The sequence below is a fragment of the Peromyscus californicus genome, unplaced genomic scaffold (genome assembly GCF_007827085.1).
Source record: "Peromyscus californicus insignis strain IS unplaced genomic scaffold, ASM782708v3 Scaffold_20__1_contigs__length_68692818, whole genome shotgun sequence".
Lineage (NCBI taxonomy): Eukaryota > Metazoa > Chordata > Mammalia > Rodentia > Cricetidae > Peromyscus > Peromyscus californicus.
Genome location: NW_026294503.1, coordinates 3,945,588 through 4,006,535, shown reverse-complemented (window position 1 = coordinate 4,006,535; position 60,948 = coordinate 3,945,588). Strand labels below are relative to the sequence as shown.

The following is a 60,948-nucleotide window of genomic DNA, read 5'->3' as shown; positions in this document are numbered from 1 at the left end:
CCCAGCACTCGGGAGGCAGAGCCAGGCGGATCTCTGTGAGTTCGAGGCCAGCCTGGGCTACCAAGTGAGTTCCAGGAAAGGCGCAAAGCTACACAGAGAAACCCTGTCTCGAAAAACCAAAAAAAAAAAAAAAAAAAAACCTCTGCGCAGCAGCAGTCTACTTCGTGGAGGCCGAGCCGCCGTGCGAGCCTCCCGCCTGCAGGGGGCGCGCTGCCGAGTGGCGCCAGGCCGCTCTGCCCCGCGCGGGCTCCCGCTCGGTGGCTGTCCGCGCCCCGCCCGCCGCCGCCGGAGAGGAGGAGCTGCTGCTGTCGCCGTGGCCTCGGGCTCAGGTACCAGGGCCGGGGACCGTGGGCAGCCGCTGGGCGGGAGCCGGGGACACCTGCCTTGCGGGCCCTGGCGGCCGGTGGGGCCGGACGCGGGTCCGAGCGGCTCCCCCGCGGGCGATGCTGGCGGGAGGGCCGGGCCTGGGAGGTTGCGCGGAGCACGCTCGCGGTTATTCGGGAGTCCCCGGCGGCCCGTCCGAGCGAGGCTCGGATGCAGAGCCTAGTTAGGAAGAGGTGAAGTCCTTGGCGGGTCACAAAGGAGTGCGTGCGTGGGAGCTGTGCACACTCCCTGCCCAGGGGGCCCACGGGAAGACAGGGTTTGCACCCTTTCTGCTTAGGCCGCAGGTGATCGTGAACTCTCACACTTGACACGCGTCGTTGAAAAGCAGATCGGTTCTCTCCCGGTTTCCCATCAGCTGCGTCGGGGAAAAGACATTTATTCATTCTTTACTGTGTTCCACAGAATTTAGAATTGGCCGCGGACTGTAGTGATAGGCACGTACCACTGAGGAGTGACACTTCTCACTCTTCAGGACGCAGCACTGGTATCTAGGCACTTCCTAAGGTGCGGCCAGTGGCGTGATGGTGTTCGTGTTACAGTAACAGCTGGCTGTCTTCGGTCAGGTATCATACTCAGTGATGCACCTTTTTAACATCTTTGTAACAACCCTAACAAGTACCGTCTCTCATTTGCAGATAAGGAAACTGAGGCACAGACTCTAAATTAACTTGTCTCTGTCCAGACAGTTGACAGAGAGTTAAATGGGGTCCGAGACTTCCAAGATCCCACTCCTGCATCCCATTTCTGTTAACTTCCAAATGTAGTGTTCCTTAAGATTTTTGTTTGTTGATACACTTTGTAGCCTGAAATTATTTCTTTAAGACTTAAAGTGTGTGACAGTATGGAAGAGCCTGTACCATTGTCCTCTTAATTTAAAGGGAATTTAATGAGAAAACAAGTTTGCCTTTTAAACTTGTAGTGATAATAAAGTTAAATGTCCTGGGTCCTCCTGCTTCAGTACAGTTTGATTTGAAGTAGAAGCTCATCTGTGTTCGTTCACACACATTAGTTGTGTGTTCGTTAATTGTATTTTCACAATGAGTTTACCTTGCACGTGCAGCATTATGCCAAACAGAAAGAGGTTTTTTTTTTTTCTCTCCCACGGTAAGATAATTTTTTATAGGACACTGGAAAGACGTGGGAGAGAAGCTGCCACCTGATGAGACACATTCTGTAGAGCAAATTGAGTACTGGCTGCAGGGTAAAGGCTTTTCCATGTGAAACTGGAAATGGTTGTTTCCTAGTCCCAGAGACTGGGACTTGTATTGTCTTCTTAGTTAACTACTGCTGGGATAAAATACCCCGGCAGAGCAACCCAGGGGAGAAGGCTCGTGACTCCGGGTGCAGTCTGTCACAGTGGAGAAGGGAAGGTGGCGGCCGTGAGGCGGCTGGTCTGTTACAGCCATGGTCAAGAGCAGAGGGCAGTGAGTGAATGCGTGCTGGTGCCCAGCTTCCTCTCCTTTCCGTTCTGTCTGAGGCCCAGCTCCGGAAATGGTGCCACCCACATCCCAGTGGACCCAACTGAGGAAACCGCTCATAGGTGTGTCCTGAGGCCTACCTAATCTGGACACTCCCTCACTGAGACCCCCCAGGGCTTCCTTCTTGTGTTCAGTTGAGCACTAAAGCTGACCATCATCGTGTCCTGACCCACTTAGCAGTACCAGGTTTAAGAGTGCGTTGTCAAGGTTCATGTAGCACACATCAGCCTGTCTTTTGTGCTGGGGCAATTCCAAGAACCAGGGACATAATGTAACCTAAGTCCTTGATCTAATGGAGCTAACATCCCCTTGGAGAAAGATTGGGCTAGTAAAATAATTGGTTTAAAAATGGAAATGTATCCAGTTAGATGGTAACAGTTACTAAGAAGAAAAATAAAGGAGTGAGGGGTAGGGAGCATTGGGAAGGGAACTCACAGGGTTTTATAGTACGAAGCAATGTGCGCACAATACACTGGCGTGAGGTTGAAGGCTGCAGGGCAGCCCTCCAGCTGGCGGTGGGGAGAAGTACAGCAAACAGAAATCCAGAGAACATCAACCTGCTAGAAGACTAACAAGGAGTCCACTGGCTTTGAGCAGAGGAGCAGGGAAAGGAATGAACTGGAAGCTGCATGGATGCTAGGAAAGGCCGGCTTTTACTCAGGAGGAAGGAGATGGTCAGAGGGGGTTGAGCAGAAGAATGAGAGGGCCTGACTTATGTGTTCAGGCTTGACTGATAGAGTCAGACTAGTTAGGGGTACCATAGTCATTCATTATTCCTGGGGGAGACAATCCAAGACCCCCTCCCACACGGATGCCTGAAACCGTCAACAATACCAAGTCCTATACACAGTGTGCTATTTTCCTTTATGTACATGCATATGATAAAATTATCAAAGTGGGCACAGTAGCACTAACTAATAAAATAGCACAATTAATAGCATTATGCTGCAATAAAAGTTGCATGCATATGGCCTCTACCTGTTTATTTTTTATTTTATTTATTTATTTATTTATTTATTTATTTATTTATTTATTTATTTTGGTTTTTCGAGACAGGGTTTCTCTGTGTTGCTTTGCGCCTTTCCTGGAACTCACTCTGTAGCCCAGGCTGGCCTCGAACTCACAGAGATCTGCCTGGCTCTGCCTCCTGAGTGCTGGGATTAAAGGCGTGGGCCACCACCGCCCCTGGCGGCCTCTACCTGTTTAAAAGTATACATTGTATTCACCATCTCCTGTGAGGTTTGGAGTGATAAAATGAAGCAAGGTGAGTGATGGAGGCATCGCAACATGGACCACAGGCATTGCATTACCAACACTGTGGTGGTTGGTCTGTACTAGTCCAGTTGGCAGATAAATGACAAGGGTGAGTCATGACTAAGCTGGAGGAGACCTGGATGGTTAAAGATTTCATCACACTATTCAGAATGCTGTGTGGTTTAGAACTTAGGAATTCCTTCTGGAATTTTCCATTTATGTTGTGGGCTACGCTTGACCATGGGTTGTTGAAAGTAAAGAAAGAATGGATAAGAGAGATTTGAATAGTAAGCAGCAGTCAGATTCTAGAAAAGGAGTTGCTGATAGACTGAGCGCGGGTGTGAGAATGGGTGGCACACAAGGCAGAGATCAGGGTTAGTTTAGCCATACCTGAGCTGCTTGTTCAAATAGATTATTAAAAAATGGGGTTCAAGACAAAGGTTTTACTAGAAACAGAAATTTGGTAGTTATCAGAACGTGGTTTGTTGGCCAATTTTTACTCACTATAATAAAATTTCTGATACAATAAGTTGAAAGGAGAAAAGATGTATTTATTTCCAGTTTAGAGACTTTAGTCCATCGTCTCTGCTCTGTTGCTTCTAGAGCTGTTGTGAGACAGAACGTCACCGAGGTGGGAGCAGGTGGCAAGGCTGCTTGTCTCATGGAGAGAGGGAGCCAAAAGAAAGAGTCACATGCCCGCAGTGACTCACCTCCTCCAGCTGGACCCACAGGCTGAAAACCTCACAATCTCCCCAGACATCCCCATAGGCTGGGAAGCAAGCTTCAGTACTTGGGCCTTTGGTGGGAACACTTCATGTCTGAACCGTAACAGGAAAGTCATGAGACTGTGGCATCCAGACTAAGGAAATGAGACTCAAGCGTGGAGCCCTCTGTGTTCAGTGATTAAGAACATTAAAGGGGCTAGGGAGGAGACGCTTGGGGATATTTGAGGGGTGGGTAAGTATAGAGGCCCGGGGAAAGTGATCAGCTGTGTCACCCTGCTGGTTTGACAAGCCGATGGATGGAGTTGAAAGGGGCAGATGATAAAAGGGTCTTGAGAACGCAGTTGGGATGCTTGCCATCTGAGAAATGAAGAACTGTTATAAACAGAGGCAGTTAAAACGCTGTAGCATCCAGATACATGGACCCTGTAGACCTGAGCACAGTGGAGCGGGGACCAGGTGCAAACAGTAATGTGTTAGGTGCTAGAGCATGCTGCCTATACAGTAGCTGTGGCCGCACGTGTCTGTTTAAAGTTTAGACATCATGTACCGGGCTGTGGTAACTGTGCTGTACAGCCCTCAGCCTTCTGATGCTCTGGGATTTACTAAAATTGCTTAAAGTCTTTCATCTAAATAATTGCTTTAGTGAGCTGGAGGAGCAGTGATATCAGAAGGAAGGAGTAGACAGAACTAGAGCCGAGTCTACGGAATTGAAAGTGGGAGATCAGTAGCCAGGGACCCCAAAGCTGGCTCCTTGGAAAAATCAGGAGTCAATAAATCTGTAGGCAGCTGAAGAAAAGATTTCTATATGAATGAGGAGGCCTGGTGGCCCATGCTTGAAATCTCAGCACTTAGAGGACAGAAGCAAGAGGATTGTGAGTTTGAGGTTGGGCTAACCTGGGCAACATAGAGAGACACTGTCTAAATATGTACATGAATGAAAGGTCGGTCATCGTTACAGATCCCATGGCTGTTACATGAAAAAGAATCCTATATGGTGCCCACACCCTTTATAATCTAGATGAATGACAACCAGAGCCAGGCCCAGATGGATGCATGGGTGAATTCTGCCAGACATTTAAGGAAGAAGTTGCCAGTTCTGAGAAGCCTCTCTGAGGTGAATACTTACCTCATTCTATGAGGCCACTATTACTCTACCAAAACCTCACAGCACTTAGGAAGCTACAGGTGTATAACTCAGGAGGGTGGTATAAAAATCCGCCAGAAAGTATTAGCAAATAAAATGATCAGTTTATAAAAAGAATTATACAGCAGCAGGAGGCTAGAGAAGGGAAGAAGCCAGGATCACGTTAGGCACTCAGCAGTGCAGCCTTCGTTAGGGCTGGAAACAGCCTCTGACAAACCGAGCAGAGAGGAACCGTTGGCTTGGTAAAGAGCATCTACAAACCCTTCAGCCGACCTTGGCCTTAGGACAGATGTTGTCTCTGAGCACTGCTTTTCAGTGCAGTGGACGTCCTGCCTAGCTGCAGTAGAGCATAAGGAATATAAAGTTCACGAAGGAAGAAGTGTGGGTTCTATGATTGTCGCTGCAGAAACTCTTACCAACAACTCCAGCAGTGATGAGTAACCACAGCGAGGCTGGGATACGGACGGCCTCAGTACAGAAGCTGGGATACGGACGGCCTCAGTACAGGAAAGCTCTAGGCCACCTTTAGAGGCTACATCAGGGGCACAGTGTGGAAGAAAGGAGTAAGAAGATGGAGTTTATTCAAGTTAGATTTCCTTCTGCCCTGGGAAAGATACCATCAGATGAATGCAAAGGCAAGTGGGAAAAGAAGAGACTGGAAGAACATTTGTAAAAGACATGCACGACAAAGGACTGTTAACCTAAGATGTAAAAATTCTTGACTGAATAATTTAACCCAGTTTAAAGATGGGCTAAAGACCGTTGTGGTTAGTTCTGGTTGTTGCTTTGTTGTGTTTCCCACTTACTTATTCCATGTGTACGTGTATACACATGGCACACATGTGGCGATCAAGACAACTTCGGGCAGTTGTTCCTCTCGTTCTGCCGAGTGTGTTTGGGGCTTGAACTCAGGCTGCCAGATGTGACAGAAGTCCTTTTACCCTCCGACCATCTGCGTGGCCCTGCGATGGGTAGTTCTGTTGTTTCATTTGAGACTGGGTCTCTGTATAGACCTGGCTGTTCTGGAACTGCCCTGTAGACCAGGCTGGCCTCTAATCCCCCTGCCTCTGCCTCCTGAATCCTGGGATTGATTGATTCATTGATTGATTGGTTGATTTTGGGTTTTTGAGACAGGATTTCTCTGTGTAGCTTTGGCACCTTTCCTGGAACTCACTCTGTAGACCAGGCTGGCCTCGAACTCACAGAGATCCACCTGGCTCTGCCTCTCAGTGCTGGGATTAAGGGCGTGCGCTATAACCGCCCGGCTGAATCCTGGGGTTAAAGATGTGATGGTTAGTGGTTTTACTTATTCATTTTATTTGTGAAATTATAATATAATTCCATCTCAAGTTCCTGCTGCCCGGAATGGTGAGGCAGACAGACCCTTCCTCTTGTAAGTTCTTCAGTCAGGGTTCATCACAGCAACAGGGAAGGACACTAAGACAGAGACCTTAACAAACACTGTCCAAGAAGATACAGAAACAACCAATGGGTATGGGAAAACACTCCAGCATGTGTTGTTAAGGAAATGCAACCTAAAGCAATGCTTAAGTAAAATGCTTAAATCGCCGGGCAGTGGTGGCGCACGCCTTTAATCCCAGCACTCGGGAGGCAGAGCCAGGCGGATCTCTGTGAGTTCGAGGCCAGCCTGGTCTCCAAAGCGAGTTCCAGGAAAGGCGCAAAGCTACACAGAGAAACCCTGTCTCGAAAAACCAAAAAAAAAAAAAAAAATGCTTAAATCCAGAACACGAACAGCATGGGATGTTGTTGGTAAGAATGTATATCAGCAGCCTGGGATCATGGCGCTCGTTATAATCCCACCCAGATGGGAGGCATGGCTGAGACAGGAGGAGCTTCAACTGCACAGTGGGGGTGAGGTTGACTTGAGCTACGTAGCAGAACATTGCTCAGAATGTAGCTGGATGTTTGAGTGTTTGAGTGCCCTGCAAGGCTGTGCACCACAAAGTAAAACAAAGTATACATTTCCAGGGTTTTATTCCTTACCGATGGGAAAGTAACAGTACAATCCACACTGGAAGACAGTTTGACAGTTCTTACCGAATTGACTATTTCTGCCACAAAAGCCAGAAGTGATATTCTTTGGTAGGAGTCAAAACATGTCCACACAAAAACCTGTTCATAGGTATTTATAGCCCCTATGTTCAAACTTGAGCAAATGTGGAATCAAGCAAGATGTTCTTCAGTAAAGGAATGGATAGGGTGACTGATACATCTAGACAATGTCCTGTCATCCAGCACTGAAAACAAAGGAACCAGCAACCAGGTGAGACAGTAGAAGATGCTGATGAGCATGCGCTGAGTCAAAGCAGGGTGAGGGCCGTACTGACAGTCAGAGGCCGGCCTTGAAGCTGACAGACAGGACTGTACTGACTGTCAGAGGCCGGCCTTGAAGCTGACAGACAGGACGGTACTGACCGTCAGAGGCCGGCCTTGAAGCTGGCTGAAGAGACTTGGCTCCAGTTGGGCCGGCAGATGTCCCCCTGTTTGGGGGTGGCCAGGGTAGCTAGAGCAGAGACTGAAGGATGTAAAAGAAATACTCATAAACTGAGGGAATGGGTGTTGGACGATGAGAGGTTCTTGTGGGTGGTAGGAGGGCAGCGGAGATGGAGTGAGGCTGGAGGGACTGTGTGTGTGTGTGTGTGGTGATGGCACAAACCTAAAGTCATCTGGTAAACCATAATTAAAAACTAGAATCAGGCCAGTGCGGCTAGAACAGAAGCATAGGGGATCTGTTGAGTCTGCTGCCTTGAACCTGAAAGTGTGGCTCTAATGTGTCTTCATCTCTTGTTATGCTTCTGTAGATGAAGATGCAGAACATTTCTGATTTCAGATCATTTTCCAAAATCCAAAACTTGTGTTCTATGTATTAAAAAATATGAGACGTATTACAATATTTGAAGCCTGTGAAAGCCTTTTAAAGAACAATTTCATGTCACAATGATCTTTCCTGAACAGCGTGGTTCTTTTGAGTGCCGGAACAAAAGGTCAAAGTAGCAGCTGCTCAGACTCTTAAATAAAGAATTGTTAAGTGTTGTAGTTTGTCAGGACCCCGATGACAGGTTATACAGAACATTTTAAAAGTGAGAACATTTACCGTGTAATTGCCAGTCTCCTTAGTATTAGTCATAGTATAAATGACTGATTAGTGGGTTTAAGAGATTGTGAACAAGAACTGGAAGGAAACTGAGGTACGTGTAAAATAGCAGGGAGCTCTAACGGGTGGTGTCTGATTCTTCACTGGACAGGCCATTGAGGCAGGGGACTGGACTGTACTAGAGGACGTTTCCTGGAAGACAGTGGGGCCAAGTGAGACCCGCAGCCAGTGAGTCCTTCTCTACTGTGTTGTGAGCTTTTTGAGCAGTCTGTAAAGATAGTTCCTGGGATGGAGGCTGAGAGAGCAGTCTGCTCTTCAAGAAGACCTAATTCAGCTCTGAGCACCCATGTCAGGCGGCTCATAGCCTCCTGTGACTCTGGTTCCAGGAACCCAGTGCCTTTGACCTCCATGCACACATGCACACCCCTAACCCCACCGTATGTACACACTCAAGGGACTTCCCGGCCTCTGTTCCCCTCTCTGAAAGACTTGCCGCCTTACTAGGAGAGACTGTGGGCCGGCTCTCAGTCAGAAGGAAATTGCTGCGCCTCCTTGCTTGTCAACTTGAGATGGTTATTCTGCCTGAGATACTCTGGAAACTGCTGGTCCTGTTCTGCCTCAGGGTCCTGGCATTTCCCACTTCCCACCCCACCAAGTGGTTCCTAAGTATCTTATTCTTATCCCCGTAATCTGAGCTTGGAAATACAGGAAGAAGAAAAAGCTCTGTTTTCCTTTCTTAAATCAGATTGTCGCACTCAGTCCTGTCTTTACTAGCTGGGTATCAAAGGACGACCCCTCAGCGCCAAGAGAGAAAAGGACCAGCGCTCCCTGTAAAGCCTCGGGTACCCCTCCCATCCCAGAGGCTCCAGCTGTGGAACATCTGCCTCCTGTTTGGAGGTCCTTCTCCCACTGCCGTTTTCAGTGGCTCCTCAGCTTCTGCAGCTGCGATAGGTCTGTGTGACCGCCAGCAGAGGCCTCCGGGTGGTGTGTTGACAGTAGGATCTCTGAGAGTGGCTGGATGTGGGGGGTCTGGGAGGGTCTCCTGATGGAATGGAAAAGTAGACAGTAGTCTCACTGCAGTCAGACAACCTCAGGGATGACTACCGGCCCTCCCCAAGGTTGTGTGAAGGAAGATGTTGTGGTCCACACACACCCACCCCCGTGTTGTTAGGATGGAGGCTTTGCATGAAGGAGGGGAACCACCAGCACCTGTGCATATTCCAACTCTGGATTTTCACATCCCCAAAAGAGTTCTGTGTTACTGAAATGAGACAGACAAACCCGGAGACTCTTCCCTGGCTTTATACTGTGCCACATGTAAAGTTGAACTTGAAGACGAGGTGGGTGGCATACTGCAACCCCAGGACTCAGGAAGCAGAGGCAGGAGGATCCAGAGTCTGAGACAAACCTGTGATGTATGTATATAAGGCAAGGTTGTCTGCAAAACTGAACTAAGCTGAGGACTAGTGGGCCCACAAGGTGGCGCTGTTGGGCCATGTGAGCAATGCTGTTAACTCAGCTGTTGTCCACAGCCTGACTTCCGCGGCCTTCAATGTCCTTTGCCATAGGAGTTTCAAACACCGCATAATTCCATAGTAAAGAGTCTAGAAAACAAAGGTATTAAGCTATCCAAAACAGCAATTACTATTTTTTTGAAAATTTTATTTAGACTTGTTTAAATCTATTATCTTTTCTAAAAGTTGAGTTGTGACTATACTTTAGTCATTAAAGCAATAAATACTATGAATATTGCCAGAACATATCAGACATCCCTGTTTAGTGTTTTTGGTTTTTTGTTGGAGGAGGAAAAATTTGGGTAAAGGTAAGAAATACTTAGGAACAGCAAGTCCAGGAATTTAGTCACTTCCTGTAAAGTAGAGGATATTTCCAAAGATTTTGTAGTCGTTTTTCCACAAACGCTTACTTTGTGTTCAGTGACAACAAGGTTGCTTCCGAACTCTTGTACCCGGCTGCTTCCTGTGGAGCAGGGGACCCTGCAGCCCTCCATTGTCCTGGGGTGAGGAGTCTCTTTGCAATGTGAGCACTAGACTCAGACCCCTTGTACGGGCTCTTTGATCGAAAGGATTGCCAATTCATCGTGTGGAAGGGATCTCATGATCAAACCTGATGTTTTACTCAGACAGTGAAGGTGTGTCCGCCCTCAACACTCAGGGTCTCCCTGAAGAGCAGATGTGCTGTGTCAGGAGAAGCAGTGACTGCTGCATGGTAATTCACATGATAAGACATAGGTGTAAGAATTCAAGTGTTTCTTGTTTTGATTTGTTTTTCCTTTTCAATAAGCTTAGTTCCCTGAGGGCATCTACTAAGTCATTCCTGATTAACCTAGTTTAAATTAGTTTATGAATGCCAACATAGTGCACTGGCCCTTTAAAAAGTATCATTCAGTAATTTATACATTTCTAATTCATCTTTGCCTTTGCTGTGTTACTGAAGTTTTAATTAGGAAATAGTTGATAGGATGGCATTGAGGAAATTACAGACTTTAGAATTTTAGGCCTCCGATGGAGTGCAGTTGGTCGAAGAGTTTTTGCCTCAACTGTGGGAACCGGGCTTTGCTCCTTAGTTCTGCACAAACTGGGTTTGATGGCACAGACCAGCTACACAGCCACATTCGAGGCCAGCCTGGGCTACCTAAGGTCATGTCTCAGAAGTGGAAATAGGGCTAAAATGTTAGAAGTGCCACAGAATGTGGATTCTCCGCAAGTTTGCATGTAGAGGGGAATGTGTCCGGCAGTCGATCCCGCTCGTCTAAACATTGCTTATTCGAATGTCCGTTGTTCCTAGCCTCAGAAGACGTCTCTGATGGCTTCCTCCAGGGACTGGGCCGTGCTCAGAGAGCTGTCCACAGCTCCGTTCTCAGTTCCCTTCTCCAGTCTTGGAGAACATGGCCGACTGCCCTCCTTTTAAGAGCCCCAGCAGTGGCTGGACAGTGGCTGAGAGCACTCGCTGCTCTTGCAGAGGACCTGAGTTCAGGTCCCAGGAAGGGCTCAGGGGAGTCACAGTTTCCTGTAATTCCAAATCTGACCTTCAAGGGCACCGAATACATACATATAAATAAAAATAAATCATTTTTAAAGGAAAAAATGAAAAAGAACCGCAAGTAAATATTTGCATAATTATCTTTATTTAGGAGAGATAGCTCAAAGCTTAGAAGTTTGCATTTTAACCATAGGATTAATCAATAGAAACTTAATTCTCAGGCACTTCTAATACAAGAGTCCTGATAATAAATAAATAAGCTTTCAAATCCAACGTAGTTTAAGGTGAACCACACACCAGACTCCAGAAGCTTTCACAGTGACACTTGCTGTTGTGGTGACAATTGAGCCATAAAGAGAGGAGCCCAGTTCCAGAGCCACAGGCACAGCCAGCCTCTCTGGCCACAACCGTCACCCCCTTGGAACCTGTGGTAAGTCAGCTGTCAATCAAAAATGGTTATTTTTAACTTCTCTTAGGCATGATTTAAAATGCCAATGAACTTGAACCTAGGTAATAGGAGAAATATGAGGCAAATAGCTTGTGTTAAGATTCAATAGGAAAATTGTGATACATGCATGTAATAGAATAATCGTCACCCATTAAAACTGATTATAAGATGCCAGGCACATGGCTGTAATCTCAGCACACAGGAGGTGGAGGCAGGAGGATCAGGAGTTCAAGGTCAACCTTGACTACATAGTTTGAGGCTTTGGGGCTACATGAGCCTCTGTCTTAAAAACTGTTCTAAGAAGCCGGGCAGTGGTGGCGCATGCCTTTAATCCCAGCACTCGGGAGGCAGAGCCAGGCGAATCTCTGTGAGTTCTAGGCCAGCCTGGTCTACAAAGTGAGTTCCAGGAAAGGCTCAAAGCTACACAGAAACCCTGTCTCGAAAACAAACAAACAAACAAACAAATATTCTAAGGCAGTGTTAATAATGATGGATGTTTACAGACTAGTAAATCGATTAACGTTGGTCTGTGTGGTAAGTGTTAATACATATGTGAACAGAAGGAAAGAAGAACTGGAGGCCCACAGCAGCAAACTGTTGGCCTTTTAGTTGGGAGGAGTGTGGGTAACTCTCCTTTGTTCGTATTCATTTTCTGAACACTTGACAGTGAGACAGAACTAGTCTCAGGAAAAGCCGAAACTTTGAAGTCCTGTGACAACGAACCTAAGTCAGGTACACTCAGGAAGGAACCAGCAGGTTCTCCTGAAACATCAGTGAGCTGAGCACTGTGTCTCTGCCAGGACACTCAGACAAATCACACCCATTTCTTCCCTGTAGAGACGCGGTCTGCAGTTGTAGGACCACGGTGAGCAAATAGCGGTTTGTTGTTCTTTCTACAGAACATGCTGGGGTTTGAGTCAGGACCAGTACTCCACCCAGCTGACCCCCATTCCCTAAGCATGAGTTTTGCGTGAACGTTTGCTCTGGATTTCTTGAGTGTGTAGAGTTGCATGGGCAGTTAGAAATATTATAGACTAGATATGAAGCTCCACTCTGTCACAGCGTAGCAGTAACGGGCTCACTAACATCTGGGTCTTCAAAATGATTAAAGTCACTCTATTAGGAAGAAAAGAGGCTGAGGAGATGCGGGATTCCCTTGACGTGTTCCTGGCCTGAGATCTGTGGATCTGTGTAGACAGGTTATGAACAGTCACTGCTCACTGAGAGATCTGTGACTCTGTGTAGACTTGGGTTATGAAAAGTCACTGCTCACTGGGAGATCTATGGATCTGTGTAGACAGGTTATGAACAGTCACTGCTCACTGGGAGATCTGTGGATCTGTGTAGACAGGTTATGAACAGTCGCTGCTCACTGGGAGATCTGTGGATCTGTGTAGACTTGGGTTATGAACAGTCACTGCTCACTGGGAGATCTATGGATCTGTGTAGACAGGTTATGAACGGTCACTGTTCACTGGGAGATCTGTGGATCTGTGTAGACAGGTTATGAACAGTCACTGCTCACTGGGAGATCTATGGATCTGTGTAGACAGGTTATGAACAGTTACTGCTCATTGGGAGAGCTATGGATCTGTGTAGACAGGTTATGAACAGTCACTGCTCACCAGGAGATCTGTGGATCTGTGTAGACAGGTTATGAACAGTCACTGCTCACTGGGAGATCTATGGATCTGTGTAGACAGGTTATGAACAGTCACTGCTCACTGGGAGATCTATGGATCTGTGTGGACTTGGGTTATGAACAGTCACTGCTCACCGGGAGATCTGTGAATCTGTGTAGACAGGTTATGAACAGTCACTGCTCACTGGGAGATCTGTGGATCTGTGTAGACAGGTTATGAACAGTCACTGCTCACTGGGAGATCTATGGATCTGTGTAGACTTGGGTTATGAACAGTTACTGCTCACCGGGAGATCTGTGAATCTGTGTAGACAGGTTATGAACAGTCACTGCTCACTGGGAGATCTATGGATCTGTGTAGACTTGGGTTATGAACAGTCACTGCTCACCGGGAGATCTATGGATCTGTGTAGACAGGTTATGAACAGTCACTGTTCACTGGGAGATCTGTGAATCTGTGTAGACAGGTTATGAACAGTCACTGCTCACCGGGAGATCTATGGATCTGTGTAGACAGGTTATGAACAGTCACTGCTCACTGGGAGATCTGTGGATCTGTGTAGACAGTATATGAACAGTCACTGCTCACTGGGAGATCTATGGATCTGTGTAGACTTGGGTTATGAACAGTCACTGCTCACTGGTAGATCTGTGAATCTGTGTAGACAGGTTATGAACAGTCACTGCTCACTGGGAGATCTGTGGATCTGTGTAGACAGGTTATGAACAGTCACTGCTCACTGGGAGATCTATGGATCTGTGTAGACTTGGGTTATGAACAGTCACTGCTCACCGGGAGATCTGTGAATCTGTGTAGACAGGTTATGAACAGTCACTGCTCACTGGGAGATCTATGGATCTGTGTAGACAGGTTATGAACAGTCACTGCTCACTGGGAGATCTGTGAATCTGTGTAGACAGGTTATGAACAGTCACTGCTCACTGGGAGATCTATGGATCTGTGTAGACTTGGGTTATGAACAGTCACTGCTCACCGGGAGATCTGTGAATCTGTGTAGACAGGTTATGAACAGTCACTGCTCACTGGGAGATCTATGGATCTGTGTAGACAGGTTATGAACAGTCACTGCTCACTGGGAGATCTATGGATCTGTGTAGACTTGGGTTATGAACAGTCACTGCTCACCGGGAGATCTGTGGATCAGTGTAGACAGGTTATGAACAGTCACTGCTCACTGGGAGATCTATGGATCTGTGTAGACTTGGGTTATGAACAGTCACTGCTCACCGGGAGATCTATGGATCAGTGTAGACAGGTTATGAACAGTCACTGATCACTGGGAGATCTATGGATCTGTGTAGACTTGGGTTATGAACAGTCACTGCTCACCGAGAGATCTATGGATCTGTGTAGACAGGTTATGAACAGTCGCTGCTCACTGGGAGATCTGTGGATCTGTGTAGACTTGGGTTATGAACAGTCACTGCTCACCGGGAGATCTATGGATCTGTGTAGACAGGTTATGAACAGTCACTGCTCACTGGGAGATCTATGGATCTGCAGATTCAGGGTTCTGTGTAGTCACTGCACACAGTGGCAGGACCTGATGGCTCCCTCAAGCTCTTGCTGTGTGGCTCGTCAAGATTGTGTTCTAGCTGGAAGCCACTGGATTCCTCTAAAGATACAACAGTAACAACAGGACACAGAAAATCCAGACGGCTCCATCAGCCCTGCTTCCTTAAACAGTAGACACTGTAGACGGTTAGGCTCTGACAGCCCCTCCTGGCCGTGCCACTTTTTGCTGACTTTGGCTCCAGGGTCTTAGCTCTAATACTTCCTTCCAGTTGCTCCCTAGGTGTGACGTCATCAGTGCTTGACCCAGGACCAGGAATGTAACACTTAGTCATGCCTTTCCCAGTGACTTTCCAAATGAGAAACAAATCGATACAGTGTGTACGGTTGTTGTCATTGGATATAGAAACAGATTTAAGGTTATCAGCGAGGCTGGACTGAAACAGAGCATCTTCCATTAGTTCCTGACCGCCAAGAATTTGATCCTAGAACCTCTGTACATTGATCCAAGACTGTGGATCCAGAATTTGGTGTATAAATGGAAAAGCATGGTCAATAGAACTTTCCATCAAGTCAGTGACTTTCAAGTTTCCACCCAGACCTCCTTGCTGGTTTGTTGTTTGGGTTCAGGGTTTAGGTCAAAGCTGGTTGGCATGGGGGAGAGCTAAGTGACTATTTCGTCCCACAGAGTAAGTAGCTGCATCAGCGCTTTACACAGGGCAAGAGTTCTAACTGTACCCCACCCTACCCCAGACTTGACCCATACTCCTGTGACAGTGCCCGCATGTCTGCCTCTGTTCCCATCCATGGACCAGCCTCATGTATCCTGCCCTTCAAACCAGGGCCCTCATGAAGGGCAGGGTGCTTTCTGGGGCTTGGCTGCCGCCCCGACAGGCTATTCATGTTCGAGGTCATTGTGTTTTTACTCTACCAGAAGCCAATTCTTTTTCCTGGAGGTTTTGCCCCCGACTAGATGTCACCCCATTGCTGGAAGCCACTCGGTTACCAAGAGATGGGTGTGCCTTGCAAGCTTGCCTCAGCATGACAGGGTCCTGTGCTCAGCCTGGCACGGTGACAACCTGTGGACTGAGGGCTGGCTAAGCCATGCAGCTGATGAGGAGCCGAGCTGGCTTTACCCCCAGCGCCACACGCCTTCTGTCGTGGCCAAGTTTGACAGCTTCTAGCAACAGGAACACTAGCTCTGCAGTTCTGAGGTTGCTCCTCACACGAGCCAGGCTCGTCTCTCCCTCCTGCTTTCTCCGCCTCAGAATCAGCTCTCATTGTCTGCTTAGCTTTCAGACCCACGTTCAGGGGTCTGACTCAGCCTTTGTGACGTCAGCTGCTGACACTCTTGTTAGTGCCCCTAACTTTGCGTTCGGGATGGTTCTTGGTAAGTACACCCTTTGGTAAGTCCCAGGGCTTCTAGTCGTCCTTCCAAATGCTCAGTTCTACAGAGACGTCTGTAAATAGCTTGTCCCTCAGAAAAATGGCCCAAAGATCACCTTGTTATGTTCTTTTTTGCTTGGGAAAGATGACACCATTGGACCCAGTCTTTCAGTCAAAATTTTTACGTTTTCCTGCAGCCCAGTGGTTACATTCCTAACCACTTATCCTAGAAAAAAGAAGAACCAGCTTCACATAACCTGTACACCAATTCTGACAGCTTCACTGGGCGATGGCTCCGTTGTGAAGGAAGGCTTGCCACCAAGCCTGGCAATCAACTTTGACCCCTGGTAGAAGGAGAATACAGAAGAAATCCTCCGGTTTCCTCAGGCACACCATGGTGCCCCACGGCCAAATAGAAATAAATGTGATACCTTTTTTAACATCTCTGATTGTTAATTCCTGTAACAACCAGTGTCCTGTAACAAGCGTTGGTCTGTCTATAACATGGAATGGTACTCAGAGTAAAAGGGGCAGTCGCATATACAACTGTATAAGAAGAGACTCACGTGTGGTCCTGTGTGGTTTCGCTGACACCGTACTCTCCAGTGGTTACAGAAGTGGAAGGCACACAGTGGCTTGTTAAGGCTGAGAAGACAGAAGGAGGTGGGGGTGGGACTGAGCACAGGGGTTCCGAGCACTTACTGCTCCTGCAGAGAACCAACACCCAGGTGGCAGCCCACTACCATCTCTAACTCAGTTTGGGGGATCCAGTGCCCTCTTCTGTCCTTTGTGGGCACTACACATGTAGGTGATGCTCAAGCATGTATGCGGGCCTACACACACCACACGCACGCGCACACACATGCGTGCACACGCGCACATGCATGTGCACTCACTCAGGCAGAAACAGTTATACACATAATAAAAATAAATAAATCTTATAAACAAAACAAGAGCAACATGCCAGCCCCGAGTGTTGGGAACACCAGTGTTTTGGCCATGTGGGTGCCGGCATCCTAACTGTAATGTCCTCCTGCATCCTGAATGAGATGTCCTTCCTGCTGTGGTTTGTAAGGTGTTGTCATCAGGGACACAGGAAAGGAGACGTGAGGCCTCCTGTGTTATCGTACAGTTGGGTCTGTAGTTGTCTCCAAATGCATTTAACTGTAAAGATCTTTAGTCCGGACCCCTGGGGTGACAGTTAATGTGTGTTCTGGTTTTTATTCACTTTGGGGGAGGTCTGAATAGATTTCTAGTGATCGATGTATAGCTTGAGGTTGTCGGGCGGCTGTTTTCTCGTACTTCAGGCTGATGTGTTCATGTAACATTAAACATGGAATCACATAGCTCCAATCTGTAGTTTGGACAAGTGTACCTAGTGCCTGGGCACTGGCGTGTCAGAAGGACAGCAGCCCGGCTTTTCCTGTAGACCAGAGGGGACAGTAGGGGGTTTGGGATGTGACTATGTGTGGTCTGTCATTGTACCCACAGAAGGAGCACAGCTTGCTCTTTCATAACGTGAATTCACTTAAAAACACCCTCTCACCTTTTCATACTGAAAACTAAAGCCAGGTCTATGCTAGAGAGGCAGTAGGTGACCATTCCACTTTGCCACTCAGGATGAGAGATGGAGGGTACTCAGAATAGTTGTCCAAGAACATCGCATTATGTGGTTCAGTACAGGAAGTTTGTCCAGATTGATATGGAACCCAGAAAACTAGAAGCAACAGAGGGTACTGTGTGCTAGCCTGTCTTCAGGGTGTCTCTTGGTCCTCTGTGGTCCTCATATCAGCTCGTCAGTGTCCTGTCCAGCACTGCCAGCCCCCGTGTTTTAGCCTGAAGTGCACATTGTAAGTGAAACCTTGCCAGATACCATTAGTGGTTTCTCCGTGAATATTTGTTAAAGACAGTGGATAGCAGCCTCGCATGACCAATAAAAGATCAACGCAAGTTTCCGCTAATGGTGACTCTGGGATTTGGACTTTACGTGAAACCAGCTAATAAGACACATTTTAGGCCCACAGTGAATTTTATTGATTGATTGATGATGCTCTTCTGTGATCCAGATTGGCTGCCTAGCACCCTGCTCTCACAGTTCTTCAAAAGAATTGAGCGGTCAGACAGGGTGCACTAGTGTAGAGGCCACCACGTGGGCCCAGGGCAAGCCTGAGGGGGGCAACACGGTTTAAGAGCACGACCTGGCAGCAGGAGGGTCCTGCCGACCAGAAAGGACAAGGATTAGAATGTTGAGTTAAACCCAGTTTGTTTGGTCTAATGACAAGCTGTGGCTGTTTGTTTATCCTTCTCCCTCTTATGAACGGTATTTTCTTTCCAAGAGTGCGTCTGTGGAGCTGGGGATGTAGTTCAGAGGGTGACCCCTTGCCTAGCTTGTGTGAGACTCTGCTTCCAAATTCTGTGGCCCTTAGCCAGAGTTAAAGGTCAGCCTCCATTTACATTGTGGAGAATATGCATTCAGAGTTCCAGAGCCTGAGAGTGACGTCCAGAGCCCCGTTTGTCCCTTGTCGATGACCCCTGGTGACTCTTTCCTGCCTGTGATTTCCTGTCAGTGGTCACAGCTCCACATCACCCCTGAGTGCCGAGCAGTCATGAGGGTGGCCTGGCACGTTCCTCCTCAGGCGTCCTGGGGACTGTGCACGGCCCCTTGACACACTTGTGTGTCACAGAACTAACTGAGTGTCCTTTCTCACACCGCACCTTGGCTGTGAGTGAAGTTCCTGTCATTGCTGATTTCTTTGCTGAACCTCCTTAGGAATTCAGTACAGCTCCGGGTGGCCACCGAAGGAGCTATCTCACCTCGCACCTGAGGTGTGCTCTGCTGCAGACTCCTCACAGCTCACAGCGTGTGATCTGCACTGTGGCCCGCACTGTGGGAGTCTTCACTGGGGCTGCGGTGAAGCAGTTCCTCCAGGACAGAAATGAACGGCTTCCTTTCTCTCCTCAGCAGATAAGAAAGATTCCCAGTCTGCACACCAGAAGACCTGAGTCAAAACACCAGGTAGATAGGTTTTAAGGAGCATTCTTACGGAGTGTAGCCAACATGTCTTGGCTCTTGGAAAACACTTGGTATAGGCATTTTTATTTCCAAGGTAGTTTGTGTTAGGTTTTTGTTTGTTTTGGTGCCCCAATCAGTAAATAGTGCAGGGGGGAAGTTAGAGAATGCTCTCACAGCACTGATAACTGTTAAATGAATTCTTAAGATGGAATTACTTTTTTATACAAGTGAGAAGACAACCACTATGTGGAAACTGCCTTTTTAAGTTTTTAAACTTTTTCTAGATTTATTTTAAGTGTATGACTCTTCTATTTCCATGTTTGTCTGTGTACCAAGTATGTGCCTGATGCCCACAGAGGTCAGAAGAGGGCATTGAATTTCCTGCAGCTGGGTGGATGGCTGTGAACCACCATGCGGGTGCCAGGCACTGAGCCTGGGTCTTCCACAAGAGCAGCAGATGCTCTTTCTTTTTAATGAGTTGTTTATTTTGTTTTAGGTGCTTTGGTGTTTTGCTTGCATATGTGTCTGTGAGGGTGTTGGCTGCCCCACCACTGGAGTTACAGGTTCTTGTGAGCCACCATGTGGTTGCTGGGAATTGAACCCAGGTCCTCTGGAAGAGCAGCCAGTGCTCTTAACAGCTGAGCTAACTCTCCAACCCTGGGGATTAATTTTTAAGAATTTATTATTTCAGCTGGGCAGTGGTGGTGCATACCTTTAATTCAAGCACTCGGGAGGTAGAGGCAGGTAGATCTCTGTGAGTTCAAAGCCAGCCTGGTCTACAGAGGGAGTTTCAGGACAGCCAAGGCTACACAGAAAAACCCGGTCTCAAAAAACCCAAAATTAAAAAAAGAAAAAAAGAAAAAGAATTTGTTATTTCAAGCCATCAGTGGTGGCTCAGGCAGGAAGAGTTTGAGTGTGAGGCCAGCCTGAGCTACACACGTCCTGAGACTCTGTCTCAGACAATCCCCTAATCGTGATGCTGTGTTATGTCAGTGTTTCCATCCTGACCTCTGTCCAGAGGGGTCCTTACCAGTTGCTGAACCTTGGTCATGTTCTCTGTCCCTCTCCAGAAGGTCGCCTCTCCTGTCACTGCTGTGGGTAAAGGTTCTGTCACTTCCTGTCCACTGGCCTACTGATGGCTTGCGTGCCTCTGGTCTTTCCTGGGTGAAGGCCCAGTAAGACCGTGCCGTCTCCTTGGCTGAAGTCTATAGGGGCTCTCATGGAAATTCAGGGATAGTAAAGCTTACATTTTATTACAACAACCTTGATATTGCTATGGCTACAACCCCATGTTGATGCCTGCTCGGAACAAATCGTCGGGATGTATGGGCTGACACCTGCCTCAGATCCAAGGGCAGCAGCAGAGCTCTGGAGTCAGGCAGCGCAGGCTGGGGAGCTGAGAACCCTGCCACACTCAGTGCCCGTGGGTTCTGCACTCGCGGACCTTGGGACGGGAGTTTACAGTGGTTGGCCTAGTACCCAGCGCCATTCATGTCCCAGAAGGACTTCACCTGAGAAACTGTGTGAGCCGAGCCTGCCTGTCTGTAGGGGCTGGCAAGATGCTTCAGAAGATAAAGGTGCTTACAGCCAAGCTTGATGGCCTGAGTTCGATGCCTGGGACTCCCACAAGCTGCTCTCCGACCTTCACACACGCATCATGGCATGCACACATGCAGTGTGCACAGGTCTGCACACATGCAGTGTGCACAGGTCTGCACACATGATAGGTAAATGTTTTCTAAAAGGAGCCTTCTCTGTAAATGCCCTGGTCTTTGCCTTTCTGTTTTCTCTTCAGCAGTTCCTTTAGGGCGACTTGCTTCTTAGATGAAGCAAAGAGTGAGGCAGAGCCTGTGAGGCCGACTGTCATGTGGCTGAGGTCCCTGTGGTTGAGGCAGGGCAGTGCCAGGCTCGCTCGGGAGTTTGCAGGTGCCATCTCTCTGGAGTACTAATGGGACTGACTGGGTGCTAGACTGCGCTGTGTGCCTAGCCTCCAGCAGATTCAGGCTGCAGAACCCCTGGAGGGGGGATTTGGGCGGACTGTCTTCCTCATCGCCTGGTCCTTAGATACGGGGAGTTTGGCACAATCAAATATTGAGGTAACAATAAAACAGCAGCAGAAGGGGGTTAATTCTGTAAAAATCTGTTGTCTAATGACATTTCTAAAATCAGTGTGTTAATTCCTTTACCTTTTTCAAGGAAGTCTTCAATGTGTGCCTCAAACACAGTGTGCGTGGGCTTGCACACAGGCCCTTCCGTTGACTCTGTAGTGTCTCCTTTAAGAAGAACACATGTAAAGGAGAATCACCATGTGTTGGGCGAGAAGCCAGCAGCAGTGTGTGCCTGTGGGGATGGCGGCTTCTAGAGCTTACGGCTCACGGGTGTTTTTGGATATTGTCATGAACTTAAATCTAAGCAGTTGTATTTTAGCTTCAAAAATATTTCAACACCTTTCTATGATAAAAAGTAAAAGAGAGCTCTACAGTAATTTAATTGCCATTTTGATCTGGCAGATGTGAAGAAAATAAAGTCTTTTAGTGGAAAATGAACCATAATTGATAATTTTGTGATTGTTGTTTGCTTGGTGAGGAGATTGATTTTGAGGAAGAGGCCGAGAAAGATCAGTGTTTCTCTGGCCGCTGTCTTTGCCTTCACCAGCTGCCACCCTCCTCCTCTCTCACTGCAGGAGTGTCCGTCCTCCACATCCCACAATGTCCTACGTGTTTGTGAACGATTCTTCACAGACTAATGTGCCCTTGCTTCAAGCCTGCATCGATGGAGACTTCAGCTACTCCAAGCGGCTGTTGGAAAGTGGCTTTGACCCAAACATCCGAGACAGCAGGGGCAGGACAGGCCTTCACCTCGCCGCGGCCCGGGGGAACGTGGACATCTGCCAGCTGCTGCATAAATTTGGTGCTGATCCACTGGCCACGGATTATCAGGGGAACACTGCCCTCCACCTGTGTGGCCACGTGGACACCATCCAGTTCTTAGTTTCCAACGGACTCAAAATTGATATTTGGTGAGTTCTTTGTGCCTTGGAAGCCAGGTCATTTCTTCCTGTTAGTTGTTAGTCGTGCAGGCTGGGGTCTGATCACCATCTGATCAGTTGTGATGATGAGTTCAGAAAGGTCTCGAAGACTGGAGCCTTATTAAGGGAATGTGGGAACAGGAGGCCAGCCCTGGAGTGTACGTGCGTGCGTACGTGCGTGCGTGCATGCGTGCGTGTGTGCGTGCGTGCGTGTGTGTGTGTGTGTGTGTGTGTGTGTGTGTGTACACATCTCTCTGTGTGGAATAGTAGCTGGTTTCTGTCAACTAATGGTAAAGTTTAATTCAACAGAAGAAGGAAGAAGCCTGTTTAATCAGCTTGTTCTAAACTCACAGTAAGTAGCCCTCGCTCTAGTCTCTTATCTTCATTTTTTATTTATTATTTTTTAGATTTCCCATCCAAGTATTTATATATTGAGCTCAGCTCCCCGCTCCAGTCCTCCCTTTTCTCATTTTATACATGAAGTAGGTAGGTCAAGAGGTCACACAGCTTATAAAGGACAGGGCTGGGGTCTGGCCCGAGTTCCTCGCCCAGCTCCTGTGCCTCTTTCAAACAGCTCACTAGCCTCGTCATAGCTCTTCAGGCTGCACAGTTGGAGGGCACCGTGGGTTTGGTTTTGTGGGACCCAAGGCCAGAGCATCTCGGTACTGAGCCTGGACGTTAAGCTTCGGGTTCCTGCTGTCTGTCCTGGAGTACTGGGGCCGTGGCCACCGGAGCAGCATGACAGCGAATGTTTCTGTGACAGCGAGACAGAATGGGCAGGAGCTGGCATGATTTGAGGTCTGTTCTGGTCTTCTGATGCTGGTGTCAGCTCAGTGCTCGAGGCAGCTTTTCACACTTAAACCATCTATATCTATATGTATACATGTATATAGATATGTGTGTGTACCTGTACATGAATACACTCACAATGTGTACAGAGACTGAGTCTAGAGATACATGTGTGTGCACATACATGTGTGTACATGTACATGAATACACTCACAGTGTGTACAAAGACCAAGTCCAGAGATGTGTATGTGTGTGCACATACATGTGTGTACGTATACATGAATATATTCACAATGCATACAGAAACTGAGTCTAGACTAGACTTTCCAATTCATCCCTAGGATGTTCTCTTTTTTCTTTTATTTACTGTCATCTGTTCTTTCTTTTTCCTAAATGTTCTTTTATTTATTTATTTATTTATTTTCTTTCCTGGAAGGAAAAATCCAGTAATTGGAACATCCGTCTCTGGCTTGCTTGGGTCTGCTCTGGGTTTGGCTTGTGAACCAGGGGCCCACGCTTTCCTTGTTGATAACGAGCCAGTGTGAGCCAGTGTGGCATGGCCACTGCAGTGACTTTCTTTTTGTGACCCTTTTCAGCAATCATCAGGGTGCTACCCCCTTAGTTCTGGCGAAGCGCCGGGGCGTGAACAAGGATGTTATCCGATTGCTGGAGTCTTTGGAAGAGCAGGAGGTGAAGGGATTTAACAGAGGCGCACACTCGAAGCTGGAGACCATGCAGACGGCGGAGAGCGAAAGGTACTGAGGACGCGGCTGTCTGGGTGGCTGCTGAGCCAGCATGCTCTCGGGCAGGGCTGTGCTGTCTGTCTGTCTGTCTGTCTGAGTGTGTGTGCATAGCTGTGCACTAGTGGAGAGGCTGGAGGAGGGTTTCAGGTGTCCGTCAGTCACTCTCCACTCATTCCTTTGCGGCAGGGCCTCTCCTGAGCCTGGAGCCTGAGTTTTCTCCACTTCTGCTGCCCCCTTGGAGCCGGGGTTACGGCATGTGTGGGTTGCCCAGCCTGGCCGGTGGGTACAGGGATGTAAGACCTATCCTCAGGTTTACACACAAGTGCCGTCACTGTGGTCCATTTCTCCAGCCCACACTTCTACACTGGGAAAATGTTCTAGAACTCATGTTTCTCTTGATGTGTTTGGAGATCTCATTTTGATACTGGCCAGTAGGACTCTTTATCAGAAGTGCACTTGGGCTTTATTTTGCCTGTCGTGATTACTAATTAACTAAGGTGTGATTAGTTGTTTGGGCAGCTTGGGAGAAATGTAAACCCCTGCTTTCCAAATGCCTGTCGTGGGAATTCGTGTTAGTTACAGCTCTGTGGACACTGAAGCTCCTGGGTGTAAATTATTAACACTGCTGCCCTCAGTGCCACAGTAGCTGAGATTAAATTCCATTAGAAAATGACGTTATAAAAATACGAATTAAACCACAGGGAGGAGTGCTGAACTCTGAGGACAGCTGCAGTCGGCTGTCACTAGGGTTGGGGGGAAGTGCACCCCTCGGAAGGCAGAGTCGAAGAGTGCGGTCACTTTGGAAAGGAGTCTGACAGCTTATTAAAAGTTCACAGAGTTACCCTGTGACCCAGCATTCCACTTCTAGGTACAGCCCAAATGCCCATCAACTAATGAAAGAATAAATGTTACCTGTTTATCCAAAGGAATATTACTGTGCCATAAAAATGAATAAAGTATTAACAGATGCTGAAGTCAGAATAAATAGTTTTTAAAAAGGGCTCTATGGAAGAAGCCAGGAATAAAAGTTCTCACACTGTCTGTTCTGTTGGTGTGCAGGATAATTTCCCCCAAACAGGGAAAGTCACAGGGAACAAAGTCGATTAGTGGTTCCTGGGCTTTGGGAGGACAGCAAAGGGTGGGTGACTAATGGGTGTAGACTTGGAGACGAGCAGCGATCCATGCATGTGGGGAACCGGATAGTAGAGATGGCCTGCACCTTTGAAAGGCTCAGCACCCCTGGGTTCATCATTTAAAAGATGAGTTCAAGCCGGGCGGTGGTGGCGCACGCCTTTAATCCCAGCACTCGGGAGGCAGAGCCAGGCGGATCTCTGTGAGTTCGAGGCCAGCCTGGTCTCCAAAGCGAGTTCCAGGAGAGGCGCAAAGCTACACAGAGAAACCCTGTCTCGAAAAACAAAACAAAACAAAAAAAAAAAAAAGATGAGTTCAGCCGGGCACTGGGGCACATGTCTTTAGTCTCAGCCCTGGGGGCAGAGGCAGGAGGATCTCTGTGAGTTCCAGATCATCCAGGGCTACATAGTGAGACATGCACAGAAGAAAGTTTTAGCATAAACCTTGTCACTCAATAGAGTGTAGGGAAAATACAAAGGGACAAGCCAGGAAGTGGCGTTAGAGCTTAACCGTGACCACCTTCAAAGATTTACCGTGAGGGTTCTGGGGGACACGGGATAATGTGGGGGAGGACTTAAAGATCAAGTTGATGAAGAGTAGTTCCCCGTCTCTGTATATTCCTCTAAGTTCAGTTTTATTCTTTTAAAAAGTATTTTATTTTATGTGTATGAATGTTTTGTCTGCATGCATGTGTGTACATCATGTGTGCAGTGCCGGCAGAGGCCAGAAGATCCCTTGAAACTGAATGTACAGCTGCCGTGAGCTGCCATGTGGGTGCTGGGAATCAAACCTGGGTCCTCAGGAAGAGCAGCTGTGGTGCTAACCACTGAGCCACCTCGCCAGCCCCTCAGTGTTATTGTTGTTATGTGGGTCCAGCGTGACAAAGGCCGTGAAGGTGACATGTTAAAAAGAACAGATGAAGCCAGCCGTGGTGGCACAGACAGACTCGTGATTCCAGCACTGGGGAGACAGAGGCAAGAGGGTCACCACGAGGTGAGGCTAACCTGGTCTACATAGTGAGTCTGAGGCTGCTCCAGTGAGAGCCTACCTCAAAAACAGAAACTTACAGTCGCACCTACACTCCCCCCCTCCTCCTCTCCATTGGAGTCTCATGGTCCCTGGACAGTGGGACACACACATGTACTGGATAAAACCTCTGTTCTTACTGGCAGAGCTCCGTGGGCTCCTGAGAACGCTCACAGCATTCTCATTTTACACGGGATCTTAGTGTGAGAGACTTCAGCTCAGGCAGAGGAAACGTCAGAGAGGTCACACTGAGTCTCTTGGTTTTCATGGGACTTCTCAAAGTGCGGCTCTTATTATAGACTTGCTGGGGTTTCCATATCGTTGGATCTTACTGCAAGTGTCTCGTTTTATGCAGTTTTAACATAAAGGAATCTGGGTGTGTAGCACATGGACCCATTACGAAGTCAGCAGCTGGAGACTGGCGCTCATCTCCAGTGAGCCTGCCCTTGGGTTACGTGGGAAGAGGTCAAATCAGAGTGTTCGATAAGAAGCCCTGTTTGCACTGTTCCCCTGCGCTTTGCTGCTCTGTGCTGGTTCTCTTGTTCTGTGCGGGTGCCTGGGCGGACGTGAAGGAAGGGTTTGGGAAGAACGTGAGTTCTCACGGCCCGCTGGCAGCTGCTCTAGGATTATGGTCTTTTGGCTTTCGGCTGCATGCTGTAACCTTGTAAGCTTTCAGTCCACCACACGGTGGCCTTCACATCCCAAGGCAGAGTTCCCATTTGCTCTGTGGTGTTTACACTGCTTGTGATAGTGCCATGAACACTCGAGTCTGTTTTGGACTATTTACACTACTGTGTTTCCAAAGTGGCTGAGTTTTCCTGCAGAAGAAAAATGAACTCAGTCCCTGTTAGAGCATGTGAGAGACAAAGGGACTAGGAGGAAGCTGGGCGTGGTGACACACACACCTGTGTTCCCAGTACTCAGGAGGCTGAGGCACGATCGAGAGTTCGAGGCCAGCCTCAGCTACAAAATGAGTCCCAGGCAAGCTGAGCTGTCCAGCAAGACCCTGTAAGTAAGTATGTAAAGCAGTAGGGGAAGCTGGTAAGGGTTCCTGGCCAGCAAGATGACTCAGCCTTGAAAAACACTTGCCATGAAAGCCTGAGCCGGAAGGAGAGCTGAATCCCCCAAATTGCCCTCTGACCTTCACATGGCATCATGTGTGTGCATGTGTGCACACATGCAAAAGCACAGAGGATAATGAGGAGAAGAATTCCTAAGACCAGTCCACATGTACTGCAGGCTGAGAAGTCAGCATGTTAGATTTTATTCAGAGAATTCTTAACTGGCACACGATTGAACTAAATTAGGAGAAATTCCCTTCCAACCTTCACACCCACCTACTATATTGAAGTGAACTTTTAAATCTGATTTTTTTGTTATTTTTATGAATATGAAATCTCAAATTATGAAGTTGTATTTTGAGTATCTTAGATTTTTAAATTTTATTTTATGTGTTTGAGTGTTTTTCCTTACATGTACGTATGCGTATTGTATGTGGCTGATACCTGTAGAGGCCAGAAGAGGGCGTCAGATCCCCTGGAGCTGGAGTTACAGATGCTCGTGAGGGGCCCTGTGGGTGCTGTGGGAGCAGCCAGAGCTCTTATCTGCTGAGCCATCTCCCCAACCCACTATTTGAATCTTCCAAATGTCAAACAAAATAGGTTTTGGTTAATGACTCGATGGAGACAGACATTTGACCCATTTTAAGATCTCTGCTTAGGGCGACTTTAAGAATGTTTTTATTTTTTGACAAGGTTGTACATGCTTACAACCTATCTTGATCATATTCATTCCCAGCTCCACTTCAGTAATCTTTCAGTGTGAGAGACTTCAGCTCAGGCAGAGGAAACTTCAGACAGGTCACACTGGGCCTCTTTGTCTTCATTGGACTTCTCAAAGTGCACTCCCCTTCCCCCAGACACCCACTGGGACTTCCTGTCTAGGAATTTTAATTTGCCTGCTGGATAGTGACCCGGGGACCCAGTCATTGCAGTTTATCGGTTTGTGGATTCCCAGGAGTTTGTAACCAGCACCTTCCTGGGCCCGTGTATCTCTGTAGTGAGCTCTCCAGCACTGCACTGGAGGCTGGTCTTCTCCAGTCCCTTAGCTTGTCCTGCCCCGTGCTGTGGTGCTCTGTTGGTGACGACGTGTGTTTTCATGCCCCTTTCTCTCCTCCTCCCACAGTGCCATGGAAAGCCATTCTCTGCTCAACCCCAACCTCCAGCAAGGTGAAGGAGTCCTGTCCAGCTTCCGGACCACGTGGCAGGAGTTCGTGGAGGACCTGGGTTTCTGGAGGGTCCTGCTCTTGCTCCTGGTCATTGCTTTGCTGTCTCTGGGCATTGCCTACTATGTGAGTGGGGTGCTGCCCTTCGTGGACAACCAGCCCGAGCTGGTGCATTGAGGACTCACGGGGTAAGGCAAGGTCCTGTCAGTATTGGTTTTCAGTTCTTAGACTATTTCTTAGCACAAAGCAGCAAGGGCTGTGTTTTGTTTTGGATTTTTACTTACCGTGACCTTTTGAGAAGAATGAATTGCTACTTTGAACTTTGTCCTGTGGTCAGTTGGACTGCAGCCTAATGCTGTGCACCAGAATTGTGTGATCAGATGTGGTGGTGATCAGAGTGGACCTAACGCTGTGCACCAGAATTGTGTGATCAGATGTGGTGGTGACCAGAGTGGACCTAACGCTGTGCACCAGAATTGTGTGATCAGATGTGGTAGTCACCAGAGTGGACACTCAGGGCAGAGGCTCGGGAGGCCACAGTAGGGACCCGACCCTGATGGAGGAGCAGTGGCCACTGGAAAGCAGATAGTTTTTCCTATGATTCCATTTTGTTAGTGGACTGGTTTTCTCTCTTGTTCATTTTTTGCAAGAGCCTTGTCCTGTTTTTATTTACTTTCCTGGGAAGAGGAGAAAGTAGAAACTTTCAACTTAAATTTTGAATTTTTTTTTCTCACAACCGAAATGGCAAATCAGAACTGTTAGAAACTTTGAGTTTTAAAGAGTATTTGAGACAGCAGACAGGTTTTGAGAATTAGCAGTCTTTCCTTTAACGTGGATTGATGGATCTAACATTTGCTGTGGGACAGTTTTGATTCATTCTAAACTGATCGTTTGCAGTGTCTGTGAAAATTAGCTCGTAGAGTTCACTCTGCTCACTCCCCAGTCTCCTCCCATTTTTACTTTTGAGATGTCCTATTCAGATACCATCAGGAAACCCTTTGGAGTGAGGAGTCACTAGAGAAGAAGAGTCCTCTCCTTCCCTGTCTCTGTCCCTCAGCACTGCTGCCTGTCAGCCCCGTCGGCCGGCTGCATCCTCGTGGTCATCACAGGTCACCCTGGGTCCCAGCGAGCACCGTCAGGCCAGCCGGTGTCCGACAGTGGAGGTGGAGGGGTATTTCTGAGTAAGAGCTGTGAACAATATTGTGCTGGTGTCCCGTTGTCAGTCTGCTAGTGTAGGGGCGTGGTGTGAATAGGAATCTGGACCCCAAGCTAGGGTGCAGCTACTAACCGTGTGTTTGAAGCCCCCTTGCTCTGAGGTTCTGTAATATAGAAATCATGTTTTTATGTTATTATGGAGTATGGAGGCTTAATTTTCATTGAGTGAAATCTGAAACCCACAGTGAATAGCTAATGGTTTTGCTTTTTGTAGTTGACTGTTTGGGTAGAGTGGCCCTTCTGCCAGCCTGTCGCTTGCTGATACTGTCTCCTCTGCTTTTAGATACCAGGCTTTGACCCCTTTTCTTTCATGTGTCCTCATCCTAGCTGAAGGAACTGCTTCACAGCTCCTGACTGGCTGCTTCAGAGTCAGCTTGCAGAGTCTCGCTCTTGCTTAATCATGCTTGGTGGAATGCATGGAGGGAAAGCAGACTTCTGCCTGGAGAGCAGAAGCAGTTCAGTGTGTTCGGAACAAAATGCTTTAGCAGTAGTTTTCTCTCTGTAAATCCAAATGTATTTAATATGTAAATATGTTGCATCTAAGATCCCTGCTTCCTGCCCAGTTCTGGTTCCTTTGCATTGTGTGCTCTGTACTTTCCATGCAGTAATGCCAATAAATGCATTTATAAATCCTTAGTCACCATCCATTTTCTTAGTGTATCAGATTTCAGGACTTTGTAATGGATTGCAGTTAACTATTTTAGAAGCAGAGTGTTTTAAGCGCTGGTGTAGATACAGACTTTGACCTTTGTCTTCTAAATGCTGCAGAGCTAATCAGTGCACAGTGTATACGGTCCCGTATGGTGATAACTGTCACAAGGAGCACCTCCCAGTTAGGTCACGTAGCATGCCTCGTCTCATTTTACCCTTGTCACTCCGGGACACCACCCGTCCCCATCTCAGAAGACGATAAGGCTGATAAAGCAGCCCATCGAAGCCAGGCCGCTGCTGGCCTGTGGAGAGCAGTGGCTGGCTGGAGGCTGTGTGCCTACTCTCTTGGCTCTGTCCTTCACCTGCTTCCTGGGAGCCTCTGGCCACGGCACCCTCTCTGTTGAGAGCGGCCTGCTGGCTTTCCCCCAGGCATCCCTGAGTGTCCCTCCCTCTTGTGTCCTCTCCGTCCTGTGTGTGCATCTCTTTGCACGTGCTGCGGGTGTGACTGACACGTGGTGTGCCGAGAAGACGGTGCACAGCTGCCCGGGATGCCTCCCCATTCTCACGGCTCACCGTGCTCGCCGTGGTGCGTCCGCTCTGCAGGGCTTGGCTGTTGCCGTGTACTTTCCGTTCCTGTGTCACGAGCCTCAGGAGCGCAGGGCTCCGGGCTGTTTTCTCACCCTCTGTCCAGGATGCACCGTATAGAGCTCTGTGCAAAAGTGCTGGAAGCGTGACTTGCTGTGTGTCTCTATCTATATATGTGTGTGTATGTACATACACACACACACACACACACACACACACACACACACACACACACACGGTGTGTAAATCAAGGTGCAGCAGTCTCCTGTTGTGATTCTGGTTCTGGTGGGTTGAGTGAGAAATGTACCCACAGGTTCAAATACTGAACACTTGGTGTCCCGCTGATGATGCTTTTGGAAGCCGGAACCCCTGGTACACCGCTGGGGTGAGCTTTGGGAGCTCACAGCCACTTGAGTTCAGTCCTGAGGATGTGATCCCTGCTGCCTGCTCTGGCCCTGCGCATGCCGCCTCCCACCACGGTGGACTCTCCCTCTGGAACCGGAAACTAAAATAAACTCTTTCCTCCGGAAGTTGCTTTCAGTCATGGCCTCTTATGACAGCGACAAAACGTACGTGCCACAGGCGAGGACTGTGGATGTGACAAAGGCCTTTCAGCTGTGGGAACCAAAGTCCAAGTTGAAGGCAGCACAGATCAGGAAATGATTAGTTCATGTCACTGGAAGGCCAGCAGCTGGGTACTCCCCTCTCCCCACACACGGATGACATAATCTGAGGTCTTTGGTTTCGGTCCTCTATGCTTTGGGCTCTGCCTTCCTGTTGCTGAGTCCTCCGGCTGGTTCTGGGGTGCAGATGGAATTTTCAGGTTGCATCCATGTGTAACATGCAGAAGAAACTTTCCTGTGACTTCCTTCCGTGTGAAGTCCCCAACAGAGCCTCCTCTGTCGCATGAGCTGACATGCAGCACCGTGTTCTCAGCAGCCTGCGTATAGATTTATGAGCTCATCATTGGTGCGGTGAGGGCTAGAACCCGCATGATCTCCTGGACCTACACCCCATGTGGTTCCATTTTACTTTTAAAAAATTATTTTATGTGTAGCCGGGCGGTGGTGGCGCACGCCTTTAATCCCAGCACTCGGGAGGCAGAGCCAGGCGGATCTCTGTGAGTTCGAGGCCAGCCTGGGCTACCAAGTGAGTTCCAGGAGAGGCGCAAAGCTACCCAGAGAAACCCTGTCTCGAAAAACCAAAAAAAAAAAAAAAAAAAATTATTTTATGTGTATAGATGTTTTGCATACATGTACATCAGTGTACCACATGGTGCCTATGGAGACCAGGAGAGGGCACTGGGTTCCCTGGAACAGGAGGACAGTTGTGAGCCACCATCTAGGTGCTGGGAATTGAGCCTGAGTCCTTGGAAAAAACAGCCAGTGCTGTTACCACTGAGCCATCTCTCCAGCCCCAGTGGGGTATTTTCTTGCAAACCTTAATTAAGCTGGTGGGTCAGGCTGAATAAGAAGCTGGCTGGGCGTGAGTCAGAGCGAGCTAGTAAACAGCCCCCTGTGGCCCCCCATTCCAGTTCCTGCCTCCGGGTTCCTGCCTCAGCTTCTCTCATTAAGGGTTGTAACCTCCAAGGGGAAACAAACCAGCACCCAGGACTCTGAGACAAGAGGCTCGTGAGTCCAAGGCCAACCCAAGTGGCATCGTGAGACTCATATATCAAAACAGACTCAGATACAGCCACAGCCCCTGTCCAGACCACCATTGTCCTGCAGATGCCTTCCAGGGGCCACGAGCCCTCCCGCTGTGTTTCCCTGTTCCCTCCACAGCTTTTCCAGCCTTCCTGAAGAGACCCAGGTGAGTGGAGGAGAGGGAGCAGCCAGCCACTCGGGTGTACAGCAGGCTCCTCGTCTGTTCTCTGTAAAAACCTCTTCTTGTTTTATCCTTTTCTCTGTAAAGATTTTTTTTCCCCCACAATGCTGTTATCTTGACTTGGGCAACTTTAAAAATGTCTGAATTAGTTTAAGGATCCATTTGAAAATAATTTTTAGAAAAATTATTTACTGGAATTATTACAAATATGTGCATTGCTATTTTATAAGACATGTTTCACTGATTGTGGTGGTGCACACCTTTAATGCCAGTGCCCAGAAGACAGGCAGGCAAATCTCTGAGTTCAAGGCCAGCCTGGTCTACAGAGCGAGTTCTGGGACAGCCAGGGCTACACAGAGAAACCTTGTCTCAAAAAACCAGAAAGAAAAAAACAGACATTTCAGCAAATTTCTGGTTTTTTCCCTTTACAGTATCTTTTTATGTCTGTTTAAAGCGTTAGGACACCTGGGCTGGTGAGGTGGCTGAGTGGATAAAAGCACTGCTGTGGAAGCCTGGTCACCACAGTTTGATCCCTGGAACCCACATGAAGGTGGATGGGCGAGGCACACGCCTTTAGTCCCAGCACATGGGAGGCAGAGGCAGGCAGATCTCTGAGTTCGAGGCCACCCTGGTCTACAGAGTGAATTCCAGGACAGCCAGGGCTACACAGAGAAACCCAGTCCCAAAAAACAAACAACAACAACAAAAAATGAAGTCAAAAAGTAAAACGGTGAGTGGAGAGAACCCACTCCAAAGATTGTCTTGTTTTCCATACATGTGTTGTGACATGTGTGCCCATACACACACCACACAGTAATAAAGCATTGAGACATGCTGTGACATGTGCCCATACACACACCACACACACAGTAATAAAGCATTGAGACATGTTGTGACATGTGTGCCCATACACACACCACACAGTAATAAAGCATTGAGACATGCTGTGACATGTGCCCATACACACACACCACACACACAGTAATAAAGTATTGAGACATGTGTGACATGTGCCCATACACACACCACACACACAGTAATAAAGCATTGAGACACACAACACTGTTCCTACAGAACAGTTAGTGTGTATCCACAGACCGGTGTCTAAGCTGTTTGGAGATGTGGAAGCAGTAGCAGCCAGCGTCTACAGCCCTGTTTTAAGTTTCAAACGTTTTGAAAGTGGTGCACGAGAGCCATTTCCAACTATAACTGGAATGTGAGGCTATTCCTGACACAGCCGTCATTATTCCACATGTTCAGGGATTCATTTCTAAATTTAAAGACTCTAGGTTACAGTTGTATGAACTGTTTTACCAAAATTTTGGTTCCTAGAGAATAAAAATAAGTTCAGAAATAGTTTCTAGGTCACTGCGCAGAACCTGGGAACAAGCTGCGGGCTGGTTTGGAAACCCTGGCTAGTCCACTTCCATCGGCACAAGCTGTGCTTTCAGGCTGTGGTTCCTCAGAGAGGAGATGAAATGCAGGGACCCTACGCGTCTCCCCGGCCCAGAAGTCCCTTCACATTCTTACTGTGCACTCGTGGGCTTGGGTCAGCCTCTCACTTTAGCAGCTGTCCTGATTTAGAAGGGGGTGTGTCTAACAGCTGCCAGATCTGGATTTCACTCCATTGAACCATCGACGTTTATTATTTTCAGGAATTCTGATTGTGATCAGCCAGGGGAAGCTGTGGTTTTTGCCACCAAACAGACCTGGTACCAGCAGCTGCAGCTACCTAATGTGAACCTTTGTCAGAAATTTAAAGTCATGATGAATCTCTGTTTTTATGCGGGACAGAAAGGGCAGTGACCTCCCACATTTGTTTTAACTAATAAAAACACCAGCTACCCTGTGTCAGTGCCGAGCGTGCGCCATGCTCTACAAGGGGTTGACACTTGTCCCCGGAAAGAGAATGATCCTGAGCAGGTGAAATGTGGGGCGGGGGAGGTGGCTCGGTGCGTGAATGCATGCTGCCCAGGCGCGGGGGCCTGAACTCCAGTCCTCTAACCCACCTTAGCTGGGCTTGGCACCGCAGGCCTGTAGAGCCAGTGTTCCCGCAGAGAGAGGGACAGAGACAGGAGATCCAGCTCTGGGCCCAGTGAGCCTGCCACGCAGTGGGGAACAGAAGCGAGATCCTGTCTCAAAGAGGGTGGGAAGCAAGGACAGATGGACAGACGGCTGAGGTTGACCTCTGACCTCCACATGAGCGCCGCAGCAGGCACTCACCCACACCTCGTAGACACGCACACCAGCTACAGATAACACACACACCATATGCACACGGAAGGAAAGAGGTTCCGTCTGCCTCAGAGTCGTGGGGCAGAGTGGGCTTTCAAACCAGAATCTAAATCGAGAGTTTGTGGTCAGATCTTCCAGAATCCACCCTGTTGCTGCTGAGTGAGACTCCATGCCTGAAGGTACTTGTTATGTTATTATTATTATGTTAATAATAACCTGGGGTATGTTACCTCACACCGCCTGAGCAGAATGAATCGTGTATTTTATTGACTGGACTCTTTATGTTCAACTGGTCTGTATACTACCATAAAATTCCCGATTAGCTGAAGTTTCCCATAGATTTTCCTTCCTGGCCCTTCCTTTTGTGAAGTAGCTCTTGAAAAAAACATCTTTAGTTTTAGTTACGTTTTATTTTTTAGATTGATTCATTTTATGTGAGTATTTTGCCTGCATGTATGTATGTGCACCATGTGCATGCCTGGTGTCTACAGAGGTCATAAGAGGGTGGTGGATCCCCTAGAACTGGAGTTCTGATGGTTGTGGGCTGCCACATGGATGCTGGGGACTGAACCCAGGTCCTCTGCAAGAGCAACAGGTGCTCCTAACCACTGAGCCATCTCTCCAGCTCCCCTTGCTCACACCCCCTTTTGGAGACTGTGTCCTGGAACTCACTATGTAGACCAGGCTGGCCTCAAACTCAGAGCTCTGCCTGTCTGCCTCTGCTGAGTGTTGGGATTAAAGGTGTGCGCCACCATCCCCAGCCCTGAAGGATCCTCCTAACCAAGCAGTAGGATCCAGAGGCTGCCCAGCAGTGGGAGGAACCGACACCCAGGCTCAGAGCCTCGAACTAGCCAATCCCAGGTGGACATTGAACAGGGAAGAACATACCTTCTTAACCACATGTGCGATTTCAAAACGCCAGATGTGCAACTCCAAAGGAGAGTTTGGATGGAGTTTTGTGAAGATTCAGATACCAGTAACCACGTTTGCTTCAGAGCCCATTGTAACCTCCTTGGCCCACAGAACCGCACTCCCGCCTCCTGGTGAGTGAGCTTGGTGTCTTCTCTGTGGTTGAGCTTTCTGTAGGAACCTCCCACCCCCACCATGCTTTCTGCATCCGCAGTTGTATTAACATAGTCTCAGAGCTGTGGTGACGTCACCCTGCCTAATTACAGGACTGTTTTCATAACGGAGCCCATGCCTGTCAGATCGCAGGGTGGGTCAGTTCAGGAAAGGTCCTGATACAGAATTACTCTTCAAGGATGTGCTTTATTAGGAGAGAGGGCCCTGAGAGCGTGGTCAGGCCTTGAGGTGGAGGAGCGTTAGAAGCGAACAATACAGTGTATTAAGAACAGCGCGGCAGGTCCTCTGCTGGCTAGTTTTTATGTCAACTAGACAAATGCTAACATCAGTCATTTGAAAGGAGGGAACCTCAACTGAGAAAATGCCTCCATCAGATGGGCTGTAGGCAAGCCTGTAGGGCACTTTCTTAATTAGTGATTGATGTGGGAGGGCCCAGCCCATTGTGAGTGGGGCCATCCCTGAGCTGGTGGTCCTGAATGCTTTAAGAAAGCAGGCTGAGCAAGCCAGTAAGCAGCACCCGTCCATGGCCTCTGCACCAGGCCCTGCCTCCAGGTTCCTGCTTTGTCTTCCTTTAGTGATGCAGGATAGGTAAGCCAGATAAACCCTTTCCTCCCCAGGTTGCTTTCGGTCATGGTGTTTCATTAACCCTAAGTAAGGCTTCTCATTAAAACCCGGGGAGGGATTCATTAAGAAGAATATTGTGAAGGAAGTATTAGAGAGCCATCATGGATGGAATGATGGCGGTGGGGTGGGGGAGATGAGCTCCTCCAGAGACTCCTCCCCCACCAAACAAAATTGTCTGGTTTTTATATCCTTTCAGGTAGTGACAAAAAGTTCCACAGTACATGATTTAGTCTGGTGTTGCCTGCTGTGGGATGTTCTGTATGGCAAATGTGTTGCTCTGATTGGTCAATAAATAAAACACTGATTGGCCCGTGGCCAGGCAGGAAGTATAGGCGGGACAAGGAGGAGAATAAAGCTGGAAAGTGGAAGGCTGAGTCAGAGAGACACTGCCAGCCGCCATGATGACAAACAGCATGTGAAGATGCCGGTAAGCCACGAGCCACGTGGCAAGGTATAGATTAATGGTGTTAGTTTTTCGGCTGCGTTGTGTTCTTACCCTGCAAGGTAATGCTACGAAACACGACAGAATCCGCTAACAAGAGTTTTATTAAAGGTAAAGGGACAGAGAGTGAACAGGCCTGCGGGAAACACGTGTGTAGAGAAGAAGGAGGAAGAAGAAGAAGGAACCGGGAACATGGCGCCGGATTTTAAAGGCTGGGCGTGGACAGATCAGCGTCACTACTACACGCAAGCGCGTAGATCACATGGCCACATTGTGCGCCTACGTAGCCAATGGAACGTCACGGATCTTGGTCACGCAAGATGCCCTGACCCAGAAATGGCTATCCTGACCTGGAACTGGCTAGGTGGAAGTGTCCGTCGGGCATATGTGAACACGCCCGACCGTGGGGGCGTGTTGTAAACCTTTCAAATGGAAATGGGTTAATTTAAGCTGTAAGAACAGTTAGCAAGAAGCCTGCCACGTCCATACAGTTTGTAACCAATATAAGTCTCTGTGTTTACTTGGTTGGGTCTGATGGCTGTGGGACTGGCGGGTGAGAGAGATTTGTCCTGACTGTGGGCCAGGCAGGAAAACTCCAGCTACAGTTGCCTATGCTCTCAGGAATGAGAAGGGGCTGGATGCTGGGTGGGACAATCAATTAGGGGCCGCGAACCAGCGTTTATAAGACTTGTGAAAATGAATTACACAAGGCACAATTTTCCACACTGTTGGGAGTCATAGTAGTGTGGTGTTGAGTGCATAGGCCTTGTGGGCAGACAGACCTGGCTCTGGGCCCCAATCCTCTGAATTTTTGTTCTTATTTTTGTGGTGCTGAGGACTGAACCCAAGGCCTCTCAGGCTAGGCAGACCTTCTGCCACAGCCCAGTCTCCAGGCTTCCAGTCAAGACGATGTGACCTTGGGCAGTTTGCCTGCCCCTAAACTCGTTTGTTTCATTTGTTAATGAGACCAGATGAGAGGCCCCCTGCAGGTGAGCTCAGTACTTGGTACTGCTGTGTTGACTTCCTGCTTCTCTTCCATTACCTGGCAATCTGACAGAACCCTGCCCATTAAAGGCAGAAGGACAGGTCAGCTCCAGCCATGGGCACTGACTGATTAGGATGGCTTCAGCTCTGTGAGTTTCCTTTAAATAATACCGTAATTATTAGTTCAAAAGAACATTGAAGATGGGCTCAGCAGTCTGGCCAGCAAGCCAGACATCTGAGGAGACACAGGCCCTTCCCTGAGGGTCCTGAGAGTTTGGGGAGATAAGGAAGCTAGCATTTCTAGCTTCGTTTCTCTATGGCCTCAGCTGGTCCTGGCCCATCTGTGCAGGATAATGGATGAAATTGGGGGTTACCTTCCCTGCCTCTATAGAGCAGAAAACAGAGGCTTGGAAGTGAACAAGACAAGCAAAAAGCTGAAGCCTGGCTGTCCACGCTCCGGGTCACTGCGCCTGCCTAGCCGAGAGCAGAGGGATACAGGCATCAGTGTCTGCAAGGCTGAAACCATGATTCAGGTGGCCCCCGCCTCGTCTTTACACACTAGCTGGAGAGGAAGCAGAGGCCCCTCTGCCCTGACCTGTCCTGTGCTGAGGAAGAAGCACAAGGACTCTCCTGCCATGCAGATGGCTGGGCACGTGAGGGCTCCTCCCTGGATTTCCAGGTCCTTCTCTGCCTGCTCCTCTAGGATGTGAGGCAAATCACATCCACTTATCTTCAACAAAAGACTGCTTCCTTGTCTGAAATAACAACTCCTGGGCTGGTGATGTCAAGCTGTTTTGTCTGTCCCCAAGGACAGCAGGGATTCAATTTCAGTTGTAAAGAAAATAGTCTAGGCAAAAAGGCTACTTGCTTCATCTGGAAAATTCCAAAAAACCATAAATAGAGTGTAGGAAATGAAAGCGTCCTGGAGCGGGCAGGCTAGGGTGGAGGTACCAACCTCGCTGACCTGAGGCTGAGTCCTCCATCGACCCAGCACCAGGACAGCTGGCCTGCTTCTCCTGAAGGTGCATGCACCCCGGCTCATGCCCTCCTCCTGGGGACCCTCTCTTTATTTGCAAAAGGGCAAGCTGGCCAGAAGTGCTTCCTGACTCTCATTCTTAGATCGCACCTCTGCCCGCCTGCACCCCTTCCTTTCTTCTAGCCCTGCCATCTTTGTGGACCCTCCCCTGCTGTCTTTTTCCCCTTCAATCAACATGTGAAAGCGGCTGAGACCAGGGGATATATCCTGTTGTGCTCTCTCCAACCCAGACCATCAGCTGCAAGTTAGCAGGGGGTCGTAGCTGCCCAAAAGACCAGGGGCAGCTTTTTAAAATTTTCTTTTAAAGATTATTTTGTGTGTATGAGTTTTGCTTGCGTCTATGATATGCACGGTGTATGTGCTTGGTACCCGTGGAGGTCAGAAGAGGGCATGGGGTCTCCTGAAACTGGAGTTACAGGTGGTTGTGAGCCACCATGTGGGAGCTGGGAACCAAATCCATGTCCTCTGAAAGCTCAGCAGGTGCTTTTAACCTCTGAGCCATCTCTTCAGCACCCAGGGGCAGCCTTTAGATCACTCCCCCCCCCAAAAAAAAAAGTGACTCAAAGAGGCCGATAGAAGCTGGGGCTCACATGCCACTTTAACGTAAGTGGGGGGCATAAGGGGACACTTGCAAGAGGACAAATGACTTAGGAAAAACACATGGTCCCATCTGTGCCTCTTCGGGAGGCGTGGTGGTTTAGTCAAGGCAATTTCTTGACCATGTGCCGACTTCTCTTCAGGGATAAGAGTCCCCGTTTCCTGATGGCATTTGGGAAAAGAGTCCTAATAACTGCCACCTTGAGATGGGAGAATTAGCTTCCCAGAAGAACGTCTGCAGGGACCACTTGTCCAGTTAATGCACTTAAGGGGCACTCCCCATCCTGGCCTTGGGGAGGGAAGCAGGACTTGTTTTGTTTGCCCACTCTGGCAGGAAGTGGTGTTGAGTTCTCTGAGGCAAAAATGATGGAAGAATAAAAAAGGCAAAGCCCATTAGCCCAGGTAGTGAGCCCCCATGGGCTTTGTGATCAAAGCGCCTCGGTTTGGACTTAGGGAAAGGTGGATTTTTCAAGGTCTTAGGATGTGATTTGTAGATGTGATATGTAACTAACACAAGCCACCGTGCCACTTGAACTTTCTAGAACGTGTGTGTGGCTCAATACACTGGATGAGGCAGAGGCCATCTACAGGGTGTTCCTGGATTATACAGGAATCCCTGTGGCTTACGACCCTGAGAACACAGCAGTGACCCAGCAGACCAGAGACCCTGCCTGTCTGAGATCATGGGGTGTTTACAGCTCTAGTTGGCAGCATGAATCTGGGAGATCAGGGCCTGAAAATGAGGTGAACTAAAGTCTTGTGCAATAGCCAACTTTCTCCAGAGCATCAGGCATTTTAGACTTGGGTTAAGAAGAATCACATGGTAAGGTGTTCAATCACAAGGACAAGGCACACGTGACAAAACCATGCTTTCCCACAGAGGCACAAGGATAAGAGCAGCTGAAGTAAACTCATTCCTATCTGCTACACCCGGGAGGAACACACGAACACATTCCAAGAACAATTCTGTGTTTTGAAGAAACTGAGGTCACAAGACTCTTGTTTTCTCATGAGCACTCAGAATTCTCACACGACTCCATTCTTGGACTGTTCCAACAATGGGGTACAGGCAAAACAATCCCAGGGGAATCCAGACCTCCCTCAACTTCCTGTCCTGAGAAGGGAGGGTATTGTGTAGGTGTTGGATATAGGGGTTGTGCGACACTATTCCTGGGGAAGCATGAACGAATGTCCCTTCAGCTGAGAGAAGGAGTAGATCAAAGTAAGGACACTCCCCAAGTCCAACCTGGTGGACCGATGTGTTCTGTTGGGGCTGCCTACAGGAGTGTGGGTGAGTTAGGAGCAGGACCGACTCAAAGACAGCTACCCCTCTAAGAGTCCCCCCCCCCCCCACACACACACCCAGCACGGACGGCAGTTCACAAAAGCTGAAACCTGGAACATAACCTGCAGGCAGCTAGACAGGTTGAAGAGAGTTTCTCCCATGCAGCTCTGCTGGTGTCTGCCTCTTCTAGGCAGCTTGCTTGCCGAGACTCTCTGAGCGGTCCTGGGGAAGAAGGAACCTGGTGAATCTGGTCAGTTTCAGACACTTCCCGAAGCCTTTGAGTCGTTTACTTCCTGTGTTTAAGGAGCTTCCCTGCAGGACAGAATGTTTTACATACACACGCACACGCACACGCACATGCATGTGCGCACACACACACACCTCTTAGAACACCCTGTGTCTTAGTGGCGTCCCTCTGGAGAAATTGCTACACACCAAAAGGACAAGCGAAGAAATGGCGCAACCCTTAGGAGCTATGGAAACAGCCCAGGTGACGGATGATGGCGCCTAGACCAGGTGGTGGCAGCGGAGATGGAAACAGGTGGCCCTGGCTGTGTTCTGAAGGAAGAAGCAGTGAAATAGCCCAGGGTTGTTTGGTTGGTTGGTTTTGAGCCCATGGTAGACATCAGGTCTACCATCTGTAGGAAAGACTGGAGATGGAGCCGGCTGATGGTATGTTAGCCTCTGGTCTTAAGCATTCCCAGAGGCCATGAGCCTGCAGTGTTGTTGGGAAATGATGCAACCTTTAGGAGGTGGGACTACCTGGGAGGAAGTTAGGTCACAGGGAAGGGGCCTTTAGGTCTCCAGCTGCTGCTGCAGCTTTTCTGTGTGTGTGTGTGTGTGTGTGTGTGTGTGTGTGTGTGTGTGTGTTCATGTGTGGCTGTTGTGCAAGTGTGTGTACATGTGTGTATATGCATGTGTGGGGGGGGGTGATATGGGTGCAGGTGCAAGTGTGTGGGCATGTGTGGAGGCCAGTGAGCAGTATAAGGTATTTTCTTCAGCTACTTTCCTCCTCCATCTTTTGACACAAGGCTCTCACTGACTTGGCGCTCATTGCTTTGGAAGAAGCAGTGGCCAGTGAGCTCCAGAGAGCCACCTGTCTCCGCCCCTCACCGCTAGCTCTGGGTGTCTTTTTATGGGCTCTTGGGATCTGAACCCAGACTCTTGGGCTTGCACACTGCACTGACAGGTCATCTTCCCAGCTTCGGCCCTTCTTCTATCTCTGCTTCTCGGCCACCATGACACAAGTAGCATGCCTCTGCCTCCACCTCTCCAGTCTGACCAGAAGACCGTGTACTGAAACCCCTGAAGCATGACCCCAGGTAAACCTTTCTTCTGTTAAGGTGATTTTCTCAGCCGTTTTGTTACAGCAACAGAAAGCTGACTAGCACATGGGAGATCAGGAGTTGTGATGTCACTCAGCGTGTAAAGAGAACTGTCAGTTAGGCAACAGGGTTTGGAGTTTAGAATTTAGGAGGGAGATATGGCTGGAGGGAGATACCTTTAGCAGGTAGATGTCCCAGATGTAAGTATGAGTGAAATGGAGAGCCTTGGGACTTGATGAAATCACCTAAGGAGTGAGGCAGAGGAGTGCCGCTGAGGAGTGCCGCCAAGGAGCACTGAGGAGACTGAGGGATGGGGGAGTCAGCAGAGGTGTAAGGAACACCAAGAGACAGCTGTGTTCCAGAAGCCCAAGGAAGAAAGTGTGGCCAGCAAGATGGCTCAGAGGGTAAAGGCACCTATGCATACACCTGGCAACCTGAGTTCAACCCCTGCAACCCACAGCGGAAGAGAGAACCAACTCTCAAAATTAACCTCTGACCTCTACATGAGTGCTATGGCATGGGAGTGCCCCCCATATCACATATACACAGTAATAATAAATACAATAAAATGTAGCTGTAAGTTTTCCTGTGTCCTGCCTGGTCCACTGCCGCTCAGACCCAAATAAACACACAGAGGCTTATATTAATAACTGCTCAGCCATTGGGTTGGGCTTATTACTGACTAGCTCTTACACTTAAATTAACATATAATTCTTATCTATGTTTAGCCACGTGGCTTGGTACCTTTTCTCAGTTCTGCCTTGTCATCTTGCTTCCTCTGTGTCTGGCTGGCGACTCCTGACTCATCCTTCCTCTTCCCAGAATTCTCCTTATCTGCTCACCCTGCCTATACTTCCTGCCTGGCTACTGGCCAATCAGCGTTTTATTAAAATAGTATACAAGGGCATTATCCCACAGCATTTCCCCTTTTCTGACTAATCAAAAGGGAAGGTTTTAACTTTAACATAGTAAAATTACATATAATAGAACAGTTATCAAGCAAGAATTACAGTTACAATGTCTAGTCTATTTGTATTTGACAAAATTAAAGAAAATATTCTATCCTATATTTGTGGGTCTAAAATTTTACATCTAATTTATCTTTTATCATGACCAAAGAAAATTATAACTATCTAGTCTTCAACTACATCAAAGACCTCAGAAGGATATAATATTACCTAAGTAAACAGAAAGAGCAACTTCCAAAAATCCAGAATGACAGAGACAGCTGGCTACCTGAACAGTTACCCAAAGTTCCTCTGCAATGTTGCGGTATCCTTCTTCAGCCCACAGGCCTGGAGTCTCTCAGTCACTTTTCCCTGGGTCCTATAGAAAGTCTGGCAGTTTCTTTTGCAAAGCAGGAATCTGAAAGACCATCTTGTCTTGCAAAGTTCAGTGGTCACCTTCCAATGGGTCCTGCATGTCCAGTTTACACAGCATATTATCAGCAGTCCAGGCAAGAGCAGTTTCCTGCCCAAATGGCTATTTTTGCCAAGAAGAACATAAAATCCATATGGAGTGTCTTTGTTGCCCATCTTTCTCTTTGAAGTAAATTGGTGCTGCCAGGAACAGACATGTCTCATTGTCCAGAAAAGTCTGTTTTTAAAACATTTTAATGCCATATTCTATAGGTCTTTGAAGTGTTTGAAGATTACCTATCTATCTGAAATATATCTATGAATACATAGAAAACTTAACTAACATGACTATAAGTTGATTATCATAGATGACATTATTAATCTGTATTTCTCAACTATACACTACAATTTCAAATGAGTTGCACAAACAAAATAAATAAGAGTAGAAATATACATATAGTATAACAAAATTAACTTTAAATTTGTAATAAACTAAAATCTATAGCAATGTAAAACATTTCAAATAAGTTGTTGTTCTTTAAAAGTAGATTCAATAATCTACCCATTCATCCTATCATTATCTATACTATCCCCTTTTCTTCTTTAGAAAGAGATTGCATTTATAATCAATCCTTTTTAAATAAAAATAAACATTTATAAACAATATTTTGGGAATTTGGGCATAGCTTCTCATACTACTTCTGCTGGATGAGGGCACTGGCAATCTAATGGGGATCCTGAGAAAATTAAGAATTATAGTCAAGTCCTGACTGGAGGAGTCTGTGATGCTGCATTGTCTCAGCCAGTTGCCTTGAGCTGTTTTTGGATGTTGGATCATCTGGGCCATGGTGTCATTGGAGACCTTTCAGGGGGCCCTGGCTGATCAAACCATATTAGCCTGGAATCAATCCACAGGTTCTCATCTTCTGTGGAAACAAAAGCAGAACCTCTTTTCCAAAGCAACATATCCTTACATATAAATTTTGAAATCAAGGTATCTTTAAAATATACATATTGATTTAACTCAGCAGCTTTTACAATCAATTGTCTCTCTGCAGTTAAAAATCCCAAAGACAATATAATCCAGATTCTCTGTGTGATATCCATCTTTACGTGGCTTATTTTTTATATTACTTTTACTTTCTCTTTAAAGACTTTATTTTTAAAAAAAATATCTATTTCTTTATATAACTGTCTATATTCATTTTCTCTCTTCCAAGCCTATGTGGATTTTTACACACACTGTAAACCATTTAGGTCTTATTCCATCTAAATCTGCCTTATTAGGAATCTATTGCTTTAAACCACAGTGGCTAGTACTGAAGCAGAAGCCTTGGCTGCTGACTCACCCATTTCAGCTTTTCAACATGGCAGTGGTAATTCACCGCCAGCTCTGGGAGCCATGCTGTCCCCTGAGTCTGGGAGGCAGTGGGTCCATGCCTCCATCCAGCAGCCTGTAGCCCAGAAACAACTTCTTCTTTTTCTTTCTTTTCTATTCTTTTTCCCCATACTAGCAAAAGCTAAATCCACCACACAGTGCGCTGCACTGTTGGAGACGCCACTGTGTACTGCAGTGGGGGTCCACCATGCTGCTTAGCTCATGGCGGCTGGCGGCCAGCTCCATCTCACAGGCAGCTGTTGGGAGATGAGTCTCTGTGCTGCTACTGGCATGAGACTGTGAGACTAGGAAGGCTAGTGTGGCTCCGTTTCTGTGCATTCAGAATCTTTAAGCTTTGTTAGGTCTGTGTGGTTCAGTGCCCAATGGTAAGTGCCAATTGTAGACAAATTTCTAAATGGTCTTATTAAATAAAAAACATGGAGCCAAATATAGGGGTGAAAGCCTTAGAGAGATCAGGGAAATAGGGAGAGCCACAGCCAACCTTCCTCACCAACTTCCAAATGCCATGACTTCCTGTCTACCCATGTCTATATGCCTTGCTGTTCTGCCATCTGATTTGCTTTCTCTGCTCAGCTACATCACTTCCTCTTTCTGCCCAGCTCTGACACTTCCTGTCTGTCTGTGCAGACCTCCAGACCTCCATGGTTAACTAGTGTTGGAATTTTAAGGCGTGTGCCACCATGCCTGGTTCTGTTTCCAATGTGGCCTTGAACACACAGAGATCCTGCCAAGTGATAGGATTAAGGGTGTGTGCTACCGCTGCCTGACTTCTTTGTTTACTTAAAATGGCTTGCGATTTCCTCTGATCTCCAGGCAAGCTTTATTTATTAAAGCACAAATAAAATATCACCACAGTAAAATTTTGAAAAAAGAAAAATTTCAGGCATGAGTAGGTGGTGGAATATTCCAGGTAGATTGAATAGGGTGTATCTGAGGCTTGACCAGGGGATTAGTCACATGCGGTCATTGCCATCATAAGAGCAGTCTCTTGGTATGATGGGAACACAGGCCTGCCTGGGTCACGCTTCAGGGGAAGTGTGGGGCAGAGTGGAGGCAGTTCCGAAGGCTTTCGAAGGTCGGCCGGCAGGGAAGGCAGAGCCAGGAGGCAACTTTTTAAAACGTAACTGTACTGAAGATAACTTACCTACATTTGAAGAAGTACATCCATGTCACCATGCAGTCAAAATAATTTTTACTAAATTTTCACCCGAAATATCACCTTGCATCCCTTTTTGTCTATTCTCCTGCTCCAGGAAAGCACAGATCTGCTTTTTATCCAACTTAATATTTCCTATAAATTGCATCCTGTACCATGCATGTTGTGGAATGTTCCTTTACACCGTGTGAAGATGCGTCACTGTGATTGTTTAATGAAAAGCTAAATGGCCAATAGCTAGGCAGGAGGTATAGGCAGGACTGCTGGGCAGAGAGAGCTGGGAAGAAGAAAGGGGAGTCGACAGACAGACAGACAGACAGAGAGGAAGCATCATGGGCAGTACAGAGTAAAGCTGACCAAGCCACATAAAAATGTAGATTAAAAGATATAGGGTAATTTAAGTTAAAAGAACTAGTTAGGAACAAGCCTAAGCTATCAACCGAGCTTTCATAATTAATAATAAGTCTCTGTGTTGCTTTTTGTGAGCTGGTGGCCCAAAGAAAAATCCACCTACACATGCACTGCTAGTCTGTCACTGCTCAGCACGTCTCCAAGATGTACTGATGTACACACTCATCAGTGGCCCCCCATTATATGTTATAGCATGATCCATGTGTGGAGTGCTGCAGTTTGATTGCCTTTACTTACAAGACACTAGACTCACCCCATTTTTAGCTAGGATGATTAAAGACACTATGAGCATTTGTTGGCAAATCTCTGGACATAAATTTCATTTCTATTGAACAGAAATTGTGATAGTTGATTCTCTTTAAAAGTGCGTGCGTGCGTGCGTGTGTGTGTGTGTGTGTGTGTGTGTGTGTGTGTGTGTGAGAGAGAGAGAGAGAGAGAGACATGGTAGGCATGTAGAAATCAGAGCACAGCCTGTGGGAGTCACTTCTCTTTCTGTCATGCGGGTCCTGGGGATGGAACTCATGAGGCAGTGAGTGCCTCACCCACCAAGCCTTCTCATCCAGGGGTTAGTGAAGAACTCATCCGGTTGTGTCTTTGAGGGCACGCTTGGAGGTGACTGGCATGTGGAACAGCACCATCCTATAGGCTGGGAGCCTGGACAGACTCCAAGTAGAGCTAGAGGAAGCCAGTTAGCACAGGCCCCACCCTGCCTGGGCCAGTGCGTCTACTGTTCCCGACACTGGACTCCAGCCCCTCAGCCCCTCAACATGGACGCACACCCGTGACTCTCAGGGAGCCGCCAGGCCTCCAGCCTCAGACGGGACTACAAGCGTGTACTAACTTGTTGTTTTTCTTATAGGCCTTTTAGTTCAGACCCAGTTTTCTCTGATGTCATTATCTTCTGTAATGGAGGCACATTTGTGGTTCAGGATGCAGGGTAGGTAAACTCTCACTAGGGTGTGGCAGTTCTCTCACTAACACTCCCTTTTCTTCCAGGACACCCTTGCCTTTTGCCTCATGCCTCCATCTTCCCACTCCTGGCTCCTTCCCCGTCTTTGTGACCTTGACAGGTATGGAGTGTCCTGACCAGGTGTCAGGGCTGAGTGTGGGGCTGAGGAGAGCAGAGCAGGAACCGCCCCTCTCACCAGGACGTGTGGAGATGGCCGCCGCCGCCCACATGGGTGGCGAGGGCAGCGTCTTCATGGCTGCTTCTCTCAGGACTGAACTCTTGCTCTTCTGCACTCTGCTCTCTGGAAGCAAGTCCAGGCCTCCTTTGAGGGGGGAGTGTCCGTGAACAGCTGGAGTCCTCTTGGAAGGGAGGCTTTCCCCCTCCCTTATTGGTTTGTAAAGCTCATTTATAGAGAAAAAATTTAAAAACTAAGGAGAAAACAACACCAGATTTGTATGTTATGCATATGTGTTAACATCTGGGTGCTGTGTGGATGGAGATGATCCAGTAGAGAGTAAAATATGACAGTTTCTAAACTGCTTCAGCAAATGTTGGATTTGTTTGCACTGGGTTTCTCTTGTGTCTCTTTCCCCCTCCTCCTGCAGGGTCTCACTGTGTAGTCCTGGAACTCACTATGTAGTCCAGCCTAGCCTCAGACTCAGAGATCCCCCTGCCTCTGCCTCCCAATGCTGAGATTGGAGGTGTGAGCCACCACACTGGCCCTCACACTTTACTCTTCTGGATTGGAGAGATGGCTCAGTGGTTAAGAGCTCTGACTGCTCTTGCAGAAGATCTGAGTTCAGTTCCCTGCACCCCATCAGGCAGCTCACACCTGCCTGTAACTTCAGCTCCGGGGAGTCACACTCTCTTCTACCTCCACAAGCACTTACACTCACATGCATGTACGCTACAGAGACATATGCACATACCCAGAGACACATGCACAGACCCCTGCAGAGACACATGCACAGACCCCTGCAGAGACACATGCACAGACCCCTGCAGAGACACATGCACATACACAGAGACACATGCACAGACCCCTGCAGAGACACATGTACATACACAGAGACACATGCACATACCCATGCAGAGAGACATGCACATACCCTTGCAGAGACACATGCATAGACCCTCCAGAGACACATGCACATACACAGAGACACATGCACAGACCCCTTCAAAGACACATGCACATACACAGAGACACATAAACATGCACAGAATTAAAAAATGAAATAAATCTTAATTCACTATTTCTTGGGGCTAAGGATAAAGCTGTCAGTAGCCCTTACCCATCAGGCTTTGAGCTCTGGGACTGATCCTCTGTATAAACTGGTGATGGTGTTACACACCCGTATTCCCAGTACTCGGGAGGTAGAGGATAAGAACTTCAAAGTCGCAATTGGCTACATAGTCAGTTTGAGCCATCCTGGGATACACGAGAGCCTATTTGTTAAAACAGTAATAAAATAAACTTCATTTCCACCCATGATCTAGTTTCTTTTGGTGCATGAGAAGTCAGAGAACGTGCTGACGTCAGGGCAGAGAGGTCTCAGGTCTGATGGCCCAGCGGTCCAGCAGAGGCCCTAGAGCTTGTTGCCCCGCCCCCAGCTTCCCCTCACACTTCCCACTCTTCACCCACACAAGCGCAGTGGGGAAAGCCAGGGCCGGGAAGAGCCCAGGTTTTCTCTTGTGTGGAAAAAGCAGGTTATCTTTCTGGGGCAGCTGGGCTTCAGGTGGGGACTAGGGAGGGGTGGGGTTCTCAGGAAGGAGGAAGCAGGTGCAATTCTTGGCTTCAGCTCAGAATCCAGAGCAGCAGGACTGTGGATAACAGAACTCTGAGGTCTGGTGGAGCCCTGGTGTGGAGCTCAGGAGAAGGGCGAGCCTGAGCACTGGAGGATGAGGAGTTAAAATCCAAGTCAGTGAAGAGAGCGTGGAGACACTCTCCACAGGATTTGGGTCACTGCAGCTGGGGACCCCACCACCCCTTCTCACCACAGGCCACCAGTAGCCTGGATGCATTGGAGACAGTGGTGGTGACATGATCCATCCTGGGTGGCAGAGGATCCCCAGGCATGTGGCCAGTTGTGTGTGTCTACCGTTGACACCAAACACAGCTTCCACCTCGAGGGGAATAAACAGTTTATTCTGAGCTATCCTCGAGTGATTGTGGCTCGGGAACAGAGACTCTGGTTCTGAACTTTTTTATATAAAGAAAGACATAAATCTAGACATTCTTCAAATACATTATGCGGGGGGGGGGGCACAGGTGGTCACAGCAAATCGAGGAGACTGCCATGGGTTTCAGGGGTTACCTGATGACATTTTTAGCTTTGGGGTTGGTGGGCATTAGTGTTCTGCTAATCCCAAGGTTTTACCCGACAGTCAAAACAGTGTTTAGTCAGTCCCAGAGGTGGATAACAAATGGCTAATGGGACTAAAGATAGCTCAAGGGAATTTGGCTTTGGATCAGCAACATTCCAACTCTCCACAATCACGAAATTCAAATCACTCGGCTTGTAGAATTTTTCACACAGATGTGGCTTTTTTCCCCTGTGAACATTATATTACATGAGTGTGTACATCTGTGTATGAATCAGTCTACACCCTGCAGGGACACCAGAAAAGCTGTCACCACTGAGAGGAAGGTGGTAAACACCATTCAGAGGAGACCTCTCCTCCACTGCCCACGGGTTTCTCATGAAGACAGTTGTGCAAGGTCTGGAACTCACAGTACGGAAACTCGCACTTCCTCCAGAGGACGGAGGTGTCGAATCTCCCCTCCCCACATGCCTTCTGACTGCTTTTCTCTCTGAAGCCTAAAGCCCAAGCTGTTGTCCAAGCTAGAGGCTGGAGACAGGCCGGAAAATCAGTGCAGGCGTCCATCCACCACACCGATTGGTTGGGGCGGTTCCTAGCTTTGGGTTTGTTTGTTTTCCTGCCCAGCATCCTTCCCCAGCCTCCTTCCAGCTTTCCTTGGGGGAAACAGCTCTTCCTGCTGTCTGTCCTAGGCTTCCTGTCAGGGAGGGATGCATGGCCCAGGCCTGGCCATCACAACTGTGCATCTGGCTGGACAACCCGAGGGATGGGCCGTAGCCCAGGCCAGGCCTGTCACCTTGGCAGGCACAGAGCTGGTGTGAAGAAGAGGTGTAAAGATCAGTAGCATCCTGAAAGCAGCTTTGGGGCTCTGGGGTCCAGAAAGCCCCTCCACCCCAACTGCTTTTGGTTACACATCATGTACAGGAGGCAACTATGTGAGCTGAGTTTTTGCCTTGACCACTATGGACCAAAACAAAATGGAGTTACCCACATCAAATGCCATGTATGCAGACCACCCAAGACACCAGGCAGCCGCACGGGCAGAAGGCTGCATCTCCTGTTGTGGTTTGACAGAAAAACAAAACAAAACCCAACCAAACAACAACAATGAAACCCAGACTCAGTGGTTCAAATGAAGGCATTTTCACTCTGCAGCCAGCCCGGGTTCCCCATGCAGGTGAAGTGTGCTTCAAGGCTCTGCAGCCTGCAGGGAAGCCTGGGGCGCAGCGGCCTGGGGAGCAGCGGCCTGGGGCGCAGCGGCCTGGGCCTTGCTGAGAGCTTGCTGCTAACAGAACCAGCCCTGCTCCCGACCTGTGAACCAATGTCTGTATTTTTTTTTTTTTTTTTTTTTTTGGTTTTTCGAGACAGGGTTTCTCTGTGTAGCTTTGCACCTTCCCTGGAACTCACTTGGTAGCCCAGGCTGGCCTCGAACTCACAGAGATCCGCCTTCCTCTGCCTCCCAAGTGCTGGGATTAAAGGCGTGCGCCACCACCGCCCGGCCCACTGTCTGTATTTTAACAAATCCCGAGGGTGCATCGGCATGCCTGTGCTTCAGCAAGCTGCCCAGTCACTCACATTGGCAAGGGAGCCCACACGGCCACAGCATGGTAGTGGCAGGTGCTTGGAAGGGAAGGCTGCCTGGGAACTGGGCTCTGGTAAATCAGTCAGGGAGGGTCTACGGAGGCCATGTGTGCTGTAGGAACAAGACAGTCCCAGGAAGGCGTAGCTCAGTAGCCCAGGGGTCACCCAGGTTAATCAGAGGGAGGCTACAGCTGGAGATAAAATCACAATTGCCATTCTTTAGTCAGAAGGTGGGTGGGGGGCCTGTGTTCTGTGGGGGTTTTCTCTGTGCTGAGAGGAAGTTGTCTGCCTCACCTTGGCTGCAGAGGAGCCTTGTCTGGTGGTGGCGCTGTGTAGGTGAACAGCGGACCAGCCAGGCCAGCCTCTCAGAAGGCTGAAGAGAGAGATGCTGGCCGCTTTATCGGTGGACTTAGTTCCGGCCTTGTCTTTTCAAGGTTGCAGTCTGCTCCCTGTGGACTCCCTGTGGAGTACAAAGCGGGTAGAGAGGCAGATGCACACTTCCCAGAGTCCTCCGGAAAGCCTTTCGGAAACCCCCTCCCCCAATAACTTCCATGTATGTTGACCTCACTGGCTGTTCCTCATTGCTTTATTTTTAAGGTTTATTTATTTTTGTTTTCTGTGTATGTTTGCCTGCATATACGTACATGCATCACACGCATGCCTGGTACCTGAAGAAGCCAGAAGAGGGCATCAGGTCCTCTGCAGCTGGAGTTCCGGATGGATTGTGAGCCGTCGCCATGTGGGTGCTGGGAACCAAACCCAGGTTATCTGCAGGAGCAGCCAGTGTGCTTAACCACTGAGCCGTCTCTCCAGATCCTGCCCCTGGGCTTAGGGAGCTGGAGGCATTTGTTGTCTTCTTACCTGCAAACACAGAAAGCAGGAATGGAGAAACTGTCGTCTCTAAGGCTGGGAAGCCAGGGCTCAGGAACGGGGAAGCTGTGGGGCCTAGGAGGTGGTAAGAGTTTATCTCTTCTTTCTTATCAGCTCTCAGCAGTCCTGGGGCAGTGCAGGCGGAAGCCTTTGCAGCGAGGAGGCTGAGCCAGGCCGGCTCAAGAGGTGCAGGGATTTCCCATTGGTGGAATTGTTTCCCAGGTATTCCCGGCCCTGACTGGGAGAGCAGGAGGTGTCTACACACCCCAGTCAGTTTAGTCTCCTGCCTCAGGTGGGACACTGTGGAGTGCAAAAGGTCATAGCTCTGAGGAGAGCCAGCCACCTCTCCTGAGGCTTAGGGAGGCTGATGGGGTCTGCATCTGGAATGTTCCTACAGGTTGGTAACATGAATGCTTGGTCCCCGGCAGATAGCACTGTGTGAAAGCTTGGAAGCTTTGGAAAGTGGGCTCAGTTGGCAGAAGTAAGTCACTGGGGCAGGGTGGAAGCCGTATCTGCTGCTTCTGAATCTTGACGCCCCCAAGCTGCCTTCCTTCTGACGGGGCCACAGGAAGAAGTTACCGCCGTGGACACATTGCTCCTCCTGCCTCCGTGCTTTTCCTGCTGTGGCGGAGGAACTGAAATCCCCCTGTAATTGTCAACCGGAATAAATCTCTCTTATCTTAAGTTGTTTCTGTCTGGTGTTAGTCACAGCAACGAGGCGACCAGCACAGAGGTCACATGGGAAGAGCTTCCTTAGAACCGAGTGTCGAAAGCTGGGAAGAGAGAAACGTGGCTGCTCCGTCCCACACTCCTTCCCACACCTGGTGTCAGGTCGTGTGTTATGAGGCCCAACGCTCCATGGCTCACACACACTGCACCGCACAGGACCCACAGCTCAGGCACCGCCTCTGTCCCTTCTGTGTGCTGTCACTGTCTTTGAGTCCCCACAGGGACACTGTGCCTCTGTAGTATTCCACTTGCCTGGCTCATCACCTTACTGAACACATTTATTGATCACTTGCAAGGTCCCAGTCCTATGGTTCTGACAAAAACTCTGTCATTAGCCAAACTCTGCCTGGGTCCCCTGAACTATTTTTCAACTTGTCCTGCAGCTTTGGGGCCACGTCTGTTGTCCAGGTATAGCATACGTCTTGCTAAGTCAGTTTGACCAGGAATTTCCACCCTCGGTAGCATTCCCCGCCCCTCCCCCCACTTAGGTCTGCTCACCCTCTCATGTCCCCTCATCATGACTCAGCATGAACTCTATTAGATGGGTGTACCCCAATCCCTTTTGCCCCCAAGGTTTCTTCTTGGTACCTTCCCATCATGGGCTTAGGCCCTGTTACTCCAAAACATGGCATCCGGGCAATAGGACCGACAGCAGATTCTCACCTCCTCCCAGCCTTTCCCCCACAGGCCATGAAAGAATTCTCAGACTTCCCTCTACACAGGTCATTAGAGCAAAGGAGTGCCACCCAGGCCTGGCTCACCAGTTTATTACCACAGGACTACGGTCTTATGTCCTCTACTCACACCTCTGCACAAAGTACAGACAAGGCTGGGGTGATGGCTCAGCCAGGAAAGTATTGCCATCTAAGCATGGGGACCAGAGTTTGACCCCCAGCACCCATATAAAAGGACAGGCATGGCAGCACGCACTAAACCCAGCCCCGAGGAAATGGAGAAACGCAGAGCTCTGGGACTCCCTGGCCAACCTAGCCTAAGTGGTGAGCCCCAGGTCACAGGGAGAGACCCTGCCTCAAAAACACAAGGTGGTTGCTCCAGAAGACCTGGCTCCTGAGGGTGATGCCCTGGACTGTGTGCACATGCGCCCTCCAGTCCTGAGGGTGACACCCTGGGCTGTGTGCACACGTGCTCCCCGACACAAACCTACACATACACACACACACACAAAGACAAACATGATTTTGTCTAATTTTGTATATAAAATTACACGATTTTCCTTATTTCTTTGGACTTCTTTTCTGAAAGTTCTTGGGTCACATAAAATTTTCATCAAATAGATGTGAGAGCTCATTTCTTGCTACCCCATCTTGTGGTGTGGAAACTCAGTCCTGAGCCTAGGGATGGGTGAAGAAGACATCACCTCCTTTGTTTCTGCCCTCCACACTCCGTCCCTGCTGGTCTTGAGCTGACTCCAGCTTCTCTCCTCAGATGCAATGTCCCAAGTCTCAGCCCTGTGCTGGGACAACTCCCAGATGTCTCAGTAGTGTGGGATTGGGTCTGGCGGAGGCTCAGGGCTGCCTGCATAGTTCAGGGTGCCATGCAGAGGACAGGCATGTGCCACCTCACCTCCAGACTTCATCTTCCCTAACTCTGTCCAGCTTTAGCCTCCAACCCTGGGGCCACATGCCTGGTACGCAGGACCAGAGGGGAGTGGATGATGTGGGCAGGCCCAGGGCTGCTCCTGTGCCAACACTGTACCCGAAGATTCACCCCACCACCTCTGTGTGGCCTCAGACAAAGTGTTGACCTTCCCTGTGCCTCATAGGAAACCAGGTTCTGATGTCTGCCCCAGCGGCTCCGAGGGGGAGTAGGTGAGACCCTGCTCCAAAGTGCCCAGCCAGTGGAGGGGACTCCACAGAGATCTACAGGACAAGCCTCCCCATGGGCCGACACTAGGCACACACTGGATGACACTCCTGTGTCTATGCGGGTTATGCACTAGGGCTCTGGGCCTCAGTCCATGAGGCTCGTTTCAGACCTTCAGGACCTCGGAAGCACAGCTCAAGTCCCTTCAGAGTACCCCATCCGATGCTGTCACCATGACGTTCCAGTCACTGAACTAACTCACACAGTGTTGCAGCACCGGGAGGGCCAAGGAGACTTCTTGGGGGAGGTGGGCAGAGCTGTCTGGGGAATCTTGGAGCTCAGTCAGAGCTTTTTACTGAGTTTGATTGTCGTAGGCCACAATCCAACCTCCAGCCACTTACCTACGAACAGGGCAGCCATGTCTAGAATTTAAGAGCCTAAGACTGACGCAGGAAAGCTCTCCCTGCTGGAACCCAGCTTCATCATTTTCTCCACAGGGACATAAAGACTGCCACCCACTGCCCAGGAGAGGTGGGTGTGGGGCCGGAGACTAAGGAACAAAATGTGTGCTGGTACAGGGACTTTCATCTGTAGTCCCAGCACTCAGGAAGACCGCGGTGTGTCCCAGGCCAGCCTGGGCTACATGTGACTTCCTGTCTCAACAAATCAACAACAACAATACATCTGCTATAAAGAAAAGCAATTTACAAAAGAAGAGGAGGAAGAGGAGGCAGGGGAGGATGCGGCTAACAGAACTGCCTCTTGCAGTGATCTGTGTCAATTTCCCCTAATTCAGCGGACTCCGTGAGAAAGGCACTCCTAAACTCACTACAGAGAGCGGTTCTTTTGAACTGCTGAGGGGTTTCTAGAAGTCACGTGGCAATTTCACTTTCACCTATTAAAAGCGAAGCTTGCATTCAGCGTTTTCAGAAGCTTCCTGGCGCAGAGACAGTCAGCAGGCAGCCGGTGGGCTGGCTCTCAGGCCTGGCCCGGGGGCCACCAGCCTGTGGAAGGAGAGCCAACAGCAAGCCACAGGCTTGGCTCACACCTGAAGCCATCCAAGAGCAGAAAAGGCCCAGGGAGACCACAGGGGCTAACTGACGCTCTCAAGGGCTCTATTCTCTTCTGCCTTGGGGGCTGCAGGTGGCAGTCAGAGCTCAGTGAGAAGGTGGACCCAGCCAGGAGGGAGTGACCCTCAACATACCGGCATCCCTGGTTCCTGGGGTTCTGCTGGGTGGAGACCAAACCCATCCCCACTGAGAGTGGGAACCAGGAATCACCTGCAGTTTCTGAGCCCCACACAGAAGTCATTCTATCAGGGATGGAAGTCCTCGTTGCTACATTCCCCAGCCCAGGCTGCCATGGAAGTAGGGTCATATTTTTATTTCCCGGGTACAGAGGAGACCTTCTGTCTAGGGCCAGCACAGCATGCCCAGTGTCTCTGTGTATGTGTGTGCCTGTGTGTGTGTTTCTATGTCTATGTGTATATGTGCCTGTGTATGTTCCTCTGTATGTATGTGTCTGTGTCTTTGTGTGTGTGTCTGTATCTCTGTGTGTGTGTGTATCTCTGTGTAATGCCTCTGTGTGTGTGTGTGTGTGTGTGTGTGTGTGTGTGTTTGGGTCTCCGGGCACCTGTACGGCACAGCTATCTTTGCAGACAACAGGAAGTTTCAGAACGCAGTCTTCCTTTCACTGTGACTCAGCAGCACCTCAGCAGCACTTTCTTCTCACAAGGCAGAGGACAGGTGAGCAGCACAGATGCCCCCAAAGGAGCCTTCTCCGGTCCAGGCTTCCCTGCCACACGGCCCATGTGCACTCCCTCAGCTCTGCCTGTCCAACTGCCTGAAGTGTTTCCAGAAATGCTTGGCACCCAGGGCCACTGCACATCCCATGCATCAGCTGAGCAGACTTCAGTCACCCACCATATGGAACACTGATGTGGGCATGGGGCCCTTGCCAGGAGCCTGGCAGGAACCCTGACTCCAAGTTCCAAGACCATGTCCCAGAGAGATGCTCTTAGATCCAGCACAGGGACATCTAGGTTCAGAGCCTCTCTCAAGCCCAGAGAGCCATGGGCCAGGTAATGCTCCCTCACAGCCCAGCTTCCCTGATGATGTCTACCTTGCAGCTTGCTGTTAATGTGACAAATGGAACAGACATATTAGGCAGCAAATAAAAGTAGTCATTGGTGCTTGAGGCCAATCCCAGCTCAGTCCTGTCTGGGACACACTGCACAGCTCACCGATTTCTCTATGTCTTCCTTTTCTCTCTGTAAAACGGAGAGGGAGATGAGCTATCTGCAGTCCTGTGGGGGAGGGGTCAGGTGACACAAAGGCTCATCCAGTGCAGTGTCTGGCTCACAGGGGACTCCAGGAGCTGAGCCAACCTGGTCTTCATTTCCTTCTCCTCTTCCTGATCCTCCCACAACAGAAAGATCCACCCTATGGACCCCCTCCTTCCAGCACGAATGTGACCTGTGGATTTAATAAATCAGTAGACGCTCCCAGTCCACAGCAGTGCTGAGGACACTGTCTGGATGAATGGGCATTCGCCTGAAAGCCACAGACCACATGTCTTCTCTGTTGCTGAAATTCCAAAAAGTGGAGCTGTGTGGAATAATGATGGCGACGTCGTGGGCTTGGAAGCAGGGCCCGGCTGTCACTCACTTGTACTGTGTCCCCAGCTCCCCTCCTCTCCCCCTCAGTTTTTTCACCTGTCAAATGGCCACAGGGCAGTGACTCAGCCACACTGGCTGCTGAGGGGTTAATGAGATACTGCAAACAAAGTTCTTTCTCTCCACAGTGCTTGCAGGGAGGGATGTGTGTTAGACACATCCCAGCCCAGGCCCTCGGAAGTGGTCCTTCACATACTCTATTGTTCTCTCAAGGGACCAAAGCTGAAGCTGGCATCCCTCCAGCCTCGGTTCCTTCCCTGCTCCCACCTGGGTCCCTCTCTTGAAGAACTCATGTTGTTAGTCTTTGAAAAAGCCAGCCAGATCCTGAGGATGGGATGACATGAAGTCACAGGCCAGAGGTGGAAACCTGGGTTCTGACAGCCTTGGACTCCGGAGCTCTACTCTGCCCTGGGATGTAGGAGGACCTCAGGCAAGCCCTCTCTGCTCAGTTACTAATCAGAGCTATGGGACCAAAGCTGTCCCCAGAGCTGATGCTGAAAACCTAGTAATCAGCTATAGTGGTTACCTCCTAAAGATGCCAGCAGATTCCAACACGTCTCCCTAAACACCAGCTCTGCTAGCTCACACTACAGAGACACTGTGGCACCCGGCATTGGTAAATACCCCAAACCTCAGCCAATCTCTTTGACTGGTAGGGCCTACCTCATGCATCCTCTGGCCCAGACCTTGTAGAGGGACACTCAAAAAAAAGGGGGGGCTGGCTCTCAGTGGGCCATGGCTAGCAGAGACTGCCTCTAAGGTGTCTCCCCCTGCTCACTGGAAAGTCACAAATGTGCTGCGGATGAGGTGGGACTCAGTGTTGGCTGTCTCATGAATCAGTCCTGTGTCTCTTGGGCATGGGAACTGTTTTCCCACGATCCTTGTAAGTCAGCAACACGCTACACTAAGATGCAAATACCTCAGAGCCCTGTCCGTCACCAAGTACACATTCCCGGTTCGAATCCAGCCAACAGCATACTTGGGCCCCTCCCTGTCTAGAAGAAATACCCTGAAGAGATTTATCATGCTCAGACCTAAGACAGGCTTTATGTCTCTTTTGTGTCGCTCTTTGGACACAGCATTAGCAAGACTTCCAGGTGCCCTCAGGTACAGAACCTCCTCCACAGCAGCAGCAGGATGACTCTGACCCTCAAGCCACTTCCCACAGCCCAGCAATGCAGAGCTGAAACTGTCCAGGACACCAGGCACAGCTGCTGAGACAAAGGTTATCTCTGCCTCCAGGGAGAGAGAGCCTGCTGAGGTGCAGTCTGTTGAGGCAGGACAGATGGTCACCCAGGGAGGCCTGGATTCCTGCTGGAGCTGTGGCAGCCTGCTGACTCCCACTGTGAAGAGTAAAAGCTACCATCTCTTTGCTTGGTGGCAGACCTCAGTGCCAGGTAACTCGGCAGGGCCACCTCTGTCATCTGCTGCTGGAGAAGGCCCCAAGATGCTAGCCACCCAGGGAGAGAGGGAGAGGGCTATCTCAAAGTCCTGGCTGGGTCAGGGGTGTCCCTAAGTCATTTCTGTCCCCACCAAAGCCACTAGAATGCAAATACAAAGGGCATTTGTTGGTATCACTTTATCAGTGAGTTTATTTCCTTATTTATTTTAGGACTATGTTCTCTGTGAATACAGCCCAGTAGGACCCTCACCCCCACCCCAGGGAGGGTGACCCTCAGGCATCTATTCCTGTCCCTTGCTCTGTTAGGACCACCACATTATGACAAGTACTGTGACCATAAAACTGTCATTCTCTGTAAGCTCTGCTCTGCCAGGAATTTATGTGAACATTCTCCCTTATAAATTATCCCTTATCTGGAACCAGTGTAGCAGGGATCGTAAGAACAAGAAGTCCTCAACACTTGTGAAACTTTCCAAGTGTGCCTGGTGCGGTACTCAGGCAGAAAACGGGTGACAGAGACTAGCCCAGAGCACCCGAGGGAGCAAGGGGGCTACCGATAGGCTCTGAAGGCAGCAGGTTTGATACTCAGTACCTCATCAGAGGTTCCTGGAGGGAGTAGTGAGGCATTGGTTATATGGTACTGAGTCTGTGGACCACCATGGGAGTCACTCTTGGTGGGGTCTGGTAAATGCACAATGATGTGTCTCTTCCAAGAGTGTAATCGAGCTGAAATGTTTATCAGATTGCCCAGCTCTGGGATCTTTCGGTTCTTCCTCATCCCTGACGTTGTTTTGTCTCTGGACTGTGTGTCCTCTTGGTCCCATAGCTCTGATTTGGAAGCCAACACTATCTTTTATCAACTGAGTAGGGCAGGGGGAGCCTTGCCTTGCCTTTGTGGTACCTTAGGGAATGTTCACTCAATGACTTTCTTGGTTTTTTTTGTTTGTTTGTTTTTTTGGGTTTTTTTAGCTTTAGTTTGACAACATTTTTTCACAGATCTTAATCTGTGGGTGTGAACCATGATGTCATGGGGCACCATTAACATACTGATTTCACACTTACTTAAGAGTGCTTGTGGCTGGAGAGGGGGCTCAGTGGTTAAAAGCACCTACTACTTTGACCTGCATTCAGGAGCCAGCACCCACATGGGGCAGCTCACAACTGCCTGTAACTCTAGTTCCAGGGGGTCTGATAGTCTCTTCTGCACACATGTGCTATACATTCTTGCACATACACATATACACATAAATAAAAATAATAAAAATAAATCTTAAAAAACACACAAAAAATGATAAAGTACTTATTTTCTTCCCCAGGCGAGGGCCTTGGAAAAGACAACTGGGTATGAGCTAATCTCAGGGGTGAGCTGGGAGATGTGGTAGTTTGAAGGAGAATGCCTCCCCACCCTCCCCACCCCCTGCCGGTCATATATTCAATTGCTTAGTCATTTTGGTCTTTAGAAAGCCTGCTCCAAGACCGAACCCAGGCTATGCAAAAAAATCCATGATGTCAGCGAGAACTAAACTTTTCTATCTGAGGGGTATTAGGAAGAGGAATATACTCATTCTGATGGTAACTCTCATTTTTTACTTCACCTTTGAAAATCTCCTCTCTTTGTCTTTACACAGTATATATATACATTCCCAACAGAAAGCTTGCATTTGAGGGTCACATTACCCAGGGGCACACAGTGCTCCACACTTTCTCCAGGGACAGGATCTAAACATAAACAGTTAGTTGGCTGACCTTGAGTCTTGTATCATAAAACTGAGATTAGAGTTTGTGCAAAGAGTCAGTTGCTGAGAGAATTTGTTCAGGGAGTTATGTCTTTAATGTTTCAAGCCAGAATTTGCAAGCAAAGAACTGGCACTAAAGTTGCTTCATGCAAACTAAAGTTGCTTCAACAACTGACACTGCAATCTATCCTCATGCGATTCATTTGCAGGGACAACTAGTCTGCTTTGAATTTACTCTGAGGTCTTAAATCAGCTAAATGTGTAAAAAGCTGTCTTTGTAGCTGAGAATACTATTATTTTCCTATGTCAGTCTGAGCTATGAAAAATATCCTAGTATTATTTCTATTCATCAAAATGATACAGCTTAAGAAGAAATCATCTTTAGACAGTTCACAGAATAAATGCCCATCAGATTGAGATGTAATCATGAGATTACATGTACACATTGCATGAAAATGCATGGCAATGGGAGATTCCACAGCTGTTCTTGCACATGTGAAATTACACACAGAAGCAACCAGTTTTCAGAGTCTTTGGCCCCATAAGCTTTGCTTGACAAGGTTCCTCCATCAGAGAATTATTTC

General features: G+C 48.7%; 1 protein-coding gene across 1 annotated transcript; it reads left to right on the top strand.

Moving 5' to 3' along the window:
• The first annotated feature begins 223 nt into the window (after positions 1–223).
• Positions 224–29,915, top strand: Ankrd46 (ankyrin repeat domain 46). Its single transcript, XM_052747626.1, has 4 exons — positions 224–329; positions 21,807–22,142; positions 23,537–23,695; positions 28,025–29,915. The coding sequence occupies exons 2-4, from the start codon at positions 21,832–21,834 to the stop codon at positions 28,239–28,241; spliced, it is 687 nt and encodes a 228-aa protein (XP_052603586.1). The 5' UTR covers positions 224–329; positions 21,807–21,831; the 3' UTR covers positions 28,242–29,915.
• Positions 29,916–60,948: the final 31,033 nt, after the last annotated feature.

What these genes read in the sequence shown, in the direction of transcription:
- Ankrd46 (XM_052747626.1), top strand. Translation starts at nt 21,832, where the DNA reads ATGTCCTACGTGTTTGTGAACGATTCTTCACAGACTAATGTGCCCTTG. An exon ending in GGACTCAAAATTGATATTTG is followed by an intron (nt 22,143 to 23,536) that starts GTGAGTTCTTTG and finishes GACCCTTTTCAG; the next exon opens with CAATCATCAGGGTGCTACCC. An exon ending in CAGACGGCGGAGAGCGAAAG is followed by an intron (nt 23,696 to 28,024) that starts GTACTGAGGACG and finishes CTCCTCCCACAG; the next exon opens with TGCCATGGAAAGCCATTCTC.